We start from the raw sequence: 72,089 nt of genomic DNA, 5'->3' as shown, positions 1-72,089 counted from the left end.
GATATAAATATCTGGTAAATATGGGGAGACAAGGAATTCTTTGTCCCTTAGCAGTGAAAAATGGTGTGGGAGTCGCCACCTAGTATTTTGGTCACTAGGAACCCTAACTGGTCTCAGAGATCGGGCACGGGGACTGGTTGCGTAAAGGGAAGGTATTAGCACCCCAAATACGTCTTACCTAAGGTAAGCTGCATTGTTTGATTGTCTGATAAAAAAGCTAAGGTGTTATTGTATTTTTGGTTGTTGGTCCGTCTATGGTTCAAGAAAAGTCCTCGTCAATAAGGAGGTCTTTATCTTACCGGGTAAAACCTAATCATTCTAACGTCATGTAAAAATCATATTTTTAACATCATGAATACGTTTTACGTATAAATTCGTAATCCCATATACTAAAAGAGGACAAAAAGATTTTTTTTGAATTTTTGAAATATTGGCCTAGTTCTCATGGCTTGAATAAACTGGTTATTAAAGCCAAAATGCATGCTAATACATATATTGTTTTTTGAAATTTCATTTGTTGTGTGAAAATATGATGCTATAATATATATATATATATATATATATATATATATATATTGGAGAGACTAGGTCGTATGCATGAAAACAAAACATTTTTTTTTTTGTAATTATGTATTTTTTTGATGTTTTGACGAAAACCGAGTATTTTAATACTGGATTTGTATCTTTACAGTATAAAAATACAAACCGATATTGATCAAAATACAGTAATAAAATTACAACAAAATTGCATATTTTTGAAATGATTTTTGAAGAACTTTTTTGATTTTTTGGTTTTAAAACATGCATACATATATAAATAATACAAAACAATATAATATATAATATATAATATTAAATGGGCTGGGCTGGTCCGGCCCAACCAACTGGGCCGGACTCAGCCCAAAAGTGTTGGGCCGATTTCGGCCCAAAATGGATTGGACCGATCTCAGCCCAAAAACTAATATCCCCTTCTAGGCCAGGCCCGGCCCAGAAGGCAGGGCTCGGCCAGGATCCGCCTGGCCCAGCAACCAAAACGGGCAGGGGGAATTATTTTCCCCCCACCCCTGCATGCAGAACGCTATTCGTTCTGCATGCAGAGAAGAAAAAAATAAATACAAGAATGAGAGGGAAGAAGAGTTATCTGGCGCGGGGGTGGCGGTGGCTTGCTGTGTTTCTGGCGGTGCTGTGGCGGAGGCTGGTGGCGGTGTCTTGGCTCACGGACGGCGGCTCCAAGCGGCGTTGTTGCGACCTTCTTCCTCTTCTTCTCTGTGTTTTTCTTCTGCTCTATTCTCCTCTATTTCTGTTTTATTCTTTTGCTTCTCACAGTGTTGTTATCGACTGGGAGGCCAGTGATAGCTGGTAGTGATGATGATGGAGCGACGATGGTTCTTCCCTGCAGTGGCGGGCAGTGTTTTTTCTGCTATTGTTGGCAGCGCTGATGGTGGTGGAATGGCAGAGGTTCCAGTGACAGCAGCTGTTTTCTTCTTCTTCTTCTGCCGCTCGCGAGGCATGCACTCCCTTTTTCTTCAAGCAGCAGCGCCGGGTGGGAGGAAGGAGATGAAATGAGGCGGGATGGTGGTGGCATTTGGCAATGCTGGTGTAGTTGGCGTGTTACTGCGGCTGCTCCTCCTCCTGGTGTTGCTGCTGCTGCTGCTGCTGCTGGGCTGGAGGAGATGATGAGGGTGTTGGCAGCGTTGGTGCGGCTCCTGGTGTTGCTGCCGCTGCTGGGATGGAGGAGAAAATGAGGTCGTTCTGGGGCTCCGTTGACAGAGAAGGCTGTTTCGGGTGCAGGGAAGAAATGGCCGAGAGAGGGGAATGGCCAGGAGGGGGACTGTTTTTGGGTGCTCTCTCTCTTTCTCGTTCCAAAAACACTCCTCCCCTTTTAGTTTTCCAGCCCTCTCCCGTTCAACAAAACTCTCCTCGTTTTAAACTTCTTCCTCTCTCCGTTTCAAAAAGTTTCCCCCCCTCTCCTCTGCCTGCTCTCTGCTGTGTTGGGTGCTATTTATAGAGCAAGTGGGTGTGGCTTTTGCTGTTGCGCATGGGAGCGGGTCTCGCGGCGGCTGGTCGGCCATTAGGTGCTACTGTCGAGGTTCGGCTCCAACGGCATGGGGCCTCGGGTTGGTCGGTGGGCTCCAGGTGGGAGAGGCCCCGACAAAATTTAAACAAAAGCTCCTTTTTCCTTCTTCCCCGCTGCATGTTCGGGGGAAGAAGAAAGAGGAACAGTATTTCGGTCTCCGCCCCCCATAGTTGGCCGTGTGTTTCACTTCGGTTCTTGGTCTCTGATTTATGCAATTTGACCCTCAATTGATCAACAAACTTTCAATTTCTTCAATTTAGCCCCTGATTTCGTTAATTACAACCCCTATACTTACGCGCCTTCTCCAATTTGGCCCTTGGTTTCGGATTTCTTCAATTAAGTCCCTAATTGGCCCTTAAACTTCAATATTTATGCAATTAAGCCCCTGATTTGACCTAATAAATTCCTAAAAAATATATTTTGGCCCCAGAACTTAAATTTCTTCTAATTAAAGCCCAAATTGACTTAAAAATCAATTTTTCTTGCAATTAAATCCCCTATAAATTCATTTAAAAATCCAATTAAATCCAGAAACATCCAAATTTGGGCTTTTCTCCTCAAATTTCCAATTTTCCTTCTCAACAGGGCTCTCCTCCTTCAAGAATATACTGTCAAAAATCCAATCTTTGTATTTTTAACCTCATTGACCCCTTTTCCGACCATTTTCTGAGCGCTTCTGCCTCCTGTTTATTTTTCTAACCTCCTTTGGCTATATATATATATTTTTATATATATATTTTGTGGGGACCCAAAAATGGGTTACAACAAGGCTCATATATTGTTATTAATTGGGATATGAATCGGGCAATATAGTTCAACTTCCCTAATAATCCCCTCACCTTCTTCTTTGTCTTTGGAGATGGCATAGATTAAATGACCTTTACTTTATCAGGATCCACCTATATCCCTCTATCATTTACCACGACTCCTAGCAACTTCCTAGACTTAACTCCAAATGAACATTTTGCAGGGTTAAGCCTTAGTTTGTATTTCCTTAATCTCTCAAAAAACTTCTTTAAAACTTAAACATGACTCTCTCCTTTCTTGGACTTGACAATCATATCATCCACATACACCTTAATTTTTTTGTGCATCATATCATGAAATAGAGTCATCATGGCCCTCTAGTAGGTGGCCCCTGTATTCTTTAACCTGAATGGCATAACATTGTAGCAGACTTTTCCCCAGGATATAACAATGGTTGTTTTCTTATTATCTTTAAGAGACATGACAAAGGTTGTTTTGTAGTAGGTTTCCAGGTATGTTTATGTTGCTTTATTAATTTTATGAATTCCTTGATATTATTTTCATCTTATTCTTCTTTTTCCTTATCTTCAAGACACATTACAAAATGTTTTTTTAAATATAAATCAAAATCCTTTGGAATTTTACAAAATTATTGCAAAATCCATGCAATATATTTTTTTAAAAAAAACATGCCAAAGTATTTTAAATCTTCTCCGGAAAAAAATGTTCAAATAATTTTTAGCCATATGCAAGAAAAAGAAAATATTTTATTTTTTTATATTTTTTAGGTTTTGGTTTGGCAAAAACTCATTTTTCTTTATAATAAAACAACAAAAAATAGGCCTAAAAGGTGTTTGTCAAACATACTCTTTAACCAAAAAAACCCTTTAACAAAAATATGGCAAATCAAACAGGGTCTCAAACCTTTAACCTAATTTGACAACCCAACTGAGTTGATCTGAATAGGTTGACTTGAAATTTTTGGTTTGACCATAAACAAAACCAAAAATCCTGATTTGACCTTAAAACAACTCAAAGCTAAAAAATAGATCAAACATCCAAAAAATACAAAAGCATAAAAATTCTTGAACAAAATGGATAAACACACAAAAAAGATGAAGAACATCGAATATGAACCCAGAAAATGGGTTCCAAAACATATCAGATTTGGTCAAAATGAAGGCACATACATGTTAAAAATCATGCAAGGATAAATGATCTGGCATCTATTCACTTCGATGATCTCTTAAACATCATGATTTTGTCAAAATAGGTTTTGGTTTTAAATCGAAACCCTAGGATTAAAAACTATTAAAATCATGTTATTGATGCAAATAAACACTAGATTATTGATTAATCATGCATAAAAAAGGTTATGTGCAAAGAAATAAACCAAAATTGATCCAAATCAAGGGTCTAAGACAATGTTCTTCCCAAGAACTCGAAGAACATTGCCCACAAACCCAGAAAAAACCCAGCAATGCCCAGCCACTGCCAAGCCACATAAATGGGTATTTTTTGCTTCTAAAACATGTCTTTTTTATACCAACAAGTCACAATACCATACACAAACATGTTTAAATCCAAAAAACTAACAAGAAAAAATCAAAATACCAAAATCAAGTATGAAATACCTAATCCAAAAACTACCAACCTAAAATAACCTACATGTTCATGTAACATGGATTCAAAATTTGGTTTCTGAGCCCATTTTGTGCATGAACAGACATAGCAAACCTAGGATAAACACCCTTGCTTTAACATACATAGCTTAAGCTAAATAAAAACTAGGATAATATATATATATATATAGAGAGAGAGAGAGAATACTTAACTTTAATATATCAAAAACATAAAAAGACTTCAAAAAAATATCATTAAATAAAAAATAAAAAACACAACAACAAAAAGGTGAATGTAGCATCACTTGTTGAGCATTCAAAACCTTTTTTCTATGCTTGTAAATATAAATATAAAACAAAAACAAAAAAAAACAGGCTATAAAAGATCTACTTTTGGATCAATAAGGTATATCTAGAACAGCTACTCTCTCTTGACTTTTTTTTGAAAACTTTTGACTCTCATAAACTTGCAAAGTTTTAGAAAACTTTTTATTTAGGCTTTTGAACCGATAATATTTTCTACTTTTTTCTTCTCCTTTTCCTTCCTTTTTTTTATTTCTTCCCTGTTTCCCTTTTTTTTTTTATCTAGAAGGTGTACTTATAGGGTTTTGCTAGGGTTTTTGGAGGTTTTGAATCCTTCCTTCCCATACACAAACTTGCTAGGGTTTTTGGAGGACCTGAACATACAAAAAGAAGGTCGGTTTTCGCATGATAGTTCACTATTAGGGCTGAGTGAGTTGCCCACTTTTGAGGCCTTGTCGGCGCAATTTTGACATCATCGTTGCCTGAGACCACCTGAAGTTGGTAAAGGGGGTGCACACCTTTCATTTAGATATAACCTTGCTCAATTTAGAGGTTTGTAACTCCACATTTATTAGTTTAAAGTTGTCGACTCAATCAGTCAAAACAGAGATGCAAGCTGACGAATGACATGTCATTCACCTTCTTTTCATTATGTCTGAACGACACGTCGTTTAGTGTTCTTAATTTGGGATTGATAAATTTTAATTGGATCCCTATTCTTTAAATTACTTTTAATTGTGCCTATAATTGCCTTCAGACTTTTATTTTCATGCAATTTCCCTGCCAAACCTAATAGTCGGCCTCAAAGTTGATCGCTATTTGCATTGGTTCTGAATTTATGCATTTCAACCCTCAATTGACTAACAAACTTTTAATTTTTTTTTAATTTGGCTCTTGATTTGGTTAATTTCAACCCCTACATTCACATGCCCTTTTCAGTTTGGTCATTGGTTTTGGATTTCTTAATCAAGTCCTTAATTGTCCATCAAACTTTAATATTTATGCAATTAAACCCTTGATTTGACCAAATTAACTCTTAAAAATTGCAATTCGACCCCCAGACTTTAATTTATTCCAATTAAAGTTTAAATTAACTTAAAAATCATTTTTTCTTGCAATTAAGCCCTTAATAAATTCAATAAAACCTTGCAAAATCCAATTGAGTCCTTTAATATTCAATTTTGAATTTTTCCTTTGAATTTTATTTGTCAATAGAGCCTTCATCGGTTGAAAATACACTGTTAAATTTTTCAATCTTGTATATTTTGATCTTTCTTAACCAGTCTTTGGCATTTTTCTCAGCATTCTAGTATGTTTTGCTCACTGATATTTTTTTATTTTGTTCCAAAACGTTTTTAATTTTTTTCATTTTTTCTTTTCTTTTTTTAATTTGTTTTTTGTTTATATAAACCCCAAAATAGGTAACAAAAACTATTTACAATATTGTTTATAGATGTTTCAACGACCGTTAAGCAAGAGCTTGTTGCCGTCAGCGAAAAGATGTTAACCATGGTCTATGGCAACCGTCGTTAATTTGGTCTTCGTCTCTTTGATATTAAAATGGAAGGGAACGATGACTTTATATTATGTCAGCATGATATTTGTATTTAATTACGGTGAGAGAGACCATGTGAGAGAGACCATGTGTTTTCCTAGCTAGATTTTCACGAGACATGGCCCCGTATTGCTGGGTTAGTTCTGAATACTGAATTATTTATAATCATTATAAGATCACCACTTCAAATATTGAACTTTATATCATTTTTATGATTCATCAATTAGTTTTTCAAATATTTTTGCATAATTAATATTTATTGTATTAAAATTTGTTTCTGTTTAACAAGAACTACTTTGTCATTTTCTTTTCATATATTTATCATCTGAACACATTGTTTAGGATCTTTGAATTTTTTTATAGTATAAGAATTAAATATTTAGAATTAAAACATTTGAAATGAATAAAAGAGAGAGAAAAACTCCTAATTGATTAAGAGCCTCTAATTTTGAGTATAAATTAATAGAGTTTTGAGAGCAAGAAGCAAGCCGGCATAATTGGTTCTTACCTAAAGCCAGTTGGTTTAGCGGGGCAATGGAACTGGGGATGTGCATCCACTTTGAGATATTCCATGTTTTCCCCGGCATGGAAAATTGCTTTGTCAGATCAATGAAATCAGCAATTCCCTTCGGTGCACCATCAATTTCAATACCGAATGATGGTGTAAAAATAAAGGAAGCTCCATTTAGGCATGTGCCTGATTAAAAATATCCATGATAGGTCTCTACATCTCCAAATATATCTCCATGAAAGTCTTCAAGTGAGATTTCCATGTTTCTATGTTGTTTACATGAAAATCTTTATGCGAGGTCTCCGTATCTCTAAATGTATCTCCATGAAAATCTTCATACCATGTCTCCATATCTCCAAATATCTATATTGAATCTCCATATATATTTTCAATGTCTCCAAAGGGATCAAGGATCATTCTCTATAAATGTTGACAAAAGTTTACACAAAGAAAACTCTTATACGGATATTTTGCAAGACATAAAATGATCAACATTCAAATGCCTAACCACGATAACATTCTAGTTGCCACAACAAGTAAAATTAATACTTTAAGTATTTTTTTCCCTGTCTATACTAGCAAACTCTTTCTAACATGTCTGTTTAAAAGACTTGAAAGAAAATGATAATATAAGAAAATAGCATCTTGTTTGGGTCATGGCCTAAACAGAGTGGCGGAAGCCACCCTAAATTGTCTATGTCATAGCCCAAGCACCATGGCCACCAACCACCCCACATTATTTGTGGCCACTAACCATGCAAGGTTTTTTAGGCCAAGGCCTAAACAACCAAATGTTTCCCTCCTCCTCTCACCTTTTCAAAACACATTATCCAATATGAACACACTGAATATTTTTTTAGCTACAAGAATTTTCTTACAAGTGCATCACCAGTCAACTTTGGTTTAATTTTTTTACAACTCCATGAGAAACCAAGAGTAAGAGTAAACTCTCACACATAAGTTTTATTTCTGAATAATCAATCCATCTCTTATCAATTTTTTTAAAAAACTTCAATACAAGCTAAATAATCCAATTTATATTAGGTAAAACATCCTAAATAATTCTAAAAAAATAATAAAAGAGTTATAAGTAAAATAGAAAAATGAATCATAAATCAACTAGGAAACTAATGTAATTCCTGTATAGTAGCTTTTAGACCTTATCACAAGAATTTTTTGTTGTCCAATTAACATAAGATTTTAACCCAATACAAAATAAGGCCTCTAGAATCTTATAGTGAAATTTCATCATGATTTAACTGTTGGATCAAAATTTTGTTTATTAGCATAAAACTGTATGTTAGGAAAAATGGTCTAAAACCACCTTTAGTGTCCTTAAATGATAAGGAAACCTTGCTAATGAAAAAATCCATAAAACAAAAGGAAATACAAGTTGCTAATATGAAAACCCTTGCTAAAATAATCTCAATTGTTGCCACCTATGTTTTTCTTGTAGAAAATAAATCCTTGCTAAATAATAAGTTCATAAATCATGAGGAAACAAATAACGAAATTCATACAACCACTTCTAGTCTGACTTCAAACATATTATTCTCTCTCATTTGGATGGAAATATTGAGATGTTTAGTTTTTATTCCATTTAGAATCGAAGTAAGATTCCACTTATAGTTCCATATATGTCCAAAATAGTACAAAAAGATCTAGTTTGACAGATTTGCAACTTGTTAACCCAAATATCTAAAATTATCTCAATCAATTTCTCTTGAATCCTTTTAGTTTTAGACTTTGTAATAAGCCTAATTGGTACCTATAATGGATCATTTGGTGATGATCGTTGATTCACATGAAAAAACTGAATTTATTAAGAGGCCTTTATTATATGTAGAAAATATACTGGCTAGGTGGTTGATTACTTTCATATATATGTAGGCTTATTTCACATCATTTATCAATTACTCAATGCAAAACAATATATAATTACAAGGGTTAATACAGAGAAGAATATTTAATCGTCACTAACATAGATAAAACATTATAAGAAAGACAACAATAACAATCAACATAAGATTTTGTCAAATAGAGTCACTACAAAAAATTATACTTTCAAATTTTATTACTCAATATTTTCTCTAACCAAAACTCAACGTTATTGGTCTTTTAGGTTGTTTATATATTAGGAAAAATATCATAAATAAAGATAGGAAAATAATAAAAGAATTTTAAACTAAATAAAAAAAATCATAAATCAAGGGGAGGAGAGAGAAAATAGAAAAAGAAGAAATAAGAGGTTATCAGCAACACATCGTCATATAAAAGACAACACACATTTCTCCTTACACAGAAGGAAATGCTTTGCTACTTTCAATACAAAAAAAAATCATAAATCGAGGGAAGGAGAGAGAAAAAAAACAAGAGGTTATCAGCAATACATCGTCATATAAAAGACGACACACATTTCTCGCCAAACAGAAAGAGACGCTTTGCTACTTTCATCGTCATTGTGAAAGCTATTGTTTGGATACTGGAAGACGTCGTGCGTGCCGCTAAAAGATCATAGGCATCTCCCACCCGTTGATAATTGTGTTGTACACGCCAGTCAACTTTAATTTTTAAATTATATTTTATATTTATTAAAATATTAAATTGTCACTCAATCAATTTTATAATAACTAAAAAAAACTAGAATGAAAATAAAAATAAACCCTTAGATATCGTTAAATAAGTTTTTTTTGTTAGAATAATATAATCATTTCAGTATATTTAATTAATTGTATAGCATATTGAACTGGTGTAGCGAGTGAAAATTGTTGTTTGGCAACGAACTTTGTAGTGAGCGATTTGTCGCTTTCCCTTGGCTTAGAATTCTTCGGTGGTTTCTTGTTGAGAAAACTCTCAAAGCTACTTGTCAATTGCTATCGTTTAGCAGGAAACTCTCCCTGAGTTCTGAACAATCCAATGAACTAAAAAATGAAGCCCAGTTGAACTCCTAAAGTTAGCAGAAATCCAATTGAACGAAGAGGAGTTGGCCTTCTTTCTAGACAGTCCGATTGCGGCCCATTTTAGGTCATTCTAAATGGGCTTTAAGGATCCATTGGACCTTGCATGTTTTATACGCCTTAGCCCATAAGATAAAGTAGTTGTTGCCGTCGCGATATTTGTTCAGTTGTTCGTCATCTGATCACTAAAGCTTTATATATATATATATATATAGAGAGAGAGAGAGAGAGAGAGAGAGTTAATTTTTAATTTTTAATTTATCCCCTAATGTTTTGGGGCGAATCCAATTCATCCCCGATGTATTGATTGTTTCAACGTCCATCAAAAAAATTCAATTAGATATCAACATCCTTTTATTCAGCAGATTTTTAGATGTAGATTAGAAAAAATAAGAAATTTTTTTTTATCTATTAACAAAGATTGGAGTTATTACCTATTATTTTAGTCATTAAGAACCATAATTAGTTTTCAAAGTCTAGATAAAATAATTAGTTCTATATATGAAATATAAGAAACATAAAACAATTATTGCAAATAGGTCCCTTGTAAGTATAAAATTGAATTAATTAGAAAAAAAAAAGGTTGTGTTTGGCAAACACTAAAAATAAAAAGAAACACTGCTGAAAAAATTAATAGAATATGTTTATCAAACACCTCTTTAGTTAAAAGTAAGAGGCTTAAGATTACTTTAATGTTGTATTTGGCAAACATACTTTAAGAATAGAAAAAATTATTTTTTCTTTTGAAAACTTCTTATCAATCTAACATGCATTTAATCTTGATGAACTTAGCCCAATCATATGGATTAGGCTTTGTAGTCTAAATTCAAAAGCTTGAAAACCAAACTTATATATATATATAAAAAATAAAGATAAAAAAAAAGATTTTTGTTTGAATTCATTCAAAAACAAGAAGAAACAAAGTGAAGAACGCAGAATTCAAACATAGCAATTGACCAAATTTCAATAAAATCAAGGATGCAAGGAGATGCTGCATGAAAGATTAAAGCAGCATGATGTAACTGATAAGGAAAAAAAAATCAAGAATGGCTTGAAATTGAATCTGATAACTAAGAACATTAACCCAGGCATTCACACTTTCAAGAATCAATTGATCTAAGATAAGCAAATAATTAACAATCAAGAGGAATCTAGAAAAACCCAAAATTTGCCTAAAACCTAGAAATTGGCTTAAACCACATAAGCAAAGCATAAACCTACCAAAATTAGATTATGACATAACTTATAAAAACCAAAAAAACAAATTCAGTTCCTAAGAGTTCTTGAATTTGATCTAATAGATAGCAATTAAAAGGTTCAAAAGATTACTATATATGTCATTTACAAAGTAATATATATATATATATATAAAAAAAAAAAAACTAAAAGTCAAATGTCCCAGGATAAACAGCTTTTAAGTTCTTACATTGTTGCAAGGATAAAATTATCAGGTAACAAAACAATAATATATTTGATAAAATCAATTAATGTTGGCCCTCAAACGTGATGCACTATTTGACTTATCAGTTAGAACATACAAAAAATTATATATTTTTTATATGCTCTATATAGTTTAAAATTCCTCTTTATGTATAATTTGTGCTCAACTCCAATCATATAGAATTTGAAAATGAATATTTTGAATTCAATTTCTAAATTTTAAACTAAATTCTTAGGAATTTAGGTTAGAATTTAAAAACTTAATTTAGTAAGTTTAAATATAAATAATTCAATTTAAATATTCTTGCATAACAATTTATAAAAGAATTGAGAAAATCTCATTTCCCAACAACACCTATCTTTTTTTTTCTTTGGCAAGTAAGTACCTTCAATCTACTTTCAATAAAGACTATAGGATGTTTGACGTTATGGTTTGACAATACATTTAAAAAAAATTAAAATTTTTTGCTTTAAATTAACTTTTGTTGTGTGTGTTGTTGGATCGTTTTAATGTGTTGATATTATAAATAAATTTTAAAAAAATATTATTTTGATATATTTTCAAATAAAAAACACTTTGAAAAACAACTTATCTCGAATACCTTCCAAGAGGTTGTTTGATAGTGTGGTAGATGTTGATTTTCAAAATGTTTTTTACTTGAAAATATAATAAAATAATATTTTTTATAGTTTTTTGTTTTTGACAGCAGTACATCAAAATGATTAAAAAATCACTAAAAAATATTAATTAATTTTTTTAAAAAAAATATTAAACAAGTGTGTTCAACCCCACTCCCAAATAGTGCCAAACATGTCTACTCATTAACCTGTATCGTGGGACACGTTCCCATGCCCCTCCATTCAATAGGCCTTTGAAGTTTGTATTTTGTGCCTTGAATCAAGTCTTTTTAGATGTATTCTTAATTTTCTCATCTCTTAAACCTATATACAAAAACGGAAAAGACCATTCCCTAAATTTGTTAGAGTTGTGATACACGTATAAATTCAATAAAAGTCCTCGAAATGCAAAAAAAAAAGAAAAAGAAAAGAAAGAAAGAGATCAAACTTTCTTATATTTTAATTTTGAAATGAAAGCAAATATAAAATTAAGTATAATTTGATAAAATAATTATATTCAAGATAATCGTTCATTATGGAATAAATAGTTATAACTATATGTTCTGCCATCATGAAAGAGGTGAATTAAGATTGTTTGAGCAACTTACACAATCATTGATCTCTTGCCAATTCATTATAAGTAGTTGTATTAAAATTCGAAGTAATTATTGAGGGTTAGAATAATTTTATCTTTTTTTCTTGATAAATCTGTTTATATTTTTAATGATTTCAACATTATAAAGCTAAATGACTAACCTAGGTTGGATAGTGAAGCCAAAAACAAATGAATTATATCCAAATATAAATGAGTTGAAAAGAAAGGGAAAAAGTCCGACTCTATAGGTATGAATATTCTACTATTTTCTATAATTTGTTTTATTTATATTTTAAAATATAAGTAATATATGTGGTATCATTTGAATCTTTTAATTGATGTTAGAAAATTTTATATTGTCAAATTATTTATAAAAGGCTATATTTAATCAATCTTCAAAAGTTTATGGTTTCAAAAGAATTTGTTAGTTAATTCGGGGAGAGCATTGAAGCAATCAAAATCTTAGGGGGAGGAAACTGGATTTGTCCCAAGCCTCAAGGGTAAATTGAAATTAAGCCCCTATAATATATGCTAGAATAAAAGAGTAGGAATGCCACCAAATGCAATTTTTTAGGAATAACTATAATTTGGTACTTCACCAATTGATTTCATTGGTTGACTTTTAATTTGGTCCACCCAACTTGTTTGGAATCCTTAGGCTAATTTGGTGACAAAGTTTGACCTTGAAAGGCTAGCTACTTGGGTTGGGTTGCATTTATTTGGTTAAATTTTATATGATTAACTTAAACCAGTTTTTTGGAAATATTATTTGGTCATTGACACATATGGCATAACCCTAGTGGCAGCATAAATGGGGTATAATATTATATTTTTTTGTTTTTTAAATTAGTTTTAATATATTATACCGACAGAAAATGTGTTTTTCAGATTGCTTGATATGAAAATTAACTTTAGTGTAAAATATAAAAAGAAAATTGACGGGCTTCTTGGTCAAGTCCTTCCGATAGGAAGATTAGCACAACATTTAAGTTTCGTTGTGCATAAACAATTGGAGAGGTTATATAGACAATTGGGTAGGTAAGAAGCTGCGCAGACAATGGGCAATTTCCCCTCCACTCCTCATTTCTCCTGTACAAAAAAAAAAAAAAAATGATGCCACGGTAATCACAAACGCGCCATGGTCAAATTAGATATTTCACACTTAATTTCTCGTTAGCCAGATATTTTTTTAAATAAAAAATTATTTATATAAATTTTTTTAATGTATTTTTGTAATTAAAATTTTTTTAAGTAAAAATTAAAGAATTTATGCATCCGTGTAATTAAATAAATAAAAAATTATGTGTATTAATAAATAAAAAAAACTATAAACAATAACTAAAAATAAAAATAGAGAAATTATAAGACAAATATAAATTAATATATTTAATCTCGCAGAAGATTAAAAAATTTATAGATGAATCAGAAAAAACGTTTTTCAAAATTTAAATGTATATAAAAAATAATTGTCATTTAAAGAGAGGCTCTCTAAACAAAATGAAAAGAAGAATGGATATTAATCTAAATTTAAATTAAAAACAGAGAAAAAAACCATATAAAAAAGCATTAATTTTAAAAAAGAATTAGAAAAACAAAAACACAAAGGTTACGCTGCAGGGTTTAGCAAGCTAGGCCAGCCCATCTAGCCCATTCCATAAAGGCCCGCGCAACTAGGCCTTTATTTTTTTAATTGCAACTAGAGCAGATGATATGTTGTCCCCTCCAATTTATTTTGAAAAAAAAAATTGGGGCTTATATTTTTTTTTACTCAAAAACTCGTTTTCAACCTATTTTTGACCAAAAACACTTAAAACAACAACTTAGAAATCATGATAAACCTATCCAAGACCTCAAAATAACCAAAAAACCATCCTAAAAACCAAAATCAATCTGAAATCAAAAATCAAACCAAGCTCATTTATGTATTTTCATGAACTTTAAAGATAAAAAAACACCTAATATGAATTTTTCTCATAAAATGGAACCATTTTATACAAACATTGATCGTTTTAGTAGCCTATATCGGTGTCAATGATATTTTTCTCTATCTACTACCGAAATCCAATGATCTCTCTCTCTCCTCTCTCAACTAGGAACTAAAAAATAACAAAAATGAACTTTTTATACCAAAATTGAATTTGAAAAAAATTGAGGCACCAAAATCTTATAATTTGTTTTATTTTTAAAATTAAAGGACCAAAGTGTAACTTTCCCGAAACTTCTAGTATGCCACCCACGTTTGATGCCTTTTTAATTTTTTTTTCATATTCTTCCAATTTCACCATTGCCTAAGAAATTAAAATCAATTGGCTTTCAATCAGGATCAAATTGCTCAAAATAAAACTTTGAGAATCAAAATGAATTTTTTTAAAAAAAAATAAGGCCATCCACAGTCTTTTGTAAGGGGTGAATAATGTTGGCTACATAGTATTCACCCCACACATTTTAGTTTTTAAGTAACAAGTGATTAGCTTACATGTGTTTAGTATTGTAGTACAAGATGTGTTTTTAAAAGTATATTTTTAATTAATAATATACTAAAATAATATTTTTTTATTTTTAATATCAACACATTCAAAAAAATAATTAATAAAATATCAATTTGATATTTTTCAAGCCAAAAATAATTTGAAAAATAATAGCAAATACAATGCCAAACAAGCTTAAAGCTCAATATAAATTCTTTCTCATGGTCTACAAGAATACAGTTATCTGTTATTTTTTTGGTTTAAATATCCAAGTACTTTTGGAAAAGAAAAAAATAAAATTTTCTTTCTTTTAGTTTTATGCACATTATTAGATTATACCAGATCAGATACTACACTAAAACTCTTAGATAAAATATTGTAGTTTTGTTATTATTCATCCTCAAACCTTTTTTTTTAATTGCATTCTTCTATGTCCAAAATTAATAAACAATTTATCAAAATCTGTTAAGGATGAGAAAAATTAAAAATAAGAGGGCCAAAGTGTAATACACGGAGAAAACCCATGTCCAATTTAAAATTCAAAGAAAACGTTCTTTTTCATCCTCATATTTTCATTTCTCTTACTTCATACTCCCTAAATGTTTTGTAATTTTAATTTTATTTTAAAAGTTTATTTTCCTTACATTTTAGTCTCTAAGTTTAAGATATGAGTTCCAAAGCCATGGGAGCACTTAAGAACAACATAATACAAGTACTAACAATAAATAAGAGAACACTTATGAACTCTTTAACTGCAATTCAAGGGCTAATACTTCAAGTAGTTTGAACTTTCAAGATTGTTGATACTTGAATTGCATAAGTGACTCATTCCCCTATACTGATAATACATAAAGGGTGCCTGAACAAATTTACATAAATGACTTATCACGTGGTATTTTACTGCTTAGTAAGACAAGAAGACAATGGTTGCCTGTTATGAAATTTCTAAAGATTCAACTTCTAGAGACTAGCTAGCCTTCATTGGCTTAGGTGGATTGCTTTGGATTTGGATAGAGATGTTTTCTCTAGTTCATGAAGTTAGTTCAACAAGCTAGAACATAGTGAAGGTTTAGTTGCTCTTTCACGGAAGGAAGCTGAATTTTGATTAGTCATCTTATTATAATAAAATGAATTGGGTTGAGTTTTTTTTAACCCATTTTGGGTTATTTGATTGCATCATTGAGTTTAATTAGGTCTCTATAATGTTTTTTAAGGTTTTGTTGTCAAAATGGTTGAGAATTGGATTTTTGGATTCAAAAATCATTGAAGCTTATAAATGATGTATCATCTATTTTTTTTCTTTTAAAAAAAAAACAATGGTTTTGGTTAAGAGAAAAGTGGGATTGCGAAGCATTTGTGAGTTCTAAGAGTTTAAAGTGCTAAACTAAAATTTATTGAGCTTCCACCATGCAAGTTCGACTCCCATTATCAACTTTTGCCTAATTATCTTTCTCATGGTTAGTATAATTATTATTTATTATAATCTTTAGAAAAATGTAAACAAGGTTACAAATCTTTTACTTAATTAAAAAAAATTCATAATCACCTATAAAAATAAATACATTTCATTATCTTTCACAATGTTTTCTATTTGGAAATTAAAGAATTTTTCTCTTAAAATTGAGATGAAAATCATTTTTATACTAAGATTTTTTAGCTTAAGAATCTTTCTTCGTTAAAAAACAACCAAATATTTTACTCAAATTAAAATACCTATATTTCCTAATTACTAGATATCAATGAATTTCAAGTTCGGTTTTTTGTGATTTTTTTTAAAATATTTATCCATGTTATGTTTTTCATTGATTTTATTTTTTTTATCATATAATTAAAACAAAAATATTTTAATAAAATAAATCAAACCACTGTCCTTTCTTGGGTTCTTCTATTTATTAATTTCATCCTTCAAAGTTGGGCTTTTTGTTAAAAAGATGATTTTTTTTTTAATTTCATCATTTAGCATTTAGTTTATTTTGAATTGGTCTTCGTGATATATTTTTCTTTGGTTTCTATAGGATTAATTTTTCTAATTTAGTTTTTATAGGGTATCATGATTTCATAACTCAAGTAGCAGGTTTGACGAGTTAACCTGGATCAATCCAATATGTCTCTATTTCAATATTTTTTTAAAAATGTCATATTGAGTTTTGTTTTTAAATCCAAACCATATTATTACCAATCGTCTAGGTTGTCTCTGAACACATGTTCTTTCCTTTTGTTTTGGGTTCTTTTATTTATATATTGGTCATCTAGGTTTTGTTTTTGTCCTTTGATTTTGATTTTTAATTTTTTCTTTCCAAAAGGGTTCTAGTTCGATCAATAATATAATATGAGGTAACAACCTAGTACTATGCTAAAACGCCTAGGTAAAACATAGTAGGGGTGATTTTTTTGTCCCTATACTATTCTTTTTTAATTGCATTATTTTATGCCAAAAAATAATAGCTAATGTTGTTACCCATTTTAGGCCCCCATAAAAATATACAAAAAAATCAGTAAAGAAAAAAAAAACCAAAAAAATTCAGGAAAAGGAAATACAAAAAAAATAAAAAAGTTGAAAAAAATAAAAAAAATATATCAGTGGAGAGAACATGAATAACACCTGAAAATTGCCAAATACTAGTTAGAGATAATCAAAATATACAAGGTTAAAAAATTGACAGTCCAATATGGACTGGTGAAGGCCTATTGAATTGGAAAATTGAATTTGGGAAGGAAAATTTAAAATTAGATGTTTAAGGACTCGATATGAATTTTTTATGGTATAATTAAATTTAGTGAGGGCTTAATTGCAAAAAAAATTAGTTTTTTTTTTTTACTATAATTTAGGGTTCAATTGGAAGAAATTGAAGTTTAAAGGTCAAATCTCAATTCTGAAAAGTTAACTTGGTCAAATCAGGAGCCTAGTTGCATAAATATTGAAGCTTGAAGGGTAATTAGAGACTTAATTGAAGTAATTCAAAATCAAAGACTAATTTGTAAAAGACTCGAGACTTCAAGAACTAAAATCGATAGAATCACAGGCCAACTTAAAGAAAATTGAAAGATAAATGGTCAATTGAGGGTCAAAATGCACAAATCAGAAACCAATGATGAAAATGAAAAAAAATGCTAAACTATAGGGGTGGTAATTGAATTTGGCAAGGACAAATCATATAAAATTAAAATTTAAAGGGTAATTAAGGATATATTCAAAAAGATTTGAGAGTTTAAGGACTACATTGAATTTTGGCCAGATACCAAATTAAAAACCCTAATTTCTCGGTGGCTAACCTAAACGACATGTTGTCTGGTTCATGTTCAAAACAGACTATCTAGAATAGAGGGTAAACAACATGTCGTCTGCCCATTATTTATCTTTTTCTTTAAACGCTTCTGGACTGATCGATTTTGCATCTTCAAACTAATGAATGTGAAGTTACAGACCTCTAAATTGAACAAGGTTGGATTCAAATGAGATGTGTGAACCTTTTATACCAATTTCAGGTGGTCTTCGATGATGTTTACATTAGAATTGCTCTAGCGAAGCCTAAAAAATGATCAACTCAATCAGCCTCGACTGTGATCCCTATTGTGTAAAACCACTGATTGTATTTTCATGTGTTCACACTTCAAACCTTCTTAATGGGTTCTTATCAAGGGCTGAACATGTTTCTCTCAACATCAAAAGGCTAGAAACAACTCTTTGGTCTCCAAGTTTACCAAAACCACTAAAACGAAGTTTATTGCAAAACCAGCAAGGTACAAAGCTTTGAGCTATTAAAACATATATAAAACCCTCCCATTTGAATCAAAGGTTAAAGCATTGATCAATCATGATCAAACCTTGATCAAAAACCCTTGCAAAAGCCTATAAATACCCCCTGAAAAATCAGGGCGGGGGGGGGGGGAGAGGAAAAAAAAGAAAGAAAGGGAAGGAAAGTTTTGATAAGAAAGCTAAATGTGAAGGTTTAAGAGCTTGCACAAAGATTTCTTAAGCTTTGAGTGTTGTAAAACTAAACTTTGCAAAAGAAAAAGCATAAAAGGGAAACAGCTATTAGTGAAGCTTTGAAGGTATAAAATTCCTCTAACCTAGAAGGTGATGTCCATGAGGCATACCCTAGCTCTTCCTTGCATGTTTTAATGATATTTTGGATTTGTTTTGGTGTTATATTGTGTTGAGCTTGGATTTTGATTAATACATAAAAATATTGTTTTTCTTTACTTAATCCTGCTTTGAGTTGGTTGTTAATGTTTGCTGAATATTTAGAGAATTTTTGGATAATTGTTTTTTTTTAAAATGGAATAGTTTTGGAATCTTCCAAAGGTGGCAGTAGCATTTTGATGTTTGTTTTGATGTATGTTCTTGGTTTCTAGGATTGTGTGAGTCCTATTAAATGTTAAAATTCCAGTTTTGAACACAAAATTTTTGAATATATTTGTTGTTTTAATCGGCAGTTTTAGAAATTGAGATATTAAACATGATTATGATGATTTAGTGTTGCTTGTTGTTCATGTTAGTTTAATTATATGTAACAATGATAATGTAGTTTGTATGAACTAAAAAGGCTTGGTTTTGGGGCTTGGAATGCATATTCTAGGTTTAGGAGCAACTGAGAATTTTCTAGGTTTTATGGATCTTTGTTCTTCATGTTCTTATGAAAGAATATTGTATTGGTTTCACGATTTAGACCAGTTTTGGTACAATTCTTTGCACCGACAACTTTATGAGGTTTGATTAATCAATAATCAAGGGTTAATTTGTATTAATAATCATGATTTTTTTAGTTTTAATCCTAGGGTTTTGTTTTTGCATCAAAATCTATTTTGATCAAATCGTGATTATTGGTTGATAATCGTTAATGTTTGATGCTTGATTATTTTTCAGTGATTGATTTCCAATATGCCTATGTCTTTGGTTTGTTTATATTTGGTCTGAATCTTGATTTATGTTGTTAGACATGTTCTCTATGTTCTTGAGTTTTTCTAGGTTTTGATACTTTTTTGACAGAACTTTTCAAGTTTTTGCAAGTTTGATATGTTTTGGGTTTTGATTTGGTTTTTGGTTCAAACCATTGCTTTTTTATTCAATTTATAGTCAAACCAAAGATTTTGGGTCAACCTGATTGGGTCAAATTCGAGTCAGATATATAAGACTTTGTTCGATTTTCAACCTTTTTTATTAAGGAATTTTTGGCTAAGGACATGTTTGGTAAACATGCTCTTAAGTCTATTTTGACAGTTTTATTTAAAGAAAAAAAAATGTTTTTGCTAAACAAATCCTTATTGGATTAATCCTATCCATTCTAAGATCCAGATTTAGCATCACATTTATTTCCTAGATATAGTCAATTCCTAACGTTCCGAATAACAAACTAATTGTTATGAGATTTTTGTTATTTTGATCAAACCTTAATGGATAATCATAAACCTGTAACAATATTCATTTTTGCGTTTTAAAAAAAACATGATAAAAATATAATTTTATCTTTTAAAAAAATATATATGAAAAACATTTAGGATTTGATGTATGCATGAAAAATTGAATATATATATGTGTGTGTGTGTGTTTTTTTTTTTTTTTAAATAATTTTCATGAAAAATTGAATATATATATATATATATATATATATATATGTGTGTGTGTGTGTGTGTGTGTGTGTGTGTGTGTTAAATAATTTTTTTTAAATTTAACTTTATTAGATATTTAAGTTTCTAATCAAGATTTATTTATTTTTATCTTAAAAAAAAAATTATAACAAAGTACGCAACCTAATAAATACATGCAACCAAACTAATAATTAAAGATATTTCTAAATTATTAAAATATAATTTTTTTTTAAATAATGTTAAAATATAGTAATCAATATATTCACCACATAAAATGCATAAGCAAACCATGTATTAAGACATCATTTAATTAATTTAATTATCATCATTTAAGAATTTCAATAAATTATAAAAATTAAATTATAAATAACTTTGACATCCTATTTGTATAATTAAGTAATATACTAAAACGCGTAGGAAATTCACTGTAGCTAAAGCTTTTTTTTTTTTTTTTAGGGACAGTGTTTTTTTGTTTTTTTTCAGTTTTTTTTTCCATTTTTTTTTTCAGTTTTTTTTTTCTTACTTTTTTTTTTTTGGTTTTGTTTTTCTATAGCAGTTTTTTTCTTTTTGTTTTTTTTACATTTTTTTTAACGCATAGGTTTTTCACTGTAGCAGTTTTGTTTTTTTTTCCTCGCTTTTGTTTCTTTAGTTTTTTTACATATAATGTATCGTTGTGCACACAGTGAAACACTTGATTTTTTTGTTGTGTTTTTTTTTCTTTTTTCTTTTTTTTCATTTTCCCTATGAGTTTTTTTTTTTGCCTTTTTCTTTGTGTTTTTTTTTCTTTCAATGAATTTTTTTTTGTTTAATTTAGTTTGTTAATGTAAAAAAAAATTTAATTTAGTTATCATATTTTCATTACACGAATCTCAGTTTTTTTTCTATATTAAGCTGGTTGAAAACTTAACTTTGTAGCTTTTTTCAAAAAGAAAAAAAAAATATTATGGATTACTACAGTCTTTCCCTTGCATGATTTTTGTTTGGTTGCAATGTTTCCCCCACATGTTTATTTTTTTATTTTATTTTTCATTTTTTTTTTGCAATTTTTTTTTTCGTTTTTTTTTTCTGTTGCATTTTTTTTTTCGTTTTTGGTTTTGTTTTTCTGTAGCAGTTTTTCCTTTTTTTTTTGTTTTTGTTTTTTTTACATGTTTTTTTTTAACGCGTGGGTTTTTCACTATAGCAGTTTTATTTTTTTTTCCCTCGCTTTTGTTTCTTCTATTTTTTACATATAATGTGTCGTTGTGCACACAGTGAAACACTTGATTTTTTTATTTTTTTTTCTTTTATTTTTTTTTTCGTTTTGCCTATGGGGTTTTTTTTTTTTGCTTTTTTCTTTGTGTTTTTTTTCTTTTAATGAATTTTTTTTGTTTAATTTAGTTTGTTAATGTGAATTTTGTTTTTTAATTTAGTTATCATACTTTTATTACACAGATCTCGGTTTTTTTTCTATATTAAGTTGGTTGAGAACTTAACTTTGTAGCTTTTTTCAAAAAGAAAAAAAAAATGCTATGGATTACTACAGTGTTTTCCTTGCATGATTTTTGTTTGACTGCAGTGTTTTCCCCAAATGTTTATTTTTTAAATTATCTTTGTTAAATTTATTTTTTTAATATTGAGTTGGTTGAAAATTTAGCTTTAGCTTTAGCTTTCCCCACGTTTTTTCATTATAATTATTATTATATTGTATTATATTATATGACTGTTTTTTTCTTTTGTTTTTTCTTTTTAATTTTTTTTAATGAATTTTTTTTGTTTGATTTATTTTGTTAATGTTAATTTTTTTTATTTAATTATCATATTTTCATGATACGAATCTCGGGTTTGATAGGTTAACCTGATTTAACGAGTTATTTTTTTTCATTTAGTTTAGTTTGTTAAAGTTAATTTTCTTTCTATTTAATTATCAGATTTTCATGACATGTATCCTGGACTTGACGGGTTAACTTGGTTTGATGGGTTAACCCGGTTAATTCTGGGTAAACCCGTCATTTTTTTTTCTATTTAGTTATCAAACTTTCATGACGCAAATCTCAGGTTTTACGGGGTAACCTGGTTTAAAGGGTTAACCCAATTAATTCAATTTTTTTTTCTTTTTCTTCATTAGTTTTTTTCTTTCTATTGATTTTTTTTCTTTGTTTTTTTTAATTACTCTATTTAATTATCACACTTTTATTACACGACCTTATAGCCAGACCCACATCCAATATTCTTGGGTCTGGTGTTACTGGGTCATGTAAGTTTAATTTTATTATTAATATTATAAATATTACTCTTAGGTCAGACGTTGCAGCCACCCAAGATTCTTGGGTATAACTTTGCAGAAAAATCCAAGATTTTTCAATTTTTATTTTTTAAAATATTTTTGATGCCACGGGTATCAAAGCTAGTATATTCTAAAATTTAATGAATAAGTATTTTTTTTTTTGCAATCTTAGTCTTGAGTATTGAATTTTTATGTATTTTTTTTCAAACTTTATCAATTTTAAATATTATTAAACTCAATAAAATTTAAAAATTTAAATTATGAATTTGACGAATTGACTAGGGTTAATTTAATATATCTTCATTTCTATGTAAAAAAAATCATTTTATAATTTTTTTTTATTTCAAAATTTTTTGGTATAGTATAGTGAGAGAAGTAACCTGGTTTATATTTAAACAATCCCCTGTCATTAAATTCGATTTCAAGCTGAAAACAACTCTAACCAAACATAAAAACAGCATTAATTTTTTCCTTAGACAATTTTCAGATGTAACACCCGACCTGTAAGTAAATGACAGCATCATTTTGCAACAGAACCCTTCTTTTCCAAATGGGTCACCAATATCCAATCCAGTAATGACAGATGGGCATAGAAAATGTAATGGTCAAACCTTAATTTAGAGAGGATGATGATGCACGGTATTTGACCCAGACCAGCGGTTTTGGACTTGTATTCTCTCCCTGTCTGTGTTATCCTTCTCCTTCGGGCTAGGAACCGGTCAACAAGCATGACGAGCTCAGGTCCCACCACGGATTCATTGACTTTTCATTTGCGAAATATGCCGGCTCCGTTTAGTGGGGTCCAAAGTCATAGCCTAGATAGAAAAACGCGTTTATTGTAGCTTCTTCTGCTCTCAGAAGGAATAATCTTTTTTTTTTTTAATTTTTTTAGAAATGCTGTTTTTTAAAATTTTAATTTTTTTATTTAAAATTAATTTTTAAATATTTTTGAATTATTTTAACCGTGCAGTAGTTAAAAATAATTTTTTTTTCATGAGGTTATTTATAGCTACCGCATAAAGCATGCTAATTAGGTACAATGGAGTGCAAGATTTCATCTACCATAGTCTGTGAAAGCTTCATAGTTACAGGTAAATAAAAATTCAATGTTCTATCTTCTATTCTTGAAGTACATCATTATGATTCTTTTTTCATGAAAATATTAAATTTTTATTTTATTATTTTAAGATGTAAGTCAGCTTTGTCATTATAATGTAACCATATTTTTGAATTTTTTAAATTTTAATTTTGTTTTTATTTTTGTATCGTCTCGATGTTTTAATGTCAAAAATAAATTTTTAAAAATAAAAAAATATTATTTTATTTTATTTTTAAATTTTTTTTTTCAAATTAAAATATTGCTTTTTTTTTTTTCCTTGGGTTAATCCCCTTTTATCTACCAAAAGAACATATTGTACAAATCTTAATGGTACTTTTTTTTATTTTTAATAATAATAATACTATATTCTCAAGGTATAGTTAAAATACTATCATTTTAATATTTGACTATGTTTTTTTCTTCTCCTTCTAGAAATGTAAGGAAAAATACGACTAAAAATGGGAAACCAAAAGTTGATCCCAAAGGCAAAAAGGCTGGCTGACCCACCCAAGGAAAGCAATGGTTTAGTACCATACCCCCACCAACACAAACAAAACAACCTCTCCTCTCCCTCACAAAACTTCATTTCTCTCTTACACTCCATCACAAAATTGCTACCTTTCTTACATTTCTTATTCTCTCTCTACCACTCTGTCCTTTGACAGGTACGCTTCAAGATCTTCACCCTCCCCCCTATAGCTTCTCTTCTGTTTCTGACATCTTGTCTTTTTTTTTTTCTTGCTTTTTATTTGGTGGGGTTTTCGCATTTTCTCTTTTATTGTCTTAAATTTGGATAATCAGGGCTTGTTTTTAATGGCTCTTACTGTTCTCGAGTTTGATATGGGGTTTTATACACCTGTATACAATTCAGTTGTTGTTGGTTCCTTTTGCTTTAATCCATTTGGGTCGAATTTGTTTTTGTTTGATGATTTTTATACACTATGAATATGATCGTGTTGAAGTTGCTGTGAGATTTTTTGTATTCTCTTTGAATTTTAATGGGTTTTGATGGAGAATCAAGTCTTAGCTGCTCTATTGGTGATAATTTTCTTTTTCATATTTGATCATGAGTTTATCTATGTTCCAAGTCACTTGTATCACTTCAATTTTGTACAGTTTCAAGATTGGATTTTGCAATTGATCACGTGGCTGATTATTTTGCTTTGTAGGATAATAAGGGATACCGAGCTTAAACTAAGGAACCATCTTGTGATTCTCTATAATCATGGCTAATACTGCTGCGGCTTGTGCGGAGAGGGCAACCAGTGATATGCTGATTGGCCCAGACTGGGCTGTAAACATTGAGCTATGTGATATCATCAACATGGATCCTAGGTATATACGATTTTCTTTTCTTTTCTAATTTCTTGTTTTGGTAAAGTTCGTGTGCAAACTGTTCGCTTTGCGTGTTGCTTATTTTGCATTTCGAATATGTACTATTTTTAGTATTGTTCAGTACTTCATTTAAATAGAGTGTTTAGGTAGTGTGTGTTGTGGGGTTGGTCAGAGCTGGTATGAATATATCAATTTTGATTAAGTCTGTTCATTTTGATTTCTGCTCTTAAATTATGCTGATCTTGATTTTTCTCTGAATTGGATTTGTCTTGCAGGCAAGCAAAGGATGCCTTAAAAATACTCAAGAAGCGACTAGGCAGCAAAAATCCTAAAATCCAACTCCTAGCTCTTTTCGTTAGTATTTTCAAACTTTCTAGACTTGGCTCATGCTTTTTATAATTTTATATCACAAGCTGTACACATCACAATTTTTATACATAATTGCTCCATCTTTCTTTAAATTTTGTTCAGATATGTTGAACATTTCTGAAATTGTGGTTGTGCATGGATGTTGAGCTGAATGTCTTTGGGCCTCTCTTTATATGTTGAATGATACAGGCGTTGGAGACTCTCAGCAAAAATTGTGGTGACAGTGTGTTTCAGCAAATCATTGAACGTGATATCTTACATGATATGGTTAAAATAGTAAAAAAGAAGGTACTGCTTTCTATTTTTTCCAGTGCTTTGAATCTCTCTTCTCCTGTTCCCTATCTCAATTTTTCTTCTTGTGAAATTGAGCAGCCAGATTTGAATGTGCGAGAAAAGATACTTATTCTGATAGATACATGGCAAGAAGCTTTTGGGGGACAAAGAGGAAGGTATCCTCAATATTATGCTGCGTATAATGAACTAAGGGTAATTGGTTTCTCCACCTATTTTCGTTCATATCAATTTCCTTTTATTTTGGAGCCAGCAGTTCTACTTAGAATTGTTGTACATGGAATTCCATGAGTCTTATACCTGTTGGTTCATGTTTCCTTCTTAGATCAATACATGCCAGTTAATGATTTTAGAATGATGGTTATAACTTACAGTCTATTGACTGGAAAAGTTAAAGGATCATTCTCAATTGCCATTATGTGTCAATGCCTGAGTAATTTCATTATTGTTACTTGTAATTCCATAAGTCACAGTGTGTGAGACTTGCCATCGATTTTAAACTCTATTCCTTTTGAAGCTGATCAGCTTTAGGTGGCTCCTTTAATATCAGAAATCACATTATTGACCTTTACTTTCATTATGTGTCATGAAGCCCTATTTCATGAGATTAAATGTTGGATAACTGACAGGCTTCAGGAGTTGAATTTCCGCCACAAGCAGAGAACAGCGTACCATTCTTTACTCCTCCCCAAACACAGCCTATAGCTGATGCACCTTTAGCATATGAAGATGCTGCTATTCAAGCCTCTCTGCAGGCTGATGCTTCTGGCCTCAGGTAAAACTTGGACTGTTCTGGCTTTTGTTTGTTCAATTCATTCCCCAGCTTAGGGTTAAATAGGTATACTACAAAGAGGTACTTATGTTTTCCATTTATTTGTTCCATAAATAGGTGTGTGAAGTACATTAGTATTCTTGCATAATGTTGATTGACTACTGCATCAGCTATCATATTCTTTCCCAATCTACCTTTCTAGCTTGCTCATGTATTCCTAGTTTTAAATGAAAATACTATAACTCTGTTGTAATTTACTTTGTAGTCAACCTTGTATGTAGCTAGAATAGATTGTAAGTGTGCTTGCATGACCAATACATCAGCCATAGATACAAGTGGCAGTAATCATAAAAGAACTAATTAAAACTGCTTTGTATTAGGCTGCTTCTGATTATGCAATTCAGTACTAAATAATAAAAGTCTCATTTTGTCATCAGCGTTTTGCTTTCTATCTTTCATTGTTCTAACTGGTCTTTCTTGTGCTGGGGATTAACGATTGATTACTGCTAGATCTTTTTACATTAGAAATTTGTTTATTTTGCAGCTTGCTTGAGATTCAAAGTGCTCATGGAATAGCAGATGTGTTAATGGAAATCCTTAGTGCCTTGGATCCTAAGAACCCTGAGGTAAAATTTGGTTTTTGTCCCGTGGGAATTTTCTCTCATTGTTCTAGCAAAGCATGTGGCTAAGATCAGCAGTTATGTGCTTGTGGAAATTTCCCTGATTCATAACATAAGCGGGATCTCTGTGCCATGTCAGCTCTTCATGGATAGATATATTAGACCTTATTGCTCACTACTATATATGGAGTTCTGGATTGAAAGAAAGGGGAAGGAAAAAAAAACTATATAATTATCAACATAGGAAGAACACACTTTCAATACTCAATAAGCAATAGCAAAGTATAAGAATAATTCATGGTCCCCCTGGTATTAAAATTTGGTAAAATCAAAACCCTTTCCCTCCAATTTATCAATGACTGTAACCCTTTGCTGATTTATATGTTTGCACATAGCAACATGTGGCTGTCATCTAATAGGCACTGGATGAGGAGCTCAATTCGTTGTAAATTGAAAGTTGTTTAACTTGACCAAACATAAAATAGAGGGTTGATTTGACTGAATGTTGAAATATGAGGGTCCATGCATGGTTTTAATTTAACTTTCAAAGCTGCAATCAAATGGAGTACGCAACACATAAAACACTAATAAAATCCCAAAACAAATGCGGATGGGGATTTATAAGTAGGTTAGGACACAAAACTACATTGTTAACAAGAGTTACTTTTGACAACTAAACTAATAGGATAACTCCAAATTTTTAAAATAATAAAATTAAATTAAACGCTGATCAATCAAATAAAAGTAAATAATCAAACAATAGATGTAGGAAGTCTTGTCCGGTTCAGTTCTCTGTCATGTTCTCTGTTTGAGGCAGAACTTGCACATATCAAGGCTGCAACTTCTTGTCTGGATAGCATTCAAGAAGAAAATGTAATCTGTGCAATGTACTTATATTATTGGATACCATGGCAGGGTGTTAAGCAAGAAGTGATTGTTGACCTTGTTGACCAATGCCGTTCTTACCAAAAGCGTGTCAGGCTTCTTGTTAACAATACAGTGTAAGAATTAGACCTCTCATATATATTTTTAATTTCTGCTATTGACATATCTGACAAATATAGTGCTCTTTCAGAGATGAGGAGCTTCTATGTCACGGATTAGCATTGAATGATAACCTGCAGCGTGTACTTCGTCAGCATGATGATATCGCAAAAGGAACCCCTATTGTGGGAGAAAGGGAAATGGAAACATCACTTGTGCCTCTTGCTAATATTAACCATGAGGATGATGAGTTAGAAGATGATTTTGCCCAGCTGGCGCACAGGTAACCATACTAAAGACTTTTGCAATAGTTTTCCCCTCTCTCCCTTGCATTTACTGTATTCACTTATATTATGCTCATTGTTCTGTGTGGTGTGACGGGGGATTCTTACTGGATTTACCCATGGAGCATGCATTAGCAAATTTAAGATGCAAGTCCTCACCATTGGATGGTCAAAACATTTCAGCAAGGGAATGTTCTGGTGAAACAAAAAGTTGTGGGGATGCACTTTTTCATACGGGAATGCCAACTCCTCGAACCTCTTTTCTTTTCATATATGCGACTGCCTTGCTTTATTCTGCAATTAAAAGGCTTTGGAAAACTGACTATCATGTTGTTTCGTGATGTATTTGATCTTTCTCATTTTGGTTGGGAACTTTATTTGGGGATAGTTGGCATAAATCATATAATTGAACCATCAGATTTCTGATCTTAAAACATAGTATTTTCAAAAGAGAGGGAAAAGACCCATTCTAACTAGGTTTAATCATGCTACCACAGGTCATCAAGAGATAATTCACAAGGACTAAGCCGGAAACCAGTCAGTGTTAGGACTCAACCAGGACGAGTTAGCCCATTTATTCCTCCTCCTCCCTCATCAAAGAAGTCAGTTAGCGCGGACTCAGGCATGATTGATTATCTCAGTGGTGATTTGTACAAGTCAGAAGGACCCCCTCAAACATCAGAACCCACATCCTTAAAAGTCCCGAATGTTAGCTTTTCACCACCATATTCTCCAACACTACCAGCCTCTTCCCCTCCCGCCAATGCCATGAACTCCTCTCCTGTGCTAACTGGACTGCCCGTGTATGATGAACCAGCTCCATTAAGCCAATCTGGTGATCGGCTGCCCCCAGCACCTTGGGATGTGCAGTCTCCTGGATTTCTTCCACCACCGCCTTCCAGGTATAATCAAAGACAGCAGTTCTTTGGCCAGCATCACAGTGTACCGGGTGGTGCTTCTAATTCAAGCAGCGGCTCTGGTTCCTCTTATGACAGCTTAGTTGGTCAAACCCAAAGTCTTTCCCTTAATCCGTCCACCCCTCCCAAACAAGCAAGAAAAGAAGATGCGCTCTTCAAAGATCTGGTTGATTTTGCAAGATCCAAGTCATCGTCACCTTCCAAACCCAACAACAGGTCTTTTTGAGGGACTGAGTAGTTGGTGTAGTTCATCTGTGTTGGTACAGCTTCTTATTCCTTGTAGGTTATCAGGTTTTGCATCAGACCATGGGATTGATTGCCTGTTACTGAATAAAAGTCGGTTTAAACGTTGGGTTATGTCATCTATGCTGTTTAGGAGAGGCTTATGTTGAAAGGAGATCATGAACTACTAATTGAATTAATTTCAGTACATAAATATTTAGAATGTGGTTGTATAATATTGTTGCACTCACATCCCAGCAGCTTGTGTATTTTTTTTTATAATAATTATTATTATTATTTTAAAAAAATTACCCCCTTGTAATTTTTCCTTTTCTTCTCTTCTATTCTGAGTTTTAGCCCATATACTTCTCACGTAATATTAGCACTCGGCGGTTTTCCATGTACAGCACTGTTAAAATCCATCTGCGGGAGGGGTGGGTGGTCCTGTGCGGTGGTTGTGTTAACTGGAGCCGTAGGCAATAGCATTCTTTCAGTATTTCGAGCGCCATGCTCCTGTGTCTTTTATCCCTCACACAAATGACCCAGAAGTCAGCAAGCAGAGCAGCGCCCTACTCTGACTCTGCTCGGCTGCTTTTCGCTCTGTCTATTTCTTATTCTGGTGTTTTTTTTTTTTTTTTTTTGGTTTTGAACTTTAATTATACACTGTATACTGATAATTGTTGATTGTTAAAGATTTTTTTATAAGATATCATAACCGAGCTTTTCATCATTGCTTATCCATATAAATCGCCCGTCAACTCCCCTAATAGGCAGTAGAATTCAGACAATAGAACTAAAACTATGCAAGTCACCAATAAGCCTTGAGCCTCTCCGACATTTATGTTTCCTTTTCTCAACAGGTTTTTCGTTTTGTGTTTGGTCATGCATTCGATATATGCTTTTACTAAAGTGTTTTACATATCAAAACCATTCAAAATTACGAGAGAAAAAAATTAAATAAAATAAATTGATGCTTCTTCTATCCACAAACATTTGCATGCCAAAACAATGAAAACGCGTGTCTCCAAAACAAGCTAGCCTCTCCCTTACTTTAACAGAAGTTACTTGGGTGGTGCATTCATGAACTTGACGATATAGCACAAGGGTACAAGAGAGTAACCTAGCTGCTGTAAAAACTAGAATGGAGAAAAAATGTTATTATTTAATAAATTAATTATATATTTTACATTAAATTCATATAGAGTCAGTGGCGGAGGCAGGGGGAGGCTGGCAGGGACCCGAGCCCCTGCAAGAAAATTTTTCCCAACCTCTCTCTTTGTAAAATATTTTAAATTTTAATTTTTTAAAAATATTTCTTTTAATTTGGCCGCCCTTACTTTATTGCTCCGCCTCTGTTAATAGAGTTATATAATTATATAATAAGATATATAATAAAATAGAATAAAAAAATTATATAAAATATTTTAACAAGTGTATATATATATATATATATATATATATATATATATGTTGATTATTTCTTTAACACGCCCTCTATACTTTTAATTTTTATGAATTTTACATGCATCAACACTACTTCTATTGCCATTGAAACCTCATCTGTTAATAAGCTGGTCATCATCAATAAATGATATTAATTGATTAATAATTAGGTTGAACTTATCACATGCTTACAAAAAAAAAAAAAAAAAAAAAAAAAAACATAGCGCGAAAGAATCATGCATCGTGAATCAAATTCCAAGTCAAACTTTTATGTTTATTAATTAGGTATAGCAATAAACATTTTACTAAATACTTTGAAAAAGAAAAAAAATCATAAAAGGCATGATGATGGTTTATCCGTGAGAGTTTGACCTATTTGAACAATAAAGATTTAAACAAAGATGAATTGATGTATCATTGAAAAAGATAGTAAATAAAATATTTAATAGTTAAAGAACCATTTCAATTTACAAATTTAAGTTATTAGGTAAAGATCCAAAATATAATTTATATTATTCTCTAGCACATCTTTTTTAAATGAATTATTATTGAGTGATGAGATTCAAATTTATAACTAGTAATCAAGACTATGATAGTATATAGAAAATTAAAATAAAAAAGAATGATATTATTCAGTAAACATATTATATATTTTACATTCAACTCATATAAAGTTTATATAGTCATGCAACAAGATATAAAAGGAAATAAAATAAAGCAAATTATACAAAATTGTTGATCATCTTCTTTGATTAGATGATAAAAATAATTTCTTGATTGTCTTGATTTATTCAATTCCTTGATTTCTTCCTTTTATCGATTAGAAAATAATAAAAAATATTTATCTTGATTATTTTCTTAATAGTTACACCAAATTAGATTCAAATGATATCAAATAATTATCTCAACCTAAAAGTTTAAGTTATTAGATGAGACTCTAAAATATAATTTATATTATTTTTTAACACTCCCCTTAAGTGAAAGTTTTTTGATTATATATTTTATTTGATATTTATCTTGATTATTTTCTTAACAGACTTAAACTGTTAGTTGAGACTCCCAGATATAATTTATATTATTATCTAATGCACTCTCTCAAGTGAAAACTATTTGGACTTGAAACTTGTATAGATCTATTACCTTGTGCTATTAATTATATTTTGAATCATTTCAACATAAAATCTTAAATTATTAGGAGAGACTCCAAAATATAATTTATATTATTTTTTAATATACTTTCTCAAGTAAAAATTCTTTGAGTTTGAAACTTGTTTGGGCTATTATTTTGTACTATTAATTAAATTTATTTCATCATTAAAGCTCTATATTTTATCAAACAATTATTTTAATTTAAAATTTTAAATTATTAGATAAAATTTTAAAATATAATGTAAGTTTGTAAACATAACAAAGCAAACCTGTAGAATGGATTGGAAAGTATTGCTATCATTTATTACATGGACACATGTATCATACGAAACCACTGCCGGGGCCTTTTCCCTTTCCCGGTGTCTCTTTGAACTCTTTGTTCATGAATATGTCGTGCTTCTTGACCAATTCTCTGATCGAAAGAGAACTGTTATGATACTTCCAACTTAACCTGCAAGGGCAAAAGGTACAGCGTAGATTGGCAGAAACCCTAGATTTAAAATATACATACACGGACACATATTTGTAGATTTATGTCAAATACATTTATGGGATTATATGAGTGCAATATCCAAATTTAAACAATTAATTAAGCAATCAAGGACTAGCTGCTGATCAAATTAATAATTCAACATGGCTATATATATAAGATCATATTTTAACTAACTTATTTTCTTTATAGTTTTCCTTCCTTTTATATATAAACACATCAATCTTTTTCTCTAGTTCATGGTCATATATATCGATCGAGACGTGCGTTAATTAAATTAATCCATGGAGAAATATTATTACAAATTAAAGGACAAATTTTGGCTTTGTTATGTTATTTTTCTCACTTTGGCATGTAGGTTGGTGTTGATTAATTAGGATGGTTTTGGTCCATGATGATGAAGGATACTTTCTTGGTTCATTATCACGCAGATCAATAAATCTTCCTTTGCTCATGCATGAAAAGGAAAACGAAATCAGCTGGGAAGGTCTGTGTATAGATTTCTTTGATGGAATGCAGCATCATATATATCACTATAATACCAGCAGCAGAAAGAAAAGATTTTTGGAGGTAGTAAGAACAAATCTCCCAATTGAGGTCTCCACAGAAATCTAGACGACCTCCCTTCACGATACATGCTCAAACATAAGCATAAACGTGTGAGATTCAGGTATTTATGTAATTAGATGGGGCTTCAATATTTCTTGGAGTAGTAAGAAACTCAGAGATTCATCAAGTTAATGTTTTAAAGGAAGAAATTAATTAAAGTAATTGACTCGATCCTTCTCTTAATTAATCATTCATCCACTGCATACTGAAATTGATCATAAAACCCTTCGTTTTTACATCATAATTTCACCGAGGAAGAAACAATAAATATCAAGATTTTTAAGAAAAGAAACAATGAAACATTACGGAAATGAAAGATGCATGGCTAACTCTGGCTGCAGGTCTTGATCAGAAGATAAGGTGGAGGCATTATGGCCTGAAAGCTTCAGTTTTTTGTAAACAAGGCTAAAAATCTTGCGTTTAATGCTTCCTCTGACCGGCGGCAAGTGGATCCTCTTCTTGTCATTCCTTCTCATGGCAACTACTGCTCTTTGGGATAGATTTTGTAATCCCACGATATCATTTATTATGATCCTTTTATCCATTATTTTGAGAGGGAGGGAGGGAGAGGAAGAGACTGCATGAGCTATTCAGTGCTCTTCACAGCCTCGGGAGGCAATATGCAACCCGTTAAATGCTAGCTTTAGGAGGAACCTTCCTGCCTCTTTCACACTTTAACTTCATAAACAGTTTAAAACACTGTTTTGTGATTATTATTTGGTACGGATGATGTGTCTAATTTTAAGGCTGCAAAAGAAGCTTGGATGCGATTCTCGTATTGGAAGATCTCGATCGGTCTTGTAGTATGGTCTCATGCATTTGGCAAGTGCACTTCTCAAGCCCCACGAACAAAATCGATTTTAGGACCACGTATCCATCCACAACATGCATGGTTTGATACGAGCAATGAGGTTTCGTAAACCTTGTATATGGATAAACATACTTCTAATTTCCATCACTCATCTCTTACTTCGAAGTTGTTTCTCTTGGTTCAAAATATGGGCAACAAATTAATTAAGCATACACGCGAACCATAAGATAACAGGCAAATTAAACTAATTATATTTATATATGAATACCAAGAGCAGGGGCTCACGCAAACATATAGGAATGGACTTCAAGTAATTCGAAAGGACTGTATATAGTATTCTGGAAACAAATTAATTAGGGATATACAATTCCATAAACAATAAGGATTGATGAATAGGTGGAGAGGAGATTAGAAGTTTACTAAATCCTTTTTATGGTGCTATGGAGTTGGACAATTCTAAGGCATATGTCACCAAGCCAAACCAAACTTGTTTTGCAAGGAACTTAGAGGCTCTGTTATGCGTCATGCTGCCATCACAGATTCATAACGAGTAGCAAGAACCCTATCCAAAATATTTACAAACAAGACGACGACTTATCTCTCTTGCTGTAACTTTAAGGCCATGAAAGAGACTTCTAAAAATCTTCCACTTTACGCGTCCTCTTGCAGGTGGGAGTAGGACCCTGTTTCTCTCCGTGTCACTCCCTCTGGCTCTGAGCTCTACATTAATAATATTGCACTCCATCATCGTGTTATGTCTCTCCGGTTCAGTTTTAGATATATGGGTGCCAAAAGTGACTGTAAAGCAGATATGCCGGGGACAACTAGAGTCGGAGGAGCATTCCCGTATTTATATTGTCTTCGTATAATGTCTTATTTCTTGTATCTGTGATGTTTTTCTGCCTGTTGTATATATTTAATGAATATAAGTTGTTAATGGAGGAGGGTCTCCATCAATGTCATGACGCGTGCATATCATAACCATCATTCATGACCATAACCTGTATATATTTATATAAATAGGCATAATCTAATTGTGTAGATGATAGATTTATTTAGTGTGGATTAGTTTTAAGTTCTAAATATGATTTCAATTTATTTGATTATTATATATAAAAAGAATTGTTAAAGGAGATTCGATATAAATGGAACAGGAAGAGACTAGTAATCCAAAACCCAATAATCTTGCTAATGAAGAAAACAAGAAAAATAGAGCAGACATTGCTTTTCCTTCCTTTTTTTTCCCCTTCTTTTGCTCATGAAATAACCTGTAGATCTCTCTCGAAAATGTATTTCTAGCAGAACAAAACCATCTCTGCTTCTGCCACCTTTCCCCTGAATGAATCTCAAACAAATCATGTGTAAACTAACACAATTTCCGTTTAATTAATCATCAATATTCTTCACTCAAGTTCATTTCATTTGAGTTTTAGATGATAGAGATCACTCATTCATACTTAAATTGGTGTATTATGGAAACAAATCAGAATTTTTATTACATTCAGGCGTCTAAAATCATTCACTAGCACCACCCTTTTCTATGATTTCATGGATTTTAGCACTCCCACGACCCAGGAAAAAAGATTAAAAAAAGAAATAAGCCGGCAACAGAAATGTTCTCTATCACTGACCATATTACTATGATATATTTTATTGATTCGCAATAGATCCATTTTCCAACTTTGGTTTCACCAAATTCGTGTGATTTCACATCAGAAGAACATCCCAAAACATTAATCTATTTTGCCGAGGGGAACACTACAAAATCGTACATCCTTTTCTTTCCATCTAAATTGATTTTGGATGCACCGATCAGTTAAATAATTAACAGTATCATAACAAGAAAGAAAGACGGAAAGTGAGTTAATGCAGATAATATATACTATTTATTCCGGGGTCCATAGGGTCACAATCTCAGCCGGCGACAACATTTCCGTTATTCCATTTTTCATCCATGCACGTACAATCGAAACAAATGGCTTTTGTTTACTTAATGTTCATTGATAGGTGTCCTTCAAGGAATTTTATTTTTTAACCTTATGGTTACGGTTAATACTTCAAAATTAATTAATGACCAGCTGGCAATTCCCATCATCTACAAGGAATTTCGAGGAAAAAACATAAACAGTAATGCTAGCTGACCACTAGAATGGGTTTAATCAATTTTCATCATCCCCGGCAACCAAATTTTTGATCAGACAATCTGTGTTTAAGGGCGGATACCTGTTGAAATCATGATTCATGTCTCGTTTTGAATTGAAGTTGTGGTTTTTCTTAATGGCTTGAGCTTTCACCGTGACCTCATCCCAAAATAGAGCCTCAAGAATGTTTAGTAATGTGGTAATAATTGTTTTTTAAAGTATTTTCTGCTCGAAAATATATCAAAATAATATTTTTTTTGTTTTTTTAAAATTATTTTTGATATCAGCACATCAAAATAACATCTGAAAACACTAAAAAAATAATTTAAAACAAAAAAAATAAAAATTTTTAATTTTTTTCAAAAGCGCAAAACAAACTAGTTTAGGCGGGCTCTGCCTATCTATATTGGTAGTTGTAATAGAATGACACACACAAAAATGAATGAGGACAATTGTTAATTTCTTTTGTGGATTCCTTTTTTCTCTCCTTTTTGCTCTCGTTCTTTGTCTCCTTCTCTCTCTTGCCTCAGTCAGCCTCTCTTTCCTAATTTCTTCTTCTACTCAGTAAACCAGATACTAGAGAAATCACTCCATTGAGTTTAATACAGATTAAAGGATTCTTAATCAGGTTGTTACCTATAGATAGTGATCTTATACCTGCTTCAAGTGGTATCAAAGCTTTGTATCTTTCGACCTAAAAAATGGCTCCTAATATTGGATCTCAAGATCTAAAGAAATTAGAAGACGTAATGGAAACCTCTAACAAGGAGCAGACACAATGGAATGATAAGATGACGAGGTTATTGGAACAACAAAGGCAATAACATTCAGCTAGCGACACAAGACTAATGAGGCCGGAGGAGTTGATCACTGGCATTTCCCATCAACAGAATACCTTGTTAGAAAAGTTGCAGGTATCTACAGGGGAGTCAAGTAATAACTGATAACAACTACACATCTCATAGGAAAGGCTGGCCGTGAAGAGTGATTGGCATTATATATGGCATTACAAATTCCATAAACCTAGGCATTACTTTCCATCTTTTGAAGGGGAAGACATTCACAAATGGTTGTATAAATACAACCAATACTTTGTGTGAAACCCTACAAAATTTATAATTTAAATATGCGGATGTGTAACCTGTCATGTAAACGTAAGACTGAAAGTGATATATAATGGAGGGGATGACCTCCCTAAAATGAATTTTGTTTTAGAATTTATAAAGACAGAGAAACTGGTAACGTGTTTTGATTGATAAAATAATGAGTGAAATGACAAAATATTTCTAAGAAATAAGTGAGGTAATAAATGAATACATTCCAAAATAATAAAATGACCTTAAAGGTTTAGAAGGATAATTGATATTATTTTATATGAAGATTGAACAAGAAAATCTAGATCGTTGATGAAAAGTCATGAACTGATCAATTTTACATTAGAAAGCAGAGCTCTCAATCCAATCGTCGAATCGAGATGAAATTTTGCATAAAGTCTATTAATATGTTTTCCTACCTCGGTGAAAGATCTCATCCCAATGGGAGGTTGGTAAAGACTAGCGATTTAAGCAGAAACAAACCGGATAGTTTACATAAAAAATAAAATAAAATACATAAATACATAAATGAGGGACATAAATGTAATTAGGGGAAAATATGCCTTTAAAACAGCAAAAGGCCACCAGTTAAAAAAAAAAGAAAAGAAAAGAAAAGAAAAGGGTGAGAGACAGTAGATAATTCGGCTAGAGAGAGATGCAAAATTTGGAGGAACAAAAAATGCCCCGGTGGCCATATCTCTGGAATCCACCGTTGGATCATGTTGATTTTTGGATATATTGTTCTTATCCCTTAAACAAGCCTTTAACCTGTCTCGTTTACAAGAAAATATTATCATATACAAGAGATCCCAAAAACACCATATCAAACACCCAGCCACACCTATATGCAACATTAACCAGCACAAAACACCCCAACATCAAACCCTATACCTCCCTAAATCTTTCCCCAAAGACTTCTAGACTCTTAGGCTTACTACCCAGTCCTCAACCTCATTTCCCTGTCAAGCCTAATATGATACCCACTAGAACTATTAGGAGCACATAAATGGAAGAGAAAAGGGCAGGGCTTGTGTTTTTGGTGTGATGACAAATTCACTCCGGGTCACAAATGCATAATAAAAAGACTATACTCTATATGCATAGTGGAAAATAAAGAAGAGGATGAAGAAGTTGAAATAGAGACTGTAAGGGAAATGGATAATCTAGAAATCACTAACCCTAACATCTCTATGAATGCATTGGAAGGAGTCCTTAACTGCTTTAAGGTGATTGGCCGAGTGGATAAACTGACTATCTTCATCATGATTGACTCTTATAGCATACACAACTTCATGAATACGTGGGTGGCTAACAAGTAACAATATGCATTGACACCTATCAACTCTGTAATAGTTAAGGCTATTAATAAGGGGAAAATGTTATGCACTTTAATTTGTAAGGATTTTAGGTGGAAAATACAAGGAATATACTATGTGGTTGATGTGTTTGTGATGGAGCTGGATGCTTGCGATATGGTTTTAGACATTCGTTGGTTGGCCACCTTAGAGGACATTGTATGTAATTATGGGAGTATGTGGATGAGTTTCGACTAGCAAGGACAAAGAGTAATATCAGCCTATATAGCCTGATGATGATTCCTGATACAGGTGCTGAGATGAATACGTTACCAATGGAAAAAAATCTAAAAGTGGAGGAAAAAGAAGCTCTCTAAAAACTACTTCACACCTATAATGATGTGTTCACTACTCTGGTAGGTTTACCCCTCCTAGACTTGAAGACCATACTATTTCCTTAAAAGAGGGAGCTTAGCCTGTTAATTTTAGGCCATACAGGTATTCTAGTTTGTAGAAAGATAAAGTGGAAAAAATTATCTCTAAAATGTTTGATTCCAGCATAGTTCAACCAAGTACTAGTGGTAATAGTAAAGAAAAAAAACCTCTCTTGAAGGTTGTGTGTTGATTATAGGTCCTTCAACAAGTTAACAATTAAAAACAAGTTCCTTATACCCTTAGTAGATGAGCTATTAGAAGAGTTAGCAGAGGCAGCTGTATTCTCAAAAATTGATTTAAGATCTGACTATCACCAGATCAGGATGAGCCCCAGGGATGTCCATAAGACAACATTCAGAACATACAATGGACATTACAAATTTCTAGTGATGCCATTTGGTCTCACCAATGCTCTAGCTACCTTGTAAAGTTTAATGAACGAGGTGTTTAGAGCTCAATTGAGGAGGTTTGTTCTAGTGTTTTTTTTATGACATTTTGATTTACAATAGAAGCTTCAAGGAGCACTTAGAACATCTACAGGTTCTTTTGAAATTACTTAGGTCAAAGAAGCTGGTGACTAAAGAAAGTAAATGTGTTTTCGATAATGATAGGATTGAGTACTTGGGCCATATTATCTCTAAGGCAAGGGTGACTACAAATGCTAAAAAGATACAAGCTATAAGCGATTGGCCGTTACCACAGAACATCAAGCAGTTGCGTGAGTTTTTAGGACTCACTGGTTACTACAAGAAGTTTGTGAGGAGCTATGAGACTATATGCAGACCTTTAAATAAGCTCTTAAAAAAGGATGCATTTAGTTGGGACTAGGACGCTACTTCTACATTTGAATCACTTAAGGAGGTAATGGTTAATCCTCTAGTCCTGTCCTTACCTGATTTGAACAAACCATTCATAGTTAAGACTGACGCATCATATTCTGGCATTGGTACAATGTTAATGCAAGAGAGACACCCTAAAGCCAACATCAACAAAGCTTTGGGTCTAAGAAGCAAGTGTTGTCCACTTACTAGAGAGAGATGTTGGATATCTTACAGGCAGTAACCAAGTGGAGATAGTATTTTTAGGGAAGACCTTTCAAGATCAAAATCGACCATGTCAGCTTTAAATACCTGTTGGATCAGAAAATAACCTTCCCTTCCCAATACTCATGGCTGATTAAACTATTACGCTTTGATTTTGATTGTAGAATTGAATTTGTAAGGGGAAGAAGAATGTAGCAGCTAATGCTCTTTCTAGAATAGTCAATAATGAACTCAATGCATTTGCTTTATCCAAACTTTTCACTAGATTACTGTCAAACATCAGGAGATCTTGGGAGGTTGATAGCAAGGTTAAGTCAATCATCTAGGATTTAATTAAAGACCCTGCTACACATCCTCGTTACAAGTGGAGTGATGGTCATCTTTTTAGGAAGTGAAAACTGATAGTGGGAAACGACATGACGCTACAAAATTATCTAATAACCACCTACCATGATACAACCTTAGAGGGACACTCTGGTTCTATAGTCACAGTAGCGAGGGTTGGCAGTGTATTCTATTAGAAGAAGCAACAAAAGCAAGTGAGACAATACGTGAGGTAATGTTCTACATGTCAAAGATACAAGTTAGAGAATGTGGTTAGCCCAAGATTATTACAACCTTTTCCAATTCCAACAACACCCTTTACAAACAACAATATGGACTTCATAATTGGTTTGCCTAAATCTGAGGGAAAAGAAGTGATATTCGTAATGGTGGATAAGTTTAGCAAGTATGCACACTTTATGAAACTTTCACACCCCTATATTGCTAGATCAGTAGCAAAAACCTTCATGGACTCAGTCTACATACTATATGGTCTTCTGACCACCATAGTTAGTGATCGAGACTCTGTTTTCCCAAGTTAGTTTTGGAGGGAATTCTTCAATCTGCAAGGGGTCAACCTACACCACTCCACTACCTATCATCCTCGATCAGAAGGGCAAACTATGATCGTCAATAAATGTTTGGAGAACTACCTCAGGTGCATGACAGGAGACACCCCTTCATAATGGTGTAAATGGCTGTCATTGAGGAGTATTGGTATAATACAAACTTTCACACAACCACTAAATCAATTTCTTACAAAATACTATATGATTTTTCTCCACCTATCTACATTCCATACTTCCCTAAAGACTACCCGCTAGAGGCAGTTGACCATTACCTCAATAAAATAAAAGGAAGCATATGCTACATATAATCAAATAAAATTTGATCAAGTCACAAAATAGAATGAAGCAGCTAGCCAACAAGAGAAGAAGTGACAGAGTTCTTAAAGTAGGTGATTCGTTTTACTTAAAACTACAGCCTTACAAGCAGAAATCAGTACTTCATCACCACCACCACAAGCTAGCAGCCAAATATTATGGTTCTTATACCATGATTGAGAAGATTGAAGAAGTTGCCTACAAGTTAAATCTTCCCCTCTCTTCAACAATCCATCTTGTTTTCCATGTCTCCCAGCTAGACAAATAAAAGAAAGAAATGATCGTTACCATCAATACACAACATGTAGTGTCTTGCCTTTACTCATACGCACCGTTTCAATAAATTGTAATTCTCATAACTGAGAAGGTTGTCGATGCCAGCACCATCACCATCTTCTGCTCTGCCTATATATATTGGTTGTTGTAACATAATGACACGCAAAAATAAATGAGGACAATTGTTAATTCCTTCGGTGGATTCCTTTTTTCTCTCCTTCTCTCTCTCTCGCCTCAATCAGCCCCTCTTTCCTAATTTCTTCTTCTGCTCAATACAGATTGGAGGATTCTTAATCGGGTTGTTAGCTATAGATAGTGATCTTATACCTGCTTCAGACTCGGGGCTAAAGATGTAATTAATTCAGCAACTGTCTATTTTAACCACACAAAACATGTAATCACTCATCTCCGACACTGTCCTAGAAATGCATGCAGGACCGAGACCCTTATTGGGAGAGAGAGCGAGAGAATAGAATAGGACTCCAACTTTAGTGTTTTAATTACATCAGCCAATAATCATATCCAAATGTTCTAAGTTGTACAAGAATTGGTAATCGATATTTCCAATGAAACAAATAAGTTAATTGCAAAAAGAATTAACTGTCCCTCGAACAATCCTTGTTTTGCTGCAACTTCAACTTTGGGTGTTTTTTTTTTTTTGGTCTTATTACCATGGAGCTTTTTGGTGTTTGTGTTATGTAAACAGAGTCCTCCTTCCAGCTCTGGCCATGAAAACTGGCCTTTGAGGTCATGCGGCCTATTGGAAGCACATCAAAGAAGGAAGGCAAAAAGAGCTTGGAAAATGGACTTTGGTCCTCCCCACTTTCTCGAAGGACAGGTAAAAGAACCTCGATGATCCCCTGGTCGCCCCTGATAAATCAATCAGTAAATCATCACTTCCACTTATCATTTGCAATTCAAGCACAGACCATAATTCCCAATAGTTCTAAGAACCTTAGACCATCTGGTCCTAATTAAATTGTCTGGATTGAATCAAATGTGATTTTCAGCATTCGGGGATTGTTGTTCAGAAAAGAAGGCCATGGCAGGAAGAGAATTCCTCGTTCTCAAACAGAATGAGAGCAATATTGGTCATTGATGTAAAGCAGCTCCTGTGTTACGTGTGCCTACTTGTTATCAATCCATAGCTAGGCAGTATAGATTTTACCTGAGCAGCATCCTTGAGTGGCCCCCAACACTCTAACCGGTTGTACTTGGGTGAGCTAGAATGAAAATACACCCAAACTAAAGAATCCTTTAGCTCAGGATGCTCTGTGAAAAGTGCCGAATCTCCATGCAACACAGCTTCAAGTACCTGGCTCGCATCAAATCAAAATTCTGAGCATGACTACACAAATGGTGGAGAGTACTAGTGTATGCAACAGCCCAAAGATTTACCCTCAAGTACATGGAATCGCACAAGAGAACACTCACCAAAGGCATTTCCTTGGAGAATATGTGGTATCTGAACTCAGCAGCAAGGTCTAGCATGAGATTGGGTCCGCTCACATAGCAATGGACAAGTAGAGCTAAGTGTCCTTCTAGCTTTTTCCATTCAGCAACCACATCATCCTTGCTATACCAACCTCTTAGCTGCATATACATTATGCACAGCCCATAATCACCACCAGGTAGATTGTCAATCTAAGTGAACAATTTCATTTTCTTACACAAGAGTAACAAATACAATTTTTTCCAAGACCGAAAGCAGAACAAGGAAAGAGAGAGAAGAAAGGGAAAGGAAAGTTAAATCATAGGAACACACCTGATCTAGGTTGATGACATTGGAGATTGTTAAGGTTAGGTCTGCTGTGAAGTCACAATGAGACAGGATGTAAGTTCGAGGGATAATTGCAGAGTATTGATTCATCTCTTCGCCCATTAAGACTACTTTCAGCTTTGAAGCTTCAAATTTTGCCGGAGGACCCAAAAGTCTAACTGCCTAGTGACACCAAACAGGCAGCTAGTCAACACCATTGATAGGTAGAATGAGCCACTGTAATCTCTTGCAGAAAGTTACATTGGCTCGGAAACAGAGATCGCAAACATGACTTGAAATGAAGTGACTGTCGTGTAGACTCAATCTAGGTAGACCAAACCAATCAACTATATACACATACATGTAAAGGAAAGAAACACTCGTCCTTTGTGCTTCACCAAATTATCATTTTTTCTGTGGAAATTAATCGCTTCACGCTCTTCACTATCAATAATAAAGATGCAAATACAGCAAAAACTTGAATAAATTGCAAAATGCATCATGTTAGAATTCCAAGTGTATGTGAGTCTCAATTGCAAGCATGTTTTACCCTATTCTAATATTCCTTTAAACCATGCCCAACGCCTAAAATTTGCAAGTTTCATAATTAATTATACAATAGATGACAATGCCACTGCACATAGGCCTGGTGAAGAGATAAAGGCGAGGAGAATACCTCAGAGACTAACGTATTACAGGAAGCCCTGCTATTGCCAAAGGAGGAAAGAACAGCAGGCTTGGATCCTTTAAATGATAACTTGGTGCTGTTATTGCTGTTGTTGATGGATAAAGATTGCCTGTGTGGTGGTGATGGTGAAAATGAGTAGTGAGCACAATGACAGGCCATGGGAAATGCATAACAAGGTCTTTCTTTTCTTCATCTTTCACATCTCACCATTGTCTTCTCTCCAGACTTAGCTTGACAGAGAGAAAGAGAGAGAGAGTGATAAAGTATGTGGAGATTTGAGGTTCACAGTTTTGGTCCTGTGGACTGTGATTCTCACCTCAGACCCCACATGTCCAAAAATCTTTATCAAGCATTCCCTCCACACAATTTTTTTTTTTTAAAATTGAATTTAATATTTCTCGATTAAAAAACAAAAAAGAACTAGTAATTTGAATTTTTTTAATGAATGGTAGATAGTATTATTGCCTTATTGGGGCTTCACAATTAAATAAATGAATTAAAAAGAAATGGTGATTGGTTGTGGAATTGTATGTTGTGACAGGTCATCATTTGCTGATTGAATATTTGATAAGATGCTGTGGATAATGCGATGACGTGGCAAAACTGGGACCGGCACTCATTATCTCAAATCTAATTTTTTTTTATATGGCTTATTTTTGTTATAAAAATATTTTAAAAAAATTAATTATTTTTTTATATTTTCATATTGTTTTGATGTATTAATATTAAAAATAAATTTTAAATAAAAATAAAAATATTATTCTAATGTATTTCTAAGTAAAAAACAATTTGAAAAGTAATCACTACCACAATATCAAACAGTCCTTAATTAGTCTATTAGATTTGTTATAAATTTCAGCCCCGTTTTTTTATTAGAAATTATAGTTTTTTAAGTGATTTTTATAGAAAAGAGATTCCTAAAGAATAAATTATTTTCTAATGTTTGGTAATTTATTAGAAAATGAGTTGGGAAACACTTTTAAGTATTTGACTATATCATGAAAAATGAGTTCGAAATTAACTTATCAATGTTTTAATTTTATTTTTAAGTTTATTAAAAGAATGAGGACCAAATCTGATAGAGAAAAAATTTGAAGGAGGATGAAATTGAAAAAAAAAATCTAATTTTCTAAATTATTTCAAATGAAACAAATAGTAATCAGAATAATGGAGACCAAATCTAACATAAGAAAAAGTTAAAAAATGATGAAAGTGAAAAAAAAATCTAATTTCATAAATCATTTCAAATTAAATAAATAACAATAAAAAAATAAGGATCAAATCTAATACATAAAAAACTTCAATTAAAAAAAGGATAAGAGAAAAGAAATAAAAATAAAAATAAAAAGAATAGGGACCAAATTGATATAAAAATTAAATTAAATCAAATTCTAAGGGATGAATTGGAAGAAAAAAATAAAAAATAAAAAAATAAAAAAATATATATAGCAATTAAAAGATGGAGGGCTAAATTTTATATAATCAATAAATAACAAGATATTTTTTTTATTTTTTCACAACTTCTGAAAAAGTATTTTCCGTTCAAAATAAAAGGAAATTTTTTTTCTAAAAACCAAGTCAAATTTTGTTTTGACTAGAAAGAGTTTTCATCTAATTAATTTTTCTAATTGTAAACAAACACATGAAACTTTGAAAAGTGATCACTTTTCTTGAAACAAATGGGCCTTAAAAAGTGTCTAAGAGTGTGGTAATTGTTGTTTTTTCTTCCAAATATAAATTATACTTGTTTGGTTATATAAAAAAAAAATGGTTTAAATGGTCCCATATTAAATTGAAGTATAACCTCAATTTCATGTGAAACAAGTTGGAGATGCTTTTACTAAGGTTGGACCTCAATTTAGAAAATAATCAAACAAAAAAAATCCTCATCTTCTCATTAGATATGTTTTGCATTACTCAAGCTATCAAGCTTTTTTCTTCAAATCTCTAGTCTGAATACAAACTCAACCTTTCAATTACCAATTATCTTACGAATCTTGGTAAGTAAACATGATGATTAACACATGGGTTTCCTTTATTTTAGATGTTTTATTCTTGTTTTGATAACTGAAATCACCATCTTTTTATTCTATTTCTTTAAAACCAAACATAAAGACTTGTTATATTTTTTGGTTTTTCTAACATCTGCACGTGTGTTAGCTATTCTGCATTTTATCTTTTTGGGTTTTTCTCACATCTGCACGTGTGTTAGCTATTCTGCATTTTATCTTTATAATTTTATTTTCTATTATGGCATAAATGAAAGCAACTCCATATTGTTTTTTGTGGTACAAGAAGAAGAAGAATTGCCTGAAAATTCTATAGAAACAACAAAGAAGGTGTTTATAAGCTAGTAATCTATTTCTTAGCTTAAGAAATCATTAACTTAAAGTAAAAATTTGATTGAATTGAAACATGGGTTATTGTTGCTTAATTCATTTACTTTAGATTTTAGGGTTTTAGGGTAGATCTTTTATATATAATTCCTTGCAAATAACTATTGGTCTTGGTTCTTGTTGTTTGATTTGACAGTAAATAAGATCTTGAATATTTAGGTAGGTTTGAGTTGAAGATGTCTTAAGGTTTGTCTCTATATTGTTGTTGTTGTGTTACTAAGTTATTTTTTTAACTATCTTCATATGGATGTTCAAACACACTACTTCACCTTTTCTTTTGGTATAACATTAATTTTTATGAGCTTGGATCAATTAATGTTACCAAATGTGCAATATTTTATAGATTGATTCAAACATATTCATTCATACTTTTTTTATATTTAAAAGTTACTTGAATGGATGTTCAAACACACTACTTCACCTTTTCTTTTGGTATAACATTAATTTTTATGAGCTTGGATCAATTGATGTTACCAAATATGCAAATATTTTATAGATTGATTCAAATATATTCATTCATACTTTTTTTATATTTAAAAGTCACTTGAATGAATGTTTAAGTATGATTCTTTTGGTGTAATACTATACATTCACTCCTCTAATATGTCATATCATTAGATTCTGGTGAATAAATATTTCATAGCAAATAATTTCATGTTTGTAGTGTAATACTATTTTAATTGTGGTGTGGAATTTGTATTTTGGTGGACTTTTGTTGGCTTTTTTATTCAAAGAATGCTATACTTTAGTAATGCTTTATTTATTAACTCATGCTTGTAAAGTGTAGTTTCATAGCATGCTAGTAATTGAATCTTTTAGAGAAAATACTTTTAAAGGTGCAGTAATTGTTTGTATGTCATGCTTCTATTAATGCATCTTGAATAGATAAGAAGAACATTTGCACTGAATTAGAGATCAGAGTTCAACAATGATTTTGAACTATTTTTATGATATAATCTGCATACTATTGCAATTGGATTACTTGTGGAATGTTTTGAGTTCATCAAGTCAATTTTTTCATAACTTGTCATTGTTTTATTCTATTCTTATATATTTTTATCTATATTTGATATTTTTCTTGAGGCAAGTCAATTTTACAATCTGCATATTGTCGCAAATGTTTAATCCTTTTTTTTTTAATTACTCTAACATATTTATGTCCTTAATTGTTTTTTTTTTAATCTGGTTATCAAATAAAGCAATGGAAGATTCTGAAAGTCAAGATAAACTTTTTTGAACTAAGGAAATGTTGCATACTTTTCATGATATTTGCATCAAAGTTATTAAGATGGGAATGAGACCAAATACTTATTTTAATACAGATGGTTGGAGATTTGTGATGATTGTCTTCAAATAATAGACTAGTCATGCTTTCACTAATGCGCAACTGAAGAACAAATACAATGATACAAAAAAAATTAGAGGATATAGAAAAAAAGTTGATTTATGAAATCGGTGTTGGTTGAAGTAGTGAATTAGAAACTATTTCTACAACTGATGAGTAGTGAAAAGCAAAAATCCAGGTTAGTTGTTAAGAACTTCATCTTTTCACTTTATGTGTCTTATTTATGTAGTTGATGAATTCATTAAGTTTCATTAATTATATTCAATTTGTTTTATATAAAAAATTAGAGGAGTAAAAAAGTTTAGGCATGTTGGTATTGAGTCATCTTTTATAGAAAATATGATATAATATTCAGTAATATAGTGGTTATTAGACAATATGAGTGGGCTTCCTTTTCAAAAGTGTTGTATTATAATGAGGATGATGAGGATGATGGAATGAGGAATGTTGATGATGATGATGTTAATATAGAGGAAGGAAGTGGTGATTCAAATGATGATGTCATTCTTAATTTTATAGATGATGTGAGTAACATGGTAGTTTGATTCAGTGTGACAAACAACAATAGCACATATAGTAGTGGCAAAAGGAAATCTAGACAATATTCTACAACTCAAGGAGAAAAAAATAGGAAGGGGTTCTTGAATAGGAGCTCAATTATTTTCATATTTGGATCGACTTATTGATAGTTTTTTGACAAAGAGTGATGACACCTCTAGTTCTAAAGATAATAAAAGGTGTAACATTGAAGAAGTGATGAAAAAGCTTTATTCCATAGATGAAATTAACTTTAGTGATGACTTGCATACTTTCTCTACTAAGCTATTTTGTTTAAGGAGCAAGAGGGTGAGTAGCAATAGGAGATATTGATAGAAAGTTTTACTGGCTAAAAGAATGTTTGATCAAAGTTTAAAGATTTAGAACTAGATGTGTGTTTTTATTCTTTTAAATTACTTATGCCATTGTGTTTTCCTTAAAAAAATATTATAATTGACTACTATTTTTTAATATGTGTTTTTATATGTCTCCATGTGCTTATGTAATGTGTGTTTTGATTATGACAATTGATTTTGCTATTTGTGCACTGAATAATTATAATGTCTTTTCTATAATGATAAAATGAGGTCTTTAAATGAAGATTGTCGATTGTAAAGAGTTTGTTGTATACTTAATAGATTGCTAATTTTGTTTTTGTTTAATATGCATGGTGAACCATGCCTTAATATTAAATTTTCTTTTTGTTTTAAAAATAGTTTGGATGATATATTGTGTTGTTGTTTATTGGATACTTCTGATAAGAGAGCCACGGTTTGAGTGAATTATAGTGATCTTATTGAACTGTGATTGTGTTATGCCTTATTATTAAAAAACTTTTCTTCTAGTTATGCCTATCTTTCATTGTGTGCGCTATAGTTTGAATTTTCTTGATTCCATTATTGCAAGAGACATGTAATAGCCCTACTGTTATTATGATTATATGGATGCTTTCTAAGTTTGTACTATAACTTGTTTACCTAACAGTCTAATGGTTATTGATATTTAACTTGTATTGTTATTAAGGAAATTTGGAAAAGACCTTTAGGTTAAAATAATAACTTTTAAAAGTTTGTTGGCCAACTTCAATAACTTTAATTCAATTTGTAGCGTTATGGCATTTGAGGAAATTTGGATGAGACCTTTAGATAAGAATAACAAATTTTGAAAGTTAGTTGGACAATTTCACCAACTAATGTTTAACATTTAAAATATGGAAAACACATGTAGCTGGAAGTTAATTGTAGTACAATATTGTTTGGTCATAGTATTGCAACCTACATGATAGCCATCACATTTTCAAAAGTCAATAAGATCTCCTTGTTGATATGCACCATGATTCTTTGTTTAATTGATTTAGTTCTAAATCAAAATAGTCATAAAGTACATTTAAAGAAAAAAGAAAAAAAAGTCAATATCTTGATTAAAGTTTATGGACAAGTGACTGAAATGTTGTAAATACATAATTAGTTTCTTTTAATTAATTAATACAAGTGGTGCATTTATACAGTTATAAATTAATGTAATTGTGCTTTTCACCACCTCTGGTCTCCAATCATAATATATATATATATATATATATATATATATATATATATATTCACTCCATTTGATGAGTCCAAAAACAAAATTAGCTGCTTGAAAATGACCCAGTTATGAACATGATAGATTGGAAATTAATATAGACAAAAACAAAATGAAATGTAATCTTACAAGCAAAGGTTTTCTTGTAATATGTACAATTGAAATTTGGAACATATGATTTGTGACAAAGAAAGAGGAAAAATATATTGAATGCATAAACATTTGTGTATGTGTAGTCAAATTATAAAATTAGAGAAAGAAATCTTGAAAACTCAAGTGGAAAATGGCACATCTATGAGAAAAAAAAAACTAAATTATAAAAGAGTGATTGGTTTATATAGATTGTAAGAAGATTAAATATGAAAATTTAATTGATAAATACAAAGAAAATACATAGAATATAAAGAAGATATATTGATGACATTTTATTTGTCAAAGAAGGGTGAAATTTTTTAGTTTAAAGGGTCAAAGCTAACATGAAGTAGAGTATGATTGAATGCTAAATAAAAGGCAAAAATCACACCTTTTTTTTTCTAGTTAAACCACGTTTAACTTGTACAAGAAAGGCAAGTGAACAATAAAGCTAGGTCTCTTTTGTTTGACGGAAAGTGGTTTTCTGAAAATCACTTTCCAAACTTTCATGTGTTTGTTTATCATTAGGAAAGTTGGTCAACGGAAAACACTTTCTAGTCAAAGAAAAATTTGGCTTGGTTTTCAGGAAAGTGTTTTCCCTTTATTTTGGGCGGAAAACACTTTCCGGAAGTTGTGAAAAATTTAGAAATGTCATATTATTTGCTGATTATATAAAATTTGGTTCTCAAACTTTTGATTGCTATATATATTTTGTTTTGAATATTTTTTTTCAATTTTATCCCTTAGAATTTGATTTTTATATTAACTTTGGTCCTCATTTTTATAATTGTTATTTGTTTTTCCCTTATCATTTTTTAATTGAAATTTTTTATCTATCAAATTTGGTCCTCATTCTTTTATTGTTACTAATTGTATTTGAAATAATTTATGAAATGGTAATTATTATTATTATTTTAATTTCTTCATCTTTTAATTTTTTTTATTTGTTATATTTGATCTCTATTATTTTGATTATTATTTATTTTATTTGAGATAATTTATGACATTATTTTTTTTTTCAATTTCATTCTCATTCAACTTTTTAATTTGTAAGATTTGTTCCTCATTATTTTAGTAAATTTGAAAAAAATAAAAAATTAATAAGTTATTTTCCAGCTCATTTTCCATGACATAACCAAACACTGGAAAATGTTTTCCAACTTATTTTCCATTATAATACCAAACATCGAAAATAATTCACTTTCCCAAAATTCAATTTCCAAAAGAAAACTACTTTCCAGCAAACAAACGGGGCCTAAAAAACAAATCATAATATAACCTAATATTTTCAAGCAAATGTTTTCTTGCAATCTATATGATAGAAATTTATAACATGTGATTAGAAATGAAGAAAAAGGGAAAATATAATGAATGCATAAGCATTTATCTGTGTGTATATTCAAATTATAAAATTAGAGAAAGAAATTTGAAAACATAAAGTGGAAAGTGAAAACATCTATGGAAAAAAAAAACTAAATTATAGAAGAGTTATTGATTTATATGGATTGTAAGAAGATTAAATATGAGAATTTAATTGATAAATACAAAGAAAACACATGGGATATAAATAAGAGATTTTGATGAAATTTATTTGTCGATGAAAGGTGATATTTTTTAGTTTGAAGGGTTAAAGCTAACATGATGAAGAGTATAATTGAATGCTAAGTAAAAGGAAAAAATTACACTTCTTTTTCTAGTTAAATTATGTTTAACTTGTACATGAAAGGCAAGTGAACAACAAGGCCAAAAAAAATCATAATATAACTTCATATTTTCATGAACTTAAGCATATAAAGTTAAGAGGGGAAAAAAAGAAATTTGCATCATTACCATATCTAGGAGATAACAGATGAGAGATATAAAACATGACATTTGATGCAATTTGATGATCTCTTATAATTTATGATACTCCTAAATACTAAATATTTTATGTCATCATAGATATGGACGTTAAGTGATTTAATGCTCTATTAAAAAAAATACTTTTTATAAGAATTATGATAATGTAATGAATCGTGTTATTGATTATGTTAATAATGTTGGTTGTGATGATGATGATAATAGTGGTGGTGATGGTGGCAATACGGATAATGATGATAATGACGATGATCATTTTCGAGGAGAGAGTTTGATTGTCGTAAACTAATATTATACATGGCCGAGGCTCTCTCCATGTATTATAATATATATATAAAGAACCTAGTATGGTTTCATACAACATATGTATGAGATGGTTTAAAGAAATATTAGAAGAACATTGGAAATAATGTGGTAACATATTAGGATATATGCAACAACATTACAAAGCCTGTGCTTTGATTTAGAAACACAACATGATTAAAAGTTTCAAGAAAAATGAGTGTTATTGAAAAAATGGACATGTTTTTGTATACATTAGTATTGGGTGCTTCGAATAGGAAAGTTCAATTAAGATTTCAGCATTTAGGCGAAACTATTAGTAGATACTTTAATGAAATTTTAAGAGCAGTATGTTTTCTCACAATTGATGTTATAAAATTAGAAAATTTTGAATTTTAAAACACACCGCAAGAAATTATAAAGGTAACTCTAATATACTTCTTTATCATTAATGCTAAATATAAATTGATTGAATAATTGCTTTTCAATCATTTATACACTTATTCTTCTTGTTTTTCATGTAGAATTGCGTAAGAGCAATTGATATACTATAAGTATTCTCAATCACGCACACTTGTTAATACACTGTGTGATAGAACGCACATTTGTAGTGTGGAAAAAGAGATTGAGAGTTTTACAAAACATGCTTGCATATCATTACAAGATGCAAGTTCATATTGTAGTGATATCAATGACACTATATAACTATATTTAAAGGGAGTCGTAGGAAGATGTGACATATTAAAAAAAATTGATCATCATTTTAATTTTGTTCTTGATGATTTTTTTAACCGTTGTCATTTCACGTTTGCAAAGTCATAGATACTAAAGGACTTCTCAAATAGAAAATGTTCGTGATAAGATTGCAGGTAGTTTAATGAGACAGTAAAAGTAATTAAGATCATAATGTTGCATTGTTGTATTTATGATGTATTAATAGTCCAATACACATGTTCTTTTTACTTATTTTATTATTGGCATCACTTTCAATTGTAGTTTTAACCTAACATTTTTTAATTGTATTTTATTCAACAATCATTTTAACCAAAGTTTTAACCAAACACATATTTTAATCAACCCAACCGAACTAAAAATAATTTTTCTAAATCTATTTTTTAAACCACAACTACAAAAATTATAACAATACCAAAACACTTTTATTCCATCCCTCCATATTTTCCAAAGAAAGTTTTGGCCCATTGAATATCTACTTGCCAAGCACTAACGTACAAAATTTAAGACTGTTTTTAGTCATATCTTCGCAACTCATAACATGTGGAGAAGCAGAAGATTGATAAACTTGAAAATTAAGTCCGGTAAAATTCAAGCTCAATTTAGAATGACATGGTCAGGAGATAATTTTTATGCCAATAACAATGACTAGCCCTAGCAATGCTTATCACTTGACTTTGATTTTTTTTTTTCCTTTCCTTTCTTTCCTTTTTTTTTTTTTAAAAAAAAAACTTTTTCGAGTGACGAAAGGCTTGGATATTCAGATGCTATCAGCATAGTTTCAACAGGGGAAGACTACCTTGTTCCAAATTAAGGTGAAACCTCACATATAGGGCTAAACTTTACAAATTCTCAGAACTTAAAGTTTCTTGACATTAAATTTAGTTTCCACATTTTCATCTTAACTTTTACTTGCACCCCTCGTAACATTAACACTTTGGCCACCTTTCATGACACAAGGAAAACTTACAATCAGCCCCTAACCAAAGAGCAAGAAAGAACTTTTTTTTTTTTACCAATGTTACAAGAACAATATATAACAATGATTCTTGTTGATGTCATACATTTAAAAGTTACTCAAACATGAAATTATTTCTCTGGCTAGACATCCTTTGCCTTCAAAGGAACATAGTCATTATAACCTGCATCGAGGTGATCCAAAGTCGTAGACTTGTCGATGTTTTCATGGTGATATGACTTGCAAACAAAGTAGGTCACCGTTTGAATAACAAGCTCAAACAAAATCAACAGGACAAGCAACAAGAAACAAATAATACCGCATGACACCCTATTGACTATTCCTAGCGACGATCCTTCAACAAGCTTACTAAATTCTATTTTCATGATTACATAAGATATAGTCATCGTCAGAAATATAACTCCCATGACCTTTGTCTTCCCTCTTACAAGTGCCTTGCTCTTGATCATGGCCGTCATCACATATGCTTCTTCTGAAACAGATACAACACTAGCCGTTTGCCAAACAAGGCTAATATAGACAAACCCCATGAAGAACAACACTAATAAAACAAAACCAATAGCAAGAATATAACGATTGATCATGAAGATTCTAGTAACTGCAATTGTTAGCAGTGTACCCATGGTAAAAGCAATTATTGCAGCGAAAGCACAGGCGGAGATGATCACAAGCCTCTTCCAAAATTTAGGCACAGCACGCATCACCATCTTGAAAGTCACTTCTTGCCCTGTAGAAATACAAGCTATGGTGTAAACAACTGCAGCAGTTGATAGAGGAGAGAAAAGGAGAAGGAAAGTGATGTATGCAGCCTTGAAAAACAAAAGTTGGGTCCATCCAGTGGAGTTGGGAAGACATAGTTCGATTTGTTCTGGGGTACCCGCTTGCGGTTGCATCCGAGGCACTTGTACTACTTCAATGATTTTTGCAAATAGAGCATTTGATACCTTCATGTTTGCTATGAAGACAAAAGACGTAGGGAGGATAAAAACAAGGGTTATCTGGGAGAAGATTGTTTTCCTTGAGAAGATAATCTTGAAGGCTTCCTTGTAGATGCCGAAGAGACCAAGAAATTGCATCTCTTCTTGTTTGCTATCCATGATTAATCAAGTTTCCTGAGTGGGGTTTTTATTGAAGAAGGGAGATTGATATAAGCAGCAGCTGTGTTGGATTTGGGTCTCAAACTAGTCTAGGCCTCAAATAAAGGGATCCGTCTAATTCTCTCATCACATTATTATTGGTTTAAAATGCTTCTTAATTAAAAAGTTGATAAAAATGGAAAATATAAAATATTCACAACAATTTATTTTCTGTACGTATATTTTGTGGAAAATTAGCCTATATATAGCTCAATCACTTACCTCTTCTTTTCATATTAATTTTATTTAATAAAAATAATATGATACATCTAAACACACACATAGAAGCTTCTATTTGTCCTCAATTACCGATACATATAATTAAGAGCCAGCCATATGTTCATGTCAATGGAAAATCTACCTCGTAAAAATCAATTAAACTCAACATGTTTGTCAAGACTCATAAATACAACAAGAAGTGGACATTATTTTTTTTAGTGGGAATAACTCAACCTATTTGAATTTTGCAAGTAGTTGATGAATTAGAATTTTCGAAATAAAAATACCATGAATTTTCGTATTGAAAATTTGACATGTTTGTCCATCAACTATTTGCTAATCTCGCACCAAAACGACATGGAATCTTTTTTATTTTGTTTAATTTGAATTATAATACGAGTATATACTACATGGACGACATGGAATTTTTTCTTTCTTCTGAATAAAACATATGTACTAAATATTTGGTTTATATTGTTGCTAATGTCAAAATAACCTAGGTATTATCGCCTCCTCTCTAGCTAATTCCACCCAACTCCTTGAAAAGTAATGTTGTTAGAAACCGTGTACGTAGCAGCTAGAAATTAATCAAATCTCGAGCCTTTAATTTTATAAAAACATGTAGATCTCTTCTTTACGAAGTCTCTCTTGCACATTTAATATCGCCTTAGAGCTTCAAGATAATTGACTAGTTATAAAAAATAAAAGATATAATTACTCTAAAGTATTTTATTTAAAATAAATTGTATTATTATTTGATTTTTATTTTTAATAATTGTTATGTCTAATCTACTGATATTCTATTTATATGAATAAGAATGAATCTATTACAATGAGTTATTTTTTGTGCTGTGAGGGGGAAGGTTTTATATTAAAAAAAAATCACTTTACTAGAAAAACCAAACTAATATGTAGAACTCTAAAATAAAGAACCGATTATATTAAAGGAAATATATGATCATCCCGCAACATCCTATCTAAAATAAACTATATCTAAAATAAACTTAATTGAAATAAAATAGAAAATTTCTAGGCAGGTTAGAGATAGCCCCGGTCTTTCAAGAACTAAGAGTATTGTTTTAAAACATTTCTCATAAATCTTCCTGCTAACAATTATTTAATTTATAGACAAGAATAAGAATTTGAAATTTAAATTGAATTTTGAGAATAGATTTCAAAGATCCTGGACTAACTGACTGGAGACCAATTCTTTTCAAAACAATGCAAACGTCGTTTCCATGTCTTCAAAATGCCACTGTTTCCTTAACAACGTCACAGTTTTCATTGTATAAATATCTAACAGGGCACGTGTGAACCCGTTGTGGTGAGGTTGTCGCCGTCAACGCGGTATTCATATTTCCCAGGCTATGTATCTATCGTCCGATCAAGCAACTGTCTTTCCATCTTGCAGCTTCCCAATACCGACAGTTCATTGTCCAAACAAGCAGCGAAGATTTTAGGGTTAAAGATCCATCTTCGTCAGAAATTCCCAGGTCCGTCACCATGTTTACCAGCAGAGTTGGATAATCCGGCCAGGCTCTGCCATGGACCGTAGCTGAATTGAAGGGCCCAGTTGCACCTTGGAAGTGCAGGCGAGAACACACATATTTTGTCGTTAACATGTCACGTTGGAAGGGATGAAATGATTAATAATAATGTGCTTTGAGGACTTGTAAGTTGCAAGGGTTTTTTTTTTTTATTTATGGCGGGACCTATCGTGCAGAGTAACCATTTATGATTTCATTCAATGAAGATTCTTGGCTTTAGACGTAGATCAGATCAAGACCATGTTTTCTTGCTTTCAGTTAACAAGTAAAGGGAGAATAGGGACTGTCGGTGCATACGTGTACTGCATGGTACCATCGCTATCGCCTGATCCAACCATCTAGCCCATGCCCTCTCTCTGCCCTCCATTTGGATCTTTACTAGGCTTTAAATAATTGTATTAGCAGTCCATGAGTCAACTTTTTTAATAAGATTTTTATTTTCTTTAGAAATCTTTTTAAAACATATAGATCTCGCTAAGAAGCCAGATCCATAAATCTAAATTTGACCGTTAGTAAAGTATGAAGTAAGGTGAATTTAGCATGTTTCCTACATTTAAGAAATATAAGTAATATAGATTTGATATGTTTAACATATTTAAAGTGATTGGATTTAAAAGTGCATAAACTTAGTAATTAGTCAAGTAAATATAATATGGGTCTGATATATTTGTCATATTGTCAGACCTAAGACTTCTGAATTTAATGGGTAGCAAGTTCACAGTGTGTGGACTTGGCAGCCTGTCAAGTCTATGTAATGTGAGTCTGGCATGTTCCCAAACCCAAAACGTCTGGATTCCACGAATAGCCAAGTCTAAAGTGTGCGGACTTGATACTCAGTCAAGCCCTTGTGACGTGATCCTAACTTGTTTGCCTACAACTTTATCAATTTTTAGGTTTTTATGTTTAATCGTAAGCGATTCTTTACTATTTAAATGTTAAAGGCATAATAAACCATCATAACATAATGATTTCTTCATGGTTATAGGTGTGTATAAGATTTCTTAAGGGATTTGTCTTATTAATGATATATAAAAAGATTTTTAATCTTTGAATTTGAAGACTCTTTGAATTTTTTTTATTGTTTTAAGTCATTTAATAATTTTTTTTTTAAAATACTGACTTTACTATCGAAAGATTTTTGAGTCTCCTGATTGAAACTATTTTATTACATGTTTTCCGGACTTTTTTAGTAGATTGGGAGTTTTCTAAATTAAAAAAATTTAAATATTTTTATAAATTAATTAATTACTATTCCAAATACTAAATAACTTTTTATTCATGTTATTAGATTTTTTAACTTAAGCTGTAGTAAATTGCCATGACTCACGGAGCTGCAGTTGTTAACAACAAGAACTCATCCACATCCCACAGCCGACACTAGTGTCCAAAACTGGCCAGGTTAATCAAGGAATTCCCAACACAATCAAATGTCATTCTGTTTGCACTTGCAATTCGTTAGGATTGCCGATTTGTGTGACCTGTGAACTAAGAGCCATAAGGCCCCTAACCTTTCAGCAGCATCACACGCATCTCCCTGTTTAACTCTACCTGTTACTATCGTCCAAGTGCTAACATGGTCCAAGGACTTCGGTGGAAAATGTGTCCATCACTCGGTATAAACCAATTTACAAGATGCTGTCAATGGCTAATCAATAGAGCAATGCCCCCACCGTCAGTCTTTTTACTTCGAAAGACACGCATGTGGTCAGTGCTTTCCAGTTGGAGTTGCAAATTTTGATCTTGACTTCAGCAGTGTTTTTTTAGTCTCACACATAGTTCTTTTATTGACCATCAGCCCTCCATCCAAGGAAAGAAGGGACACTCTGCTATTAAAGCTCCCCACTTGGCTGTCTGCTTAAAAACCTCTCTTCTCCTCTTTCATTCTTCACAAAATAAAGAGGAGATCCAAAGAGGTTGTTGCTTTCCCTTTTTTTTGTTTTTTGGGTTTTCCATTTTAGATCCAAACACAGCAACTTCATTTCTGACAACCCGCTTCTACTCTCTGCTTCTCGCAAAACAGAACTTCAAGATTTATACTTGAAACTGCTACAATGTTGTGTTAGAAAAATACATGATCAAAGCCTTGACAGGATTCGGCATTTTATTGTAAGTTAATCATTTCTTCACTTTCTGAATGTGGGTTTTTACTTTTAACCAGAGCGCTGATCTTACCTCTTATGTTCCTGATAATTTAGTTCTAGATAATGGCGCGTTTCTATGTGATAATGGCGTGTTTCTATGTGTGTGGTAGATACGTTGCTTGTCTGCTTTTACTATGGCATGTATCAGGACTTGTAATCAATCGAGTGCTTGAGAGTTGAGATTGTTTAGTCGTTTCATTCTTCTTCATTTAATACTTCAAAGTTTGTTATTGAGCTTCTATTGCAAAAAGAGTTTTTATTTCTACTTAAACTAGTGGAGTGGATCTGGTTCTCTTTCTTTAACCAGCACCAAAAAAAAAAAAGTTTCTTAAAATCTTCCTTTCTTTCTGCCTTTGTATTTACCAAAAGCTGTTCTTTTATAAGAAGCATGTTACATGTTTGATACATGTAAGAGATTTTATACCTTCTTTTTGGCTCTTTATTTTGATCTTTATTTATTGTTTTCCTTGAAAGTTCTGATCTATTTGTGATTTGTGACTTTTTATCTGTTTAAATCAGTCATTAGTAATAGGTGGTTTAATGTATCTCTAGTTTTTGGAAAATTAGATTAAAGAGATGCGTGAAAAGGATAAAAGAATACTCTCGTTGTACTACTGTACCTATCTCCCTCCCTCACGCACGAAACAGTTCTTGATTATAGTAGTATGCAAGCAGACAAGGTGTTTTAAATAAAATCCTCGCCGAAGAAAAGGAATATAAAAAGAGAACGAAACTAAAGATGTAATTCGAGTCCAGAAAGGATAGCTTTTTCCCAAAATTTAAGTTAAAAGGGAAAGTGGACATGAGTCCTGGAACATAATTTCTAAGAGAAGAAAAGCAGACCACCCTGAAATTAAGGTAGTAAGGTGCTTGATCATAAGATATCAAATTGGATAAAAAGGATTGTCAAAAAGGGAGCACATAGCCAATTGTTGTGCAGGTTTCATACTTTATCTTTCTTTCCCCTAACTGTTACCCATTAGTGTTTTCGTGATAAGGTTAATTTTAATTTAAGGCGTTGGGGTTTGTAGTGTAGCTGATTTTTGTTATTTTACATTGCAGGTGTATATAACAAGCGTCATAATATTAAAGCAAGCATGGCTATGGGAAAATATTCCCGTGTTGATGGGAAGAAGTCATCCAACTACTGTTCTACAATCACTGTGGTTGTGTTTGTTGCTTTGTGTTTAGTTGGGGCTTGGATGTTTATGTCATCATCTGTTTCAGTTCAAAATTCAGACTCGTCTTCCCAAGAGAAAGTGAATGATGTGAAACGAGTGGCTGGCGAAAATAATTCTAAGCAATTTGAAGACAGTCCTGGTGATTTACCGGATGATGCAACCAAAGAAGATGGGAACACTGTTGATTCTCAAAGTGATAGCCAATCTGATGTCCATGAAGACCAAAATGTGACTGAAAAAGAGAGTGAAGGTACAGTTGAGGATAACAAGGATGAGAAGACTGAGTCTAAGAATATGGTTGAAGAAAACCAGGATGAGAAGACTGAGTCTAAGAATATGGTTGAAGAAAACCAGGATGAGAAGACTGAATCTCAAGAGGAACCAAAGACAGAGACTGAAAAGGATGGAAAAACAGAGGATAGAGGGTCAAATTCAGGAGATGGAGAATCAAATTCAGAAGCTGGAGAGATGCCAGCTCAAGGTGATGAAACAAATAAAAGCGAGCAAACAGAATCAGAGGAGAGCTCAGGTGAAAATAAATCCGAGTTGGACGAGGGGGAGAAAAACTCAGACTCAGGAGAGAGTGCAAATGAAAATAACCAGGATGGTGCTACTGAGAATAACGTGGATAGTCAAGAGAATGATCAAACTTCCATTGAGATTTTACCTGCCGGTGCACAATCAGAACTTCTAAATGAAACTAATACTCAAAATGGGGCTTGGTCAACTCAAGTGGTGGAGTCACAGAAAGAGAAGATATCGCAACAATCTTCAATATCTAAGGATCAAAATGGTCATGCATGGAAACTTTGTAATGTCACTGCTGGACCAGATTACGTCCCTTGCCTTGATAATTGGTATGTTATAAGAAGGCTTTCAAGCACAAAGCACTATGAACATCGAGAGAGGCACTGCCCTCAAGAAGCCCCCACTTGTCTGGTATCCATACCTGAAGGATATCGACGCTCAATTAAGTGGCCTAAAAGCAAGGATAAGGTAAACACTGATCCACTTGATTGATGAAAAAACTTTCCTGTTTACTTCGGCTGAAATATTTATTTCGGCTCACATTGCAGATATGGTACTATAATGTTCCCCACACCAAGCTTGCTGAGGTTAAGGGACATCAGAATTGGGTTAAACTTACTGGTGAATATCTGACTTTTCCTGGTGGTGGAACTCAGTTCAAGCACGGTGCTCTTCATTATATTGATTTCATCCAGGATGTGAGTTTCTTTATTGCACTTGTTAGCTGCAGTTCTTGTCCTTTATTTTGTACAATCACTAAGTCAACAGATTGAGCATGAGACACTCATTTAACCGATCTAGGTTGTGTGTAAATATGATTGTGTATGCTGAAGAGTATAATGCGATCAATTTTTTCTATGAATGATGCAGTCACATCCTGATATTGCATGGGGGAAAAGAACCAGAGTGATATTGGATGTTGGGTGTGGGGTGGCAAGCTTTGGAGGTTATCTTTTTGAAAGAGATGTTCTCGCAATGTCATTTGCTCCCAAGGATGAACATGAAGCTCAGGTTCAATTTGCACTTGAAAGGGGAATCCCTGCAATGTTGGCTGTTATGGGCACCAAGAGATTACCCTTTCCTAGTTCTGTTTTTGATGTTGTTCACTGCGCACGCTGTAGGGTTCCTTGGCATGTTGAAGGTGATGTTTGTTTCTATTCTACTCAAGTAAAAATTTGTCTTCTTGTTTTTCTTGTTTCAGAGATATATTTTGAGTCCTTGCAGGTGGTAAACTTCTTTTGGAGCTGAATCGAGTTTTGCGACCTGGTGGTTACTTTGTCTGGTCTGCCACCCCAGTTTATCAAAAGCTTCCAGAAGATGTGGGCATTTGGAAAGGTAGAATATTTTCTAACATTTGCATTCCTTTCTAGAGGATAGTATGTGGCTTGCCTTGATATAACCTTTTTTTTTTTTTATGGCAGCCATGTCCAAACTAACAAAGTCAATGTGCTGGGATCTGGTGGTGATTAAAAAGGACAAACTAAATGGTGTTGGTGCTGCAATATTTAGAAAACCAACTTCCAATGACTGTTATAATAATAGACCCCAAAATGAGCCTCCACTGTGCAAAGAATCTGATGATCCAAATGCAGCATGGTACTTTCTTTTTTGTCCCATGGTTTTAGAATTGCCTCTTTCTTCTTCCACAAGTACCCATCCTGATTTTTCATAATAACTTGCATAGATAATTGAAGTGATGCAAACATGCTGCCACTTTTATTATAAGCTTTGAATTGAGGAAACTTGAAATTACTATGATTATGGATGTTTGTCTTCAGGAATGTCCCACTTGAGGCATGCATGCATAAAGTGCCTGAAGATGCATCAGTGCGTGGGTCTCGATGGCCTGAGCAATGGCCACAAAGGCTGGAGAAACCACCGTACTGGCTGAATTCTCAGGTTGGAGTTTATGGTAAAGCTGCGCCAGAGGATTTTGCTGCTGACTATGGCCACTGGAAAAATGTTGTTTCCAAATCTTATTTGAATGGAATGGGAATCAACTGGTCTTCTGTAAGAAATATCATGGACATGAGAGCTGTATATGGAGGGTAAGCAATTTGACAATTTTATCTTATGCTAGTTATTTAAGCAGACTTTTGTTTGTTATGTTTGGTAAAGACACTGTGTTTCTCTTGTCTGTTTGCTATCCTGTTGAAAGTATGCTGTTTTTGATATATCTGATTGGGGTATAGAATTAAGCTACATTTATTTGATTTGTTCTGTTGGTTAAAGGAGTGGATCATGTCTTTGGTTTATCCCTGTGTGTTGATGGGATTACATGTTATTCGTCTTTAGTGATTGATGGGGATTTCCCCTAGTAGCTCACTGTCATTGTTACTATGTTTTCCATTTTCCATGGTAAGACACACATAGTAGTTTCTTATGCTTTTCTGTAATTGTGTTAGGTTTGCTGCGGCACTGAAAGATTTGAAAGTGTGGGTTATGAATGTAGTCCCAATTGACTCTGCAGACACGCTTCCAATAATTTACGAGCGTGGTTTATTTGGAATGTATCATGATTGGTGCGAATCATTCAACACCTATCCTAGAACTTACGATCTTCTCCATGCCGATCATCTCTTTTCCAGTCTCACAAAGAGGTTTGTTCATCACATCACCGCTTCCTAAAGAAAAAAGAGATCCCTATAATTTCTGTGACTTGATGTTCTGTTGTTTTCCTGGCCACAGGTGCAACTTAGTGGCAGTAATAGCAGAAGTTGACAGGATACTGAGGCCAGAAGGAAATCTGATCGTGCGTGACAATGTTGAAATCATTGGTGAGATTGAGAGCCTGGCCAAATCTCTGAACTGGGATATCCGGATGATTTACTCAAAAGACAATGAGGGACTGATTTGTGTTCACAAGACAATGTGGCGTCCTACAGAGCCAGAAACAATAACGTCAGCCATTATATAAACCTGATGCTTCAGCTTGTACCTTCCATTTGAGGTTTACCTAGCTGCTGGTATTGATGTCGTCCAGGTATTATTCTGCCATCTTTAGGCATTTGAGGGTTAGTATCAATTAGCTCTATTTCTCCACAAGCAATTGTAAAATTATAGTTAATTAGTTTGTTATTCTTGAAGTTTTCCTCATGATCGTTAATGTTGTTTTAATCATCCCTCGCTAATTCTTTTGCTAGGGATGTTGGCTGTATACTTGTCATGGATATTTTTTTCCAGATTAATAAAATTGCTTAATGGTAAATGCTTGTTGTACCCTATGAATTTGTACAAGGGGACTCCTCCTTTTGCTTTATTGCTTTATTAATAATGCTGTTGGTGCTCCTTTTTTCCAGTTAATTTGTACAATACTTGATTTTCATGTTCATTAAAATTTATATTACTTTAAGAAGATGAGATACACCATACATACTGAATGCTTGAAAGAACCTCAAAGTTCAACATCTTTCCAACAAGTCAGGGCAACTAATTTCTATCACTTTCATTGGTTTAAAATTTACAGTAGTAGGCATCCTAAAACTTATGAACAATAAAACAGGCTTGTGCATTAATTCTATACAAATCAATCATGATTATAAGGTTTTTAAAATCATGCAGGAGAATCTTACTCAGTATAACACTTATTATTATTGGATTAGCATGGGATTCAATAATATTAATAATAATAATAAAATCTATCATTACTGCAAGAAATCTAAAATATATAGTGATGAATCACTAATATTGACCTAAATTTTATAAATTAAAAAGATCTTGGTCATATATTCATGAATATATTTAAGGTTCGGCTACGGTCAGATATTGCCGGAATCCTTATAATTTTAAAAACAATTGCAGTTACGCCTCCACCAGCGATGTTAGTAATGGCACGACTGGCCTGTGTAGCACGCAAAGGCCAGATCACTAGAGGTTGGAGAAGCAGCAGCCAAGGGCTGCTGCCTCTGCATTGCAGTGCCAGTTTGACTTGTGTTGCTCGCGATGCAGCGCGAGGTAGCAACCTCACCTGGCTACACGTAACGCGAGGGCTATGCCTCGTGCTACTGCGCGTAACAACAACCATTGTTGTCGTTGCTGAAGCTGCCACCAACGTGGGCAGTGTACTCTGCTGGTTGTAGCAAAAAGAAAATGATGACAGGGGAAGAATTATGATTCTGCCTCTGCTGCTTAGATTAGGGATTTTTGGGGCGGAATTATGATTCTTCCACTGAAACTAATACTTCCACTGAAACTAATACACTATTACATTTAGGGTATAATTGAGGCAGTATTACGATTTTGACCGTTCATGTATAAAATATTATTTTTATATTTTAGAATGAAAACTCTAATTTAAATTAATTGTAGCATTAATTTTTCTAATTAGATTAGGATTGAGTTAAAAATGTTTAATTAATGTTTTTTGAATTTTGTAATATCCTAATAAGATTAGGATTTAATTAAAATGTTTAAATAAATAATGTTTAGAAAAATAATTTTTCTAAAATAAAGAGAATTTTTAAGTTGAAAAATTATATTTATGTGATTCTAAAATAGTTTATGATATTAATAATAATTTTAATATGATTAATTTTCTTATTAAATTTTGAATAATTGTTTTTCAATGACAATTTATACTAAATAAAATTTATTAAGTTGGGGAAATTATCAAATTGAATTTGATTTAATATTTTTAAGTATTAGAAAGTTTATTTTTAAAAAATTCATATAAAGCTAATAATTATAATTAAAGCATGCAATTTTTTTATGCATATTAATATGTTCTTATGCATGATGGATGATTAGGAACATTAAAAACTAATATGAATGTGTGTTTTATGGTTGAATGATTGTATGATTAGATAGGACCTTCCTATCTTTTCTCTATTTTTATTAGGGCTATAAAATTCTTTTTTCATCTAATTCCTCTTGAATATAACTTGAGATTTCTTATTCAATTATGTAAATGTTATGTAATTTAGGAATGTAGGAATTTAAATAGAAAAATTATTTTGTAATTTAAGAATGGTGATGAAGGATACAACCATGGTGCTTGTAAAAAAACTTATGAAGATTTGCAGCAATTACCTAAATTTTGACCATTTAGTTCTCTTAGATGGCTCAAGGTAATTATTTTAGATATATCTATAATCATCCAATTAGAATGACATGTTAAGGGGTGTATGTTTATATATAATTGTTATGTATGATATATCACTAATTCCATGGATAAGACTTAATTAAAATTATAAATCCTTCATTACTATATTAAATACATGTTGAAAACTTGATTTGTTGCCTTTCAATTTTATGTGCATAAAACTAGAGTTTTATTCATGGATAACTTGTTGAGCTACTTAAGATTACTATTAATCGAATATGTCTAATGCTATAAAATTGAATCTTACTTAACTAATTTATATGATTTGGATGAATTACTTATGAGCATTTAAGATTAGAAACGGTAGTTAGACAAAATATATATGTTATGTTTAGACAAAAAGTTGTCATCTAACTGGTCTAGGAATCATATAAAGATCTGATTAATAAGCTATGCTATTTTTCTAATTTTATTTATTTTGATTTGTTGAGTTACTTAAGGTCATATAAATTATATAGGATCCTAGACCATTATAAGTTCTAAGCAAGATGTCCCAAATTAATAATGAGAGCTATTAAGTTGCAAAATAATAGTGGGAGGCCAAGTTAAGATTAAAGATCTTATTTGAACTTAGATTTAAATATATATGCATGAAACAAATACTCGTTATCTTTACTTTAATAGGTTGATAAATTAATATGAATAGTAATATATCCTTATACAACATACTTGATGCTAACAAATTGACTGGACCAAATATTTTGGATTGGTACTTTAATAAGAGGATTGTTCTCAAGCAAGAAATTATGTTATATGTTCTTGAAAATCCAATTCCTCTTGCCCCTGATGAGGAAGTTAAGAATGCATATCAACATTATATTGATAGTGGTGAGTAAACTGCATGTGTGATGTTAGCCAACATGACACATGAACTTCAAAGAAAATAGGAATATGGATGCTTATACCATGATTATGCATCTCAAAGAGTTGTTTGATATAACCAGTTAGATTGAGAGGTATGAGACCTCTAAGAAATTATTCCACTGCAAGATGATAAATAGTTCCTTAGTGAACACCCTTGTTTTGAAAATGATTGGCTATATTAAGAAATTAGGCCAATTAGGCTTTTCCATAGATTATAAGTTAAGTGTTGACTTGGTCTCGCAGTTATTGCCTCAAAGCTTTTCACAATTCATTATGAATTATCACATAAATAAATTAGAAAGTACATTGCCAGAAGTACTTAATATGCTTAAAACTACTGAAAGAGCCCTTAAGAAGGAAAACGAACTTGTTCTCTTAGTTTAGTCTTCTAGATGTCTAATAAGAAGAATAAGAAAAATAAGGGTTATATCTCTAAAGCAAAGAAGCCTACTGAGGGCATTAAGAAAGATAAGGGTATTTGTCAACATTGTGGCAATGATGGCCATTGAAGAAGGAATTGCAAGGAATATCTTGCAACCGTGGAGGGAAAGAAACTTATTAAGGTTTCTAATTCAGGTATGTTTATGATTGAAAACTATCTTTCTACTTCACATAGTAATTCTTGGGTATTGGATACAAAATGTGCTTTCTAAATTTGCAATGATATGTAGGAGCTAAAGAAAAGTAAAAGATTAAATAAAGGTGAAGTGGACTTACGAGTTGGAAATGGAGCAAAGGTTGTTGCATTAACTGTAGAAACTTATTATTTTACTTTGTCAAATGGGTTTATACTAGAACTTGATACCTTTTATTTTGTTCTAGTATTTTCTAGAAACATTATATCCATTTCTTACGTAGCTTTGAATAGATTTAAATTTATTATTGAGAGAAAATATTGTTCTTTTTATAATAATAGAGTTTTTTTTTATGGATATGGTGATTATACAAATGGTTGGTATATACTTGATTTTGAAATGCTCATGTTCAAAATAAACTACAAGAAGAATAGATTAGATAATCAATATCCTTCATATTTATGACATTATAGACTAGATCATATTAATAAAATAAGAATCTCTAAATTACATAAAAAAGGATATTTTGATCATTTTGATTATGAATTGCATGAAACTTGTGAAGCTTGTTTATTAGATAAGATGGCCATAACATCATTTACTGGAAAGAGTGAAAGGTCTAAAGAATTGTTAGGTCTAATACATATAGATATATGTGGACCAATGATGATTTGTGCTATAGGAGGATATATTTATTTCATTACATTTACTGATGATCATTCTAGATATGATTATGTGTATTTAATGAAATACAAGTTTGAATCATTTGAAAGGTTTAAAGAATTCAGAAATGAAGTTGAAAAACAAACTGGAAAGAGTAATTAAAATTTTTGATTGAATCGAGGTGATGAATACTCAAGCCAAGTATTTTAAGATTATTTAAAAGATAATGAGATTCTCTTACAATGGACACCTCTTGGAACACCATAACTTAATAGAGTTTTTGAAAGGAGAAATCGTACTCTATTGGATATGGTATGGTTCATGATGAGATATGCAGATCTTCCACCTTTTTTTTGAGACTATGCCATGCAAATTGCTACTTAACTTTTAAATAGAGTTTCATTAAAATATTCACAAAGAAGTGTATATGATATAACCTAAAGATTTCAAATCTAAGAAATTTACCAATAAAATATGTAAGCTATAAAAATTCATTTATGGACTTAAGCAAGATTCAAGGAATTAAAATATTTATTTTGATGAGATAATCAAATAGTTTGATTTCATCAAAAAATATAGATGAGCCTTATGTTTATAAAAATATTGTTAGTGAGAGTGGAGTTGTTTTCTTAATATTATATGTAGATAACATATTATTGATAAGAAACAACATTTCTTTACTCCAATTAATAAAAAAATGATTGTCTAATAATTTCTCCATGAAGGATCTGTGAGAAGCAACCTATATATTGAGAATAAAGATCTATAAAGATAAGTCTAGAAGGTTGCTTGGATTGTTCCAATACACGTACATAGACAAGATGCTAAAACAGTTTAGCATGGAAGGATCCAAGAGATGATTCTTACTTATTTCATAAGGAATACATCTCTCTAAAAATATATGTCCTATGACACAAATTGAGAGAGATATGATGGAAATGATTTTCTATGCTTCGACTATAGGATCTATTATGTAATGCGAAGATATGTACAAGATTAGATATATCTTATGCTTTGAGCATAACAAGTAGATATCAATCTAATATATGTAAGAGTCACTAAATGATAGTTAAAAACACATTTATATATTTAAGAAAAGCTAAGAATGTCTTTTTGGTCTATGGAGGACATGAACTAGAACTTTTTGGTCTATGGAGGACATGAACTAGAAGCTCATGATTTTTCAAATGCTAGTTTTCAATCATATATTGAAGATATCAAATCTTAGCCAGGATATGTTTTTAATTTAAATGGTGGTGTTGTAAATTAAAAAAGTTCCAAACAAGAGAGCACAATTGATTCTACAATTGAAGTCGAATACATCTCTGCGTTTGAGGAGGCAAAATAGGCAGTTTGGATCAAGAAGTTCATCATTAAACTAGTGTAGTTGCTAGCATTGTTGATTCAGTAACGTTGTACCGGATATTAATGGAGCCATTGCACAAGAAAAGGAACCAAGGTCTTATCAAAGATCCAAACATGTACTTAAACGATTCCATTTGATTAGAGAAATCATAAAGAGAAAAGATATAAAGAGTTAAAGTTTTATTAAGACTGTATATTAATTAGAGTTGTTGAGACTAATACATATTATGTTTCTTCTTTTATGAAAGGAAGTAGAAGCTCTTATAAACTGAGGTATAAAGGATACCTAGAACTAATATGTAGGTGTTTGTCAGATAACATGTGCACAAAACTAATATATAAGAGAATTCCATATGGAGAGATCATTAATGTCCATGGAAAGGCTTACATGATAATTGTTTAGGTGATATTTAAACTTGAGATCACTAAATTATCTTATATAGGGAGTGCTATGCTTTGATTCTGACCATACGATGTCCTAATTAAGGGTAACATATAGACATATATTGTGTATAACATAAACTATATGAAGATTTTTAAGTAATCAAGAGAGGATCCATCACCTTAGGTGAAGTAGAAAAAATATTTCATCTATTCTCAAATAGTATTGATTGTTAAATCCATGACTAATGTTGAATGAGTTTTCAAAAGAGTTTAAAAAATCTTATTCAAATAATCAATGACTTTAATGTTGAGAAATAACATGATTTAACAAAACAAATATATTCCATGATATAATATCTAAATAAAAACATTCTTGATGAAGTGATAATAATTACATTGAGAAACTAGTCACTGAAATGTTAAGTCAAATCACTTATGACTTTTTTAATATTTGAAGGATCATGACAAATTATTAGATATTGTACTTAATCTTCAAATATAAGTTAAACGATTATTGAATTGATAATAAATTAAATCATTTAATTTATTTAATCTTATTTTATTTAGAATTGTAATTTATTTTTGGACCAATTTATTAAGAAACCTAATAAGTCACACACACACACAAGAATCATTGGTCATACATTAAAATGAGATGATTAATCAAGTGTGACTTGATTATAAATAAATTTTAGAATTTGAGGATTAAAATATAATTAATATAGAGTATTACAATTCTAGATTTAGAAACAATCAAGCAAGGACTTGATATAATAAATTTCTAAAATTAGTTTAAAATACATAAATATTTAAAACACAAAAAAAAAGTTATAACTCTAAGATATAACAATTTTCTTCTCTTAAAAGAATTTAAAATATTTTTCACTTATAATTAATATAAATTATCATTAAATATCGAACACTCGTGAATTGCATCAAATTAAGATCCATCTCCTGTGCATAACTCGACGTATGTCAAGACCTCTCATGCACCTATGTTTTAGGCACTGCCCATTGAATGCACCGAAGAGTTCAGCACTAGAGTCATTAAATTAATCCTCTACACATTCCCTGCGGCACTGGAAGTTTATATATGTGTATTGGATGCTAAAAACTATTCAAAACAAACAATATATGGTCAACAACACACACTGACACGGATCACAGCAAGTAACATCCGACCCTACCACTTGGAGAGGGGCGCACAACTCCTCCGTCCAGCTCCTCTTGTCACAGATAAGCCTGCACAAACATAGGATATCCGACATTCTTTCAGCTTCCTGCTATAGTTTAATTCCAAGCCAAATTCTTGATACAATGGGCACCTCTTCCTTTTTGCAAGGGCAGAGAAATTAATGGCTCAACTTGCCCTTTTGCTAGCACAGCTTCGTATCAATGCCCCAGCTGGGAGGAGCAGGAAATTTCCCTTTCCGTCTTTATGCTAGCTGGATGTTGAGAGGCTTGCTCAATTCATTCCAAGACATGGAGTTCTCTGATCACTGGACTTTTGACAGAAAATAATTTGGTATCTTACAGACAATCCATATTTTATATTATTACAACTTACCTTTGTTGGGAAAGCAGTGTACAAAAGTGTCAAGATGCTTCTTTTGGACTCCTTTTGAAATTTTCTTAGTGAACTTTCTTTGATTAGGTGGGCTTAATGTTTGCCTCTTGAGCTATCCGAAAAGAATGAAAAGAGCACTATCCTCTTGATTGAATGATTGAAATTGAAGAATAATTATAACCCTACTTCTGTTTAGGTGGCTCTTTTCAACCGTAGACCCAAGGCAATAACCATTTTCTTATCAACAACACATGCTTCAATATTAGGTTTAATAAGTTGATATATTTTAATCAGAATTTGCTTTCATGTAGTAGTATGATCCCATTCTCACCCCAACTAATGAGTGGTCCCTGATGAATACTAAAATCCCTCAAATTCCTTGCTCATACACTCAGATTCTATTTCCTATTAGACAATGAGAGCAACAACATGAACTGCTTAACAGTTTAGTATTATCAAATTATCCCTTGTCTGCCATTGACGCATCTCTCCTCAAACAATGAAGTTGGCAGTTCCCTTACATTACTCAACTTGTCTGCTGGCACAAACTCTCTAAAGCTGCTACTTTGGAATGTTAAAGGAGAGCTCTCAAGGCATCTCCTGACGGTAGTCTTCAACATGTTAGTTTCTTGGAGGCAAAAGTGCTTACTATTTACTCTTCTTGCTTTCGTTGTTCTCTCATCAGACGCATCAAGATTGCCTAAGGCTTACTGGGAACAAATGTTGCCCAAGAAGCTGCCTGCTCCTTCCTCATCCCCCTCTAAAGGCACCAATTCAGTCTCCAGATCATATTCTACAACGGTAAAATCTGATAACAATCTTTCTTCATCGGATGGAAAGGTCTAGTTGCAGTTTCAAGAACTCTAATCTCCTATTTCTAACAGTAGTACATGCAGTC

At 31.9% G+C, this 72,089-nt stretch overlaps 5 protein-coding genes across 6 annotated transcripts; 2 read left to right on the top strand and 3 right to left on the bottom strand.

Moving 5' to 3' along the window:
- Positions 1-24,342: 24,342 nt before the first annotated feature.
- On the top strand, positions 24,343-29,874 carry LOC7469188 (TOM1-like protein 3). Of its 2 annotated transcripts, none has more exons than XM_024601893.2 (10): positions 24,343-24,509; positions 25,014-25,179; positions 25,455-25,533; positions 25,738-25,836; positions 25,921-26,034; positions 26,469-26,614; positions 27,156-27,237; positions 28,147-28,232; positions 28,307-28,498; positions 28,997-29,874. In XM_024601893.2, exons 2-10 carry the CDS (start codon positions 25,070-25,072, stop codon positions 29,640-29,642), a joined length of 1,554 nt encoding a protein of 517 aa, XP_024457661.1. In that variant the 5' UTR covers positions 24,343-24,509; positions 25,014-25,069; the 3' UTR covers positions 29,643-29,874. The 2 variants fall into 2 exon arrangements, with proteins under 2 accessions (XP_024457661.1, XP_024457662.1); XM_024601894.2 differs by having other exon boundaries at positions 24,397-24,596.
- Positions 29,875-32,453: 2,579 nt separating this feature from the next.
- Positions 32,454-33,935, bottom strand: LOC7469187 (uncharacterized). The gene is made up of 2 exons (XM_002306629.3): positions 33,636-33,935; positions 32,454-32,681 (listed from the first exon to the last, which is right to left on the bottom strand). The coding sequence occupies exons 1-2, from the start codon at positions 33,872-33,874 to the stop codon at positions 32,552-32,554; spliced, it is 369 nt and encodes a 122-aa protein (XP_002306665.3). The 5' UTR covers positions 33,875-33,935; the 3' UTR covers positions 32,454-32,551.
- Positions 33,936-42,099: 8,164 nt separating this feature from the next.
- LOC18099608 (magnesium dechelatase SGRL, chloroplastic) lies at positions 42,100-44,388 on the bottom strand. Its single transcript, XM_006383540.3, has 5 exons — positions 44,068-44,388; positions 43,398-43,574; positions 43,067-43,225; positions 42,801-42,947; positions 42,100-42,502 (listed from the first exon to the last, which is right to left on the bottom strand). Exons 1-5 carry the CDS (start codon positions 44,236-44,238, stop codon positions 42,404-42,406), a joined length of 753 nt encoding a protein of 250 aa, XP_006383602.1. The 5' UTR covers positions 44,239-44,388; the 3' UTR covers positions 42,100-42,403.
- A 9,654-nt stretch (positions 44,389-54,042) lies between these two features.
- Positions 54,043-55,017, bottom strand: LOC7460985 (uncharacterized). Its single transcript, XM_002306628.3, has one exon. The coding sequence runs from the start codon at positions 55,015-55,017 to the stop codon at positions 54,043-54,045; it is 975 nt and encodes a 324-aa protein (XP_002306664.3).
- Positions 55,018-58,613: 3,596 nt separating this feature from the next.
- Positions 58,614-63,880, top strand: LOC7469185 (probable methyltransferase PMT24). Its single transcript, XM_002307428.4, has 9 exons — positions 58,614-58,928; positions 60,026-61,140; positions 61,221-61,370; positions 61,543-61,813; positions 61,897-62,007; positions 62,094-62,268; positions 62,451-62,720; positions 63,078-63,272; positions 63,361-63,880. Exons 2-9 carry the CDS (start codon positions 60,061-60,063, stop codon positions 63,587-63,589), a joined length of 2,481 nt encoding a protein of 826 aa, XP_002307464.4. The 5' UTR covers positions 58,614-58,928; positions 60,026-60,060; the 3' UTR covers positions 63,590-63,880.
- Positions 63,881-72,089: the final 8,209 nt, after the last annotated feature.

Source organism: Populus trichocarpa, chromosome 5, assembly GCF_000002775.5.
Source record: "Populus trichocarpa isolate Nisqually-1 chromosome 5, P.trichocarpa_v4.1, whole genome shotgun sequence".
Classification (NCBI taxonomy): Eukaryota; Viridiplantae; Streptophyta; class Magnoliopsida; order Malpighiales; family Salicaceae; genus Populus; species Populus trichocarpa.
This window is presented reverse-complemented; position numbering and strand designations above follow the sequence as displayed.

What these genes read in the sequence shown, in the direction of transcription:
- LOC7469188 (XM_024601893.2), top strand. Translation starts at nt 25,070, where the DNA reads ATGGCTAATACTGCTGCGGCTTGTGCGGAGAGGGCAACCAGTGATATG. An exon ending in TTAAAATAGTAAAAAAGAAG is followed by an intron (nt 25,837 to 25,920) that starts GTACTGCTTTCT and finishes GAAATTGAGCAG; the next exon opens with CCAGATTTGAATGTGCGAGA. An exon ending in TTTGCCCAGCTGGCGCACAG is followed by an intron (nt 28,499 to 28,996) that starts GTAACCATACTA and finishes ATGCTACCACAG; the next exon opens with GTCATCAAGAGATAATTCAC.
- LOC7469187 (XM_002306629.3), bottom strand. Translation starts at nt 33,874, where the DNA reads ATGGATAAAAGGATCATAATAAATGATATCGTGGGATTACAAAATCTA. An exon ending in GCCATGCATCTTTCATTTCC is followed by an intron (nt 32,682 to 33,635) that starts GTAATGTTTCAT and finishes TTGCCCTTGCAG; the next exon opens with GTTAAGTTGGAAGTATCATA.
- LOC18099608 (XM_006383540.3), bottom strand. Translation starts at nt 44,238, where the DNA reads ATGGCCTGTCATTGTGCTCACTACTCATTTTCACCATCACCACCACAC. An exon ending in ATGTCATCAACCTAGATCAG is followed by an intron (nt 43,226 to 43,397) that starts GTGTGTTCCTAT and finishes ATGTATATGCAG; the next exon opens with CTAAGAGGTTGGTATAGCAA. An exon ending in CACTCAAGGATGCTGCTCAG is followed by an intron (nt 42,503 to 42,800) that starts GTAAAATCTATA and finishes TTGATTTATCAG; the next exon opens with GGGCGACCAGGGGATCATCG.
- LOC7460985 (XM_002306628.3), bottom strand. Translation starts at nt 55,017, where the DNA reads ATGGATAGCAAACAAGAAGAGATGCAATTTCTTGGTCTCTTCGGCATC.
- LOC7469185 (XM_002307428.4), top strand. Translation starts at nt 60,061, where the DNA reads ATGGCTATGGGAAAATATTCCCGTGTTGATGGGAAGAAGTCATCCAAC. An exon ending in GGTTCCTTGGCATGTTGAAG is followed by an intron (nt 61,814 to 61,896) that starts GTGATGTTTGTT and finishes GAGTCCTTGCAG; the next exon opens with GTGGTAAACTTCTTTTGGAG. An exon ending in ATGAGAGCTGTATATGGAGG is followed by an intron (nt 62,721 to 63,077) that starts GTAAGCAATTTG and finishes TAATTGTGTTAG; the next exon opens with GTTTGCTGCGGCACTGAAAG.